At 42.7% G+C, this 60,948-nt stretch overlaps 1 protein-coding gene, 1 non-coding gene and 1 pseudogene across 9 annotated transcripts; 1 reads left to right on the top strand and 2 right to left on the bottom strand.

Moving 5' to 3' along the window:
- Positions 1 to 3,408: 3,408 nt before the first annotated feature.
- XIAP (X-linked inhibitor of apoptosis) lies at positions 3,409 to 55,534 on the bottom strand. 8 transcript variants are annotated; one of them, XM_077988329.1, is made up of 10 exons: positions 55,347 to 55,534; positions 54,956 to 55,082; positions 51,185 to 51,254; positions 49,484 to 49,580; positions 27,738 to 28,646; positions 25,541 to 25,640; positions 22,835 to 22,913; positions 21,359 to 21,401; positions 11,508 to 11,708; positions 3,409 to 5,134 (listed from the first exon to the last, which is right to left on the bottom strand). In XM_077988329.1, the coding sequence occupies exons 4-10, from the start codon at positions 49,563 to 49,565 to the stop codon at positions 4,941 to 4,943; spliced, it is 1,608 nt and encodes a 535-aa protein (XP_077844455.1). In that variant the 5' UTR covers positions 49,566 to 49,580; positions 51,185 to 51,254; positions 54,956 to 55,082; positions 55,347 to 55,534; the 3' UTR covers positions 3,409 to 4,940. The 8 variants fall into 8 exon arrangements, with proteins under 8 accessions (XP_077844455.1, XP_077844453.1, XP_014983623.1 ...); XM_077988327.1 differs by lacking the exon at positions 51,185 to 51,254; XM_015128137.3 differs by lacking the exons at positions 49,484 to 49,580; positions 51,185 to 51,254.
- On the top strand, positions 35,280 to 35,990 carry LOC100427978 (partitioning defective 6 homolog beta pseudogene; annotated as a pseudogene).
- Positions 40,706 to 40,808, bottom strand: LOC114675194 (U6 spliceosomal RNA). Its single transcript, XR_003726287.2, has one exon. It is a non-coding gene; the product is annotated as a U6 spliceosomal RNA (small nuclear RNA).
- Positions 55,535 to 60,948: the final 5,414 nt, after the last annotated feature.

Here is a 60,948-nt window from a genome sequence, read left to right as displayed (position 1 = left end):
ATATACTTTAAGTCATCTCTATATGACTTTAATATCTAATACAATATATTAGGTTGGTTTAAAAATAATTGCATTTTTTTGCATTTTTACACCAAACTTAATGCTATGTAAATAGTTGTTATACTGCTGCTTAACAACAGTATAACAATTTTGGCTTTTTCTTTGTATTATTTTGTATTTTTGTATTTATTTATTTTTTCCCTCAGTATTTTCAATTCCTCCTTGGTTGAATCCATGGATGCAAAATCCGCAGATATGAAGGGCTGGCTATATATGCATTGATGATTGTCCTATTATACTAGTTATAAAGTGTCACTTAATATGTAGTGAAAGTTATGGTATAGTGGAAAGAATAGTTGAAAAAATAAACATTTGGACCCTCCAAGAAAGGTAGCTTGGTGAAGTTTTTAATCTTCAAACTATGTCCCAGTCAGGGCTCTGCTACTAATTAGCTATAATCTTTGCACAAATTACATCGCCTTTGAGCCTCCGTTGCCTCACCTGTAAAATGAAAGAGAAGAATTGGGTACTCTCTAAGGTCACTTCCAGCTCTGTCATTCTATAATTCTGTTATGCTGAGGAAGAAATTCACATTGTATTAACTGTATGAGTCAAACTGAAAATGATTATTAAAGTGGGAAAAAGCCAATTGTTTCTCTTAGAAAGTTCAACTAAATTTGAGAAGAACAATCTTTTCAATTTTTTAAGAAGAATTTAAGTATTTTTAGGGGTTTGATCTATTTATTTAGAGATGGGGTCTCACTCTGTCACCCAGAATGGAGTACAGTGGCACAATCATAACTCACTCCTGCCTCAAACTCATGGGCTCAAGTGATCCTCCTGCCTCTGCCTCCAGAGTAGCTGAGACTATAGGCATGTGCCACCACACCTAGCTAACATTTGTATTGACCTATTTATTTATTGTGATTTATATCTTTTTTTTTTTTTTTTTTGAGATGGAGATTCACTCTTGTTGCCCAGGCTGGAGTGCAATGGCGCGATCCTGGCTCACCACAACCTCCGCCTCCTGGGTTCAAGCGATTCTCCTGCCTCAGCCTCCCCAGTAGTTGGGATTAAGGGCATGAGCCACCACGTGCAGCTCATTCTGTATTTTTAGTAGAGACGGGGTTTCTCCATGTTGGTCAGGCTGGTCTCAATCTCCCGACCTCAGGTGATCCGCCCGCCTTGGCCTCCCAAAGTGCTGGGATTACAGGAGTGAGCCACCGCGCCCGGCCGATTTATATCTTAACTATGAGAAACACCAAAAAATACGAGTAAACATCACTGAAAGAGTTACCATGTACAATTTTTTTTCTAAGTTTTAGCCCAAGTTTCCAGGTCAAGACAAACCCACAGAGAGGTAAAAGGGTGTTAGGATGGGAGTTCATATTTACAGCAGGAACTTTACATACATGGTCTCCTTGAGCTCTTGCAACCTGGTAAGATAGGTATTATTCTCCTTTCACAGATGAATAAACTGCTATCCTTTTTTTAACAAGTAGATTTGTCTAAAAAGAACTATGTCAAATACTGCTTCCCATTTTCTTATTTCTCTAATGGCAACGATATACATCCCATAGTATATCTCAACGATATACTATCCCATTTCTCCCACCTCCTTAGACCCTTTCCCCATTCAACACCTGCGTAATCAGGAAATAAAACAATGATTCGGGTTTAAAGGGTATATCATGTGAAACTAATGCTGGGGTGACAGTCTCCATTCATAGTTCAAAATACAAATTTTATCCACTAAAATGGAAACGGAAGAAACAACTACTGAAATGTAAATAACATAACAACAAAAATAACAAAATATCATAATACACAGGGCCAAATCACATTATATACACTCACTACACCCACTCTACCCTACATAATCAAAGGGATAGGGGAAAAAATCAAATGTAGCAGGAAAGGCAATATAAAGCCATTAATTAATTAACTGGAATTTAGTTTGTAAATGCTAAAAGCATTTCTCAAAAATTAAGACAATGCTTTTGATCAGCAGACTAAATTATTACAAATAAAGATAAGTACTTATTACACAACAACTTGAATCTTTGCATGACTAATATGTAAAATAAGTGGTGACTTGAAATCCTAGAGTGAACTTTACACAGAAATGGAATGTCTACATGTAGACACGGAGAACTCTTGGGAGGGGGAAAAGATTTGGATACGGCTATAGTTTTCACTTTGCAAATGATCAATTTTTGCAGAATTAGATGGAAAAGATCCAGTGCTTTTTATAGTTCAAACACAGACAAATGCTGGTAAGTCTCCAAAAATTTGATTAGAAGTTGGAGTGCTGAGTGATTTTAAGAACCTGAAGCAACAGCATTTCTAAACAATTCTTAAAATAAACTTGTTAGCCACATCAGCGTTGTGCATTAAATTTCACAACTCATGGAGAGGAAGAAAAAAAAGTCTTGCTTAACTCTAAACATACAAGCTTTAGAAGAAGAATTTTAATGAAGTGTGGCTCCCAGAACAGGAAAGGCCTTATGTTAAAACAATTCAGTCCTTGAGTCCTTGGCTAACAACTAGACTGAACTACCTACCTGACTTGGAGCTAAAGTGTCCCGGAAAACATATTTTAAAAATGTTAACACTTTTCTCCCCTTGTAGAACACTTTAAATTTAAACTTATAGTCTAGACTATACAGATCAAATTCATGTTAATGACTATATAACCAGACTAAGTGGCAGACAGTGCAAAGGTGAAGAACTGAGGATTTACATACTAAAACAGGAACAGGGCAGTCATTATTTAATTTTTAAAACTCTCATTTAAATTTGCAATGCTTTGGCTGGGTGTGGTGGCTCAAGCCTGTAATCCCAGCACTTTGGGAGGGCAAGGTGGGCGGATCTCTTGAGGTCAGGAGTTTGAGACCAGCCTGGCCAACATGGTGAAACCCTGTCTCTACTAAAAATACAAAAATTAGTCGGGTATGGTGGCACTCGCCTGTAATCCCAGCTACTCAGGAAGCTGAGGCAGGAGAATCGCTTGAACCCAGGAGGGGGAGGTTGCAGTGAGCAGAGATCATGCCACTGCACTCCAGCCTGGGTGACAAGCAAGACTCCATCTCAAAAAGAAAATTAAATAAATAAAATAAATTTGCAATGTTTTAAATGAATATCACTTAAAGTAGTAATCAACAGAAGTTAGGAGAACATAACAGTACTCTTTCTCTTAGAAAGTACAACAAAAATATAATTTTTTACAGTTTTACTCTCAAACTTTTCTCTATGTAGTAACATGCCTTACTCACCTCTACAATAGGTTTGTTGTGAGAATCTTATAATGTAAACCCTGGACGTCCTATGAAGCATTTTTAAACTTCTAGTTTATGTCCTATTGATTCTTATTCAAGTGTTTTTCAAAAAATATTTAAACAACTATTCTTTTCTTGCCAATATTTTTATAATTTCCAAGAGGTTTTAAGGATGTTGAGAGAACATTGATTTCAGAAGTATCTACTACTATTACTAGTCAAGAACACAAATGTAGGCAGAGGATTTAACATTTCATCCTATATACATCTTAATCATCCTAACGGTAAAAACTCACATGAAACTTTAAGATACAAGATGATATGAGAATCTCAACATGGAAAGCTGTCACTATAACTACAAGCAGTGTACAAACATACTTCTACTTTTACCTACATAAGCTGACAGATGTTTAAAATACTGAGTTAACAAAGATCTTTTAGTAAAGTGACTTAGGCAGGCTTAAACTAGCAAGGATTAAGGATGAATCCTTACTAATTAATTGGAAGATCTGAGACATATTTTATATTTCATTTTACAAAATCAGAAATACTTATTTTGAAACAAGATAAGAAGACATGGTCTACCTGTCAAAAACCTACCACTCAGAAATATTTTTCATCCACAAAGCAGGAAAAACATAAAACCATTTACATTTCACATTGGCACCAAAAAGGTTAACTGCCCTGCCTTCTTGGATTAGAAAAACTAAAGCTGAGTGATAAGTACTTTTGCAGGCGTTTGAACATGCCTAAGCCTTTAAATCAGTAAAATACTTTCTAAAAATTCTGATTACAAAAGTAATACATACTTATAAAAAATTCAAACAGAACAAAATGAAAAAAATAGAAAGTGAAAGGCCCCTATAAAACCCCTCTGAGGCCCCTTCCCCAACCCCCCCAAAGAGAAACCACATTTAACAGTTTGGTGTCTATCTTTCCAAATCTTTTGTTCTATACATATAAGAAACATACATACTTTGATTGCCTCAGACTATACATAGTGTTTTGCCACTTGCATTTTACACTTAATATATCTTTCACATCTTTCCATGTCAGTACATCTTGGCTTGATAGTATTCTATCATTAAATACCCTTTCAAAAATGGCAAATCACTTTTAAAAAATTATTCGCACAAGTACGTGTTTATAATTTTAAAAGAAAATGGACAGAATCCTAACACACAACAACCAACCTCTAAAAATAATCTCTATCTTTCCACCAGCATGGAACAATTATTCCTTTTTCACACAAAACAAATTATGTGATTGGGGAGATTAATCTCCACATTTATATACAGAAAGCTCCATTTGTTAAGCCTATCTGAAAAGAATAAAAAATCCAGATGATTAATTCACTTACACTTAGAAATTAAGTCAGTATATGATGAATACACATTGTGTTCAGTTATAATATGATGCTTCTTAGTCTAGGGTTTCAATTAGATAACAGTAAAAAAAGTTGGATAAATAATACAGCTAATAGCCTGAAAAATCCAGAAATTCAAAGATTATATTGCCAACTAAAACACTGCCATGTACATTTTTTTTCTACTTGGTAGCAAATGCTAATGGAATTCAATCCTGATTACTTAAAAGTCAGTTCACATCACACATTCAATCAGGGTAATAAGAAGAACATAACATCCCTACTACAGAGTTAGATTAAGACATAAAAATTTTTTGCTTGAAAGTAATGACTGTGTAGCACATGGGACACTTGTCAACTGCTTCAGCACATTGTTTACAAGTGACTAGATGTCCACAAGGAACAAAAACGATAGCAATATTTCTATCCATACAGATTTTGCAAAGCTTCTCCTCTTGCAGGCGCCTTAGCTGCTCTTCAGTACTAATCTCTGCAAAAAGAGAAAAGAATTATGCTAGTTTTAGACTTTCTTAGTTGTTTACATTCATTGAAAATATTTATTGAACCCCTACTACGTGCCAGGCACCCAACAAGTGCCAGGAGATATGAGGATGACTCACACATGGCATCTGCTCTTAAATAGCTCACAGGCTAGTGGGAGAGGATGTAAGATGAGGCTATGGAGGTTAAGCACAAAGTACAAAGTGATAAGTGCTGTAATAAAGTTATGTACAAAGTGCTCTGGAACAAGATGAGAAAACAAGTTCTTCTGCTCAGGCTAGTTGGAGAAGGCTCCACAGGTTGGCAGTGGCTGGATCGGGGGAGGAGGGAAGCGGAGGAGTGACATTTAAGCATGGGCAGTAATTTGCCAGGCAGAAAAACAAGGGTTAGGTAAAAGGAGCAGCATATGGAAAGGTCACAACTAATTCCAGAAATAGAGGGATGGATTTGAGGGACACCTCTGAAGTGGGACAAGTAGGACTGGGTGACTGACTGGATATGAGGGCTGAAGAAGAAAGACAAACTAAAGTTGATTTCAAGATTGCTAGCTTGGCTGACAAGGATATGGTGATGCCAATAAGAAATATAAAAGGAGGTACAGGTTTGGGATCTTCAGATATTTTTTAGGTGTTTTCAGGACACCCATATAAAAATACCCAGTAGGTAACTGAAGAGTCAAATCTTGAGGTCAGGAGAAGTCAGGGCTAGAGATAGAGATCTGGATGTCATCAGCATATAGGTGGCACTGAAGTACTTGCTTAATTCAGCCTTTCCCAAAATAGTTTTGTGAAATGTGAATACATACGCCACAAAAAAAATGTGTTTCATGGTCACATATAACAATAATGACAACAGCAGCAGCAGTTAACAGTAATATTGCATAAATAGTATGTGCTAGGCACTATTCCAAATGCATTACATATTTTAACTATATCTTTATAACCACAACTATTTGTTTATTTTAGCATCTTTATAATCATTATGTACCAGCAGTTTCCAAATACGGCCTCACATGAGAATAACCTGGGGCATTTTCAAACAACAGATTTCTGGGCTCCATTCACAGAACCTAAAATTTCTGGGGTTGGGCACACCGGCATTTGAGAACCACTGTCATCCATGACAGGGCAGTACAGTACAATATAGGACAGTATAGTCTATATTCCCTCTTAGAAATGTACAACACATTCCCCTGTTTAACTATGGGGTTCCTTTTTCATGGCATCCTTTTAATATCCTGTTGAACACTATACTGAAAACATGTTTGGAAAACAATAGTTTATTCAAGAAATACTTACTGGACACTTAACTAGGTTCTACTAGGGATACAATTAACAAATACATAAACCTCAAGCCCCCAATCGTTCATAGACAAGTAAACAGGGAAGTATAAATGGTATGATGACAAAGGTAATTACAATGTGTTATGAAGAGCACAGGAAGGGTGTGTGTGCATGTGTGCCCATGCATGCATAAACGAAGGCCTCCTGGAGGAAATTATATCTAAAACTGGATACTAAAGAATGAATTAGGAGTTTACTAGGAGAGGGAGGCCTTGGGGGATAAGGGCAATGGGAGAAAAGTGTTTTAGGCAAAGGAAATGGCATAAGCAAGCTCCAAGGAGAGAGAACATGGCCTACAAGTGCACAGGCAAAGCTTGGGCACAGAATTTGAGAAAATAGCATGAGATGAGGCTACAAAAGGGTGCCTGATCATGAAAGATTAGGCAAGCCACGTAAAGGAGTTTGGACTTGATCCCAAGGGCCCTGGGAGCCAGTGAAGGATTTTAAACTAGAGACAGATATGATCACATCCATGTTTCAGAAAGGTTTCTCTGGCTAGGGGGTAAAGGAAAGGATTGTTTAATCTCTTTCTTCTTAAAAAGTACCCTCTTGGGCATAATAAAAACTATAGGCTCAACCATGGAATGCATCAGAGATAAGAAGATAAAGCACTTAACCCTCAAGAAGCCTGTTCTAATGGGCAGGGCAGAAACCAGTTTCAAAATAGTGTAAAAAGCAAAAAGCTCAGCCAGGTGTGGTGGCTCACACCTGTAATCCTAGCACTTTGGGAGGCTGAGGTGGGCAGATCATTTGAGGTCAGGAGTTCAAGACCAGCCTGGCCAACATGGTGAAACCCCGTCTCTACTAAAAATGCACACACAAATTAGCTGGGTGTGGTGGTGCATGCCTGTAATCCCAGCTACTTGGGAGCCTGAGGCAGGAGAATCGCTTGAAGCTGAGAGATGGAGGTTGCAGTGAGCCAAGATCATGCCACTGCACTCCAGCCTGGGCGACAGAGCAAGACCCTGTCTCAAGAAAAACAAAACAAAACAAAACAAAACTCTACCAGCACCAGGAGTAGATAAGAAGGAGCTCCTAACTCTGCTGTGGGTGCGGGAGAAAACTTGAAAGAAGTGACTTCTGAGCTGAACCTTGAAACATGAGTTCACAAAGTAGATTCAGAGAGTTGGGGATAGAGTGGGGAATGGGACTAGGTATACAGACAGAGAAAAGGTACTCAAGGCAGAGGAAAAAATATAAGTAAAGAAATGGCACTATAAGCTGATTTATATTATAAGAAAGCATTGACACCAAAAAAAGTCAGAATGAAGTGTATATTTCATGCCCAAAAAATCAAAAGGAGAACAAGTAATTTCCACATGACTTTTAGATGCAATGCTACAACGAGTTAAAAACAAACAAAAAAACCCAACAATACTGACACCTAGAGTAGTCAAATTTATAGAGACAAAAAGTAGAATGGTAGTTGCCAGGGTCTGGGAAGAGAGGGAATGGGGAGTTGTTTAATGAACATGTTTTTATTATTATTATTATTTTTTTTTAATTTAAAGATGGGGTCTTGCTCTGTGTCCTAGGCTGGAGAGCAATGGTGCAATCACAGCTCATTGCAGCCTTGAACTTCTGGTCTCAAGCAATCCTCTTGCCTCAGCCTCCCGAGCAGCTGGAACTACAGGCGTGCACCACCACGCCTGGCTGTTTAATGGATGCAGAGTTTTGGTTTTGCAAGATGAAGAATTCTAGAGGTTGACTGTGCAACAATGTAAATGTACTTAACACTATGGAACCATACCCTAAATGGTTAAGATAGTAAATTGTATGTGTATTTTATCACAATTTTTAAAAATCTAAAAAAAAAAAAAAACTGAAACAAACCCCAAAACACTGGACCAGAAGTCAGGAAATCTGAGTTCTATTCCCAGCTATTGGCATGATCCTAGGCAATAGCCCATCTGTACTTCAGGTTCCCCACTAAGTTCATAAAAGTTATAAAATGGGCTGGGTGTGGTGGTTCATGCCTGTAATCCCAGCACTTTAGGAGGCCGAGGCGGGAGGATCACCTGAGGTTGGAAGTTGGAGACTAGTCCACCAACATGGATAAACCCCATCTCTACTAAAAATACAAAATTAGCAGGCCGTGGTGGCACATGCCTGTAATCCCAGCTACTCGGGAGGCTGAGGCAGGAGAATTGCTTGAACCCGGGAGGTGGAGGTTGCAGTGAGCTGAGATTGCACCACTGCATTCCAGCCTGGGCAACAAGAGTGAAACTCCATCTCAAAAAAAAAAAAAGTTGTAAAATAATCTTTAAGGTTCCTTTGGTTCTGATTGTTTGTGATACCCTATCATCTCATTTTTTTTTCTATATTATTTCATCCTTGTATAAAGCCACTAACTTGAGACGGTGATATCCTGGGCATAGATCTTTTCCCCTCAGGCCAGTAGTTTACCACTGGCAATTACTTCCCTCTTGGCTTAAAGGTAACTACTGGATTCTACATACTTCCCTACAGCGCCTTTCCCCTTCTCCTCCCCACAAAGCCCTCTTCTAAGTCAGAAGGTTACTGGCACATGAGCAATAAAGGCTAGATAACTTTTGATGTTATTTGCTAATATTTGTAATTATTTAAAGCCTCTTTTAGAATAAACTGATGTTATTCATTTTACTATTAGAGCAGACTCATGTGGAAAGACAGATAAATGAATATGGGTTATTTGATTTTTATATTATACACAGTAATATATATAAAGATTAAAATAAGTACTTTAGTACGTACACTAAATAAACGGCTTTATTTTACACTACATAATTTTTTCAAAGAAAGAAAAAAAGATACTGATTTGGTACTATTTTTACAAGATATTTTACTAGGGCATTCTCTGTTACACAGCCATTGGGAAAAAAAGACAGCACTAAATCTAGGATTTCTCAGTAAGTGACAATGTTATATCTTCTCTAATAACCTTCACCTGCTTCACTTCAGTTAGCCCCATCCTTACTTTATATAAAATTAAAAGATTCTTAGTGCCAGTCTTTCCTCATCAGCTTTTGGGAAGACAAACAGGCAGCGGTCCCAGCATGAGTAGAGAGCCTGTATCAATTACTTGCCTCTCAATTTAGTGAGACTGAGGAGAGTTCAAATGAATTCCAACCCTTAGGCTCTCCTTCCCACACCATCCTAGTTTGTAGTCTCAGTGATAATACGAGCGCCCACTGACTCCTGTTAGAGAAAAGACACTCTCCCTAATGCACAGTCCCTTGATCTCTTCCTATTACAACCTGCTAAATCTTTCTGCTGCAGACACATTAAGGTTTGAAAGCTAATAACTTATGGCCAAACTTAATTAAGTGCGTGTTTAAGATGCAGGAAAAAAATGACACAATTGCTTGTATTTCTGTTATAGTAGAAAAATTCTAGTCTGGCCAACTGGGAGAAACCCTGCCTCTAATAAAGATACAAAAAATTAGCCGGGCGTGGTGGCGCATGCCTGTAATTCCAGCTACTCGGAAGGGTGAGGCAGGAGAATTGCTTGAGCCGGGGAGGCAGAGGTTGCAGTGAGCTGAGATCGTGCCACTGCACTCCAGCCTGGGCGACAGAGTGAGACTCCGTCTTAAAAAAAATAAAGAAAGAAAGATGACCAAGTAAAGGGTTTATTTTACCACCACCAAGATAAGTGGAGCCTGTGTAAGTTTTAAATAAATGCATCTATAAGGGAAAAACTGGAAGCTTTCCATTGATTCTTACATCAATGAATATAATTTTAAATATCATTAATGTTCATACTGTTTCATAACTTAAGTAATTATCTGAATAATGTTTCAAAAGCACTTGAAATATCTTAAAGATCACAAGGATTTTAAATGTGTCAAAAATAAGTAAATGTTTAAGTTTATTAGCAGTAGGAGAATTCTCATCTTTTTGGAGGGAGGATAGTCAAGAGCTTAGAGAACTATTACAGGTATAGTACCCAAAAGTGTACTCAGTTTGAAACCTCTTCTTTTTTTTTTTTTTTTTTTTGAGACGGAGTCTCGCTCTGTCGCCCAGGCTGGAGTGCAGTGGCCAGATCTCAGCTCACTGCAAGCTCCGCCTCCCGGGTTCCCGCCATTCTCCTGCCTCAGCCTCCCGAGTAGCTGGGACCACAGGTGCCGCCACCTCGCCCGGCTAATTTTTTGTGTTTTTAGTAGAGACGGGGTTTCACCGTGTTAGCCAGGATGGTCTCGATCTCCTGACCTTGTGATCCGCCCGTCTCGGCCTCCCAAAGTGCTGGGATTACAGGCTTGAGCCACCGCGCCCGGCCGTGAAACCTCTTCTTTAACCTTCGATGTTGTTGGCAAGCACTATAGTGTCCATCATCCTTAAAGGAGATATATATATATTTTGAGACAAGATCTCGCTCAGCTGCCCAGGCTGAAGTGCAGTGGCATGATCATGGCTCACTGCAGCCTTGATCTCCCTGGCTCAGGTGATCTTCCCCGCTCAGCTTCCCAGGTAGCTGGGACTACTGGCACACACCACCATGCCCGGCTAATTTTTGTATTTTTTGTAGAGACAGTTTCATTATGTTGCCCAGGCTGGTAGAATTCATATTTTTAATCTTTTTTCCATGATTAATGTAATGATATTTGGAAATGAGGCCTTTGGGAACTAATTAAGTTTGGATGAGGTCATGAAGATGTGACCCCCATGATGGGATTAGTGTCCCTAAAAGTAGAGGAAAAGAGACCAGAGTACTTGCTCCATCTTGTCCCATCCACCCCCAACCCATGCCATGTGAGGACACAGTGAGAAGGCAGCCATCTGCAAGGCAGGAAGAGGGCCCTCATCAATAACGAAATCGGCCAGCACCTTGATTTTGGAGCCTCCGAAACTGTCAGAAATAAGTCTGTTGTTTAAGACACCTAGTCAATGGAATTTTATTATAGCAGCTTGAGCAGACTAACACACAGCATTAAGGTTATGTTTAAAAAATGTCCATATCCCCAGCCTCCCAAAGTGCTGGGATTACAGGTGTGAGCCACCACATCCGGCCCTTTCTTGCTTTTTAAAAACAGCAATGCATACCTTTCTGTAATGAAGTCTGACTTGACTCATCTTGCGTACTGTCTTTCTGAGCATTCACTAGATCTGCAACCAGAACCTCAAGTGATTTATAGTTGCTCCCAGATATCTGAATTTTTTCCTCCATTATTTTCTTAATGTCCTTGAAACTGAACCCCATTCGTATAGCTTCTTGTACCATAGGATTTTGGAAGATGGTATCATCTGAAATAAAAATTGGTGAGGAAAAAGAACATAGAATTTAAACAATTATTTTCATTATCACAACTCAATAGCAAAATATAGTTAAAATGAAAAAATTCAGCAGCAAGCAAAAGAACAAAAACAAACCAGCAAAGCAAAGCTGCTTTGGGAAGATTTTTTGAAGTATTCAGGCACTGAAAAATCACTTTCAGAATCTTACAATTAATTGTAAATGCAATGAGTATGTATTTTGTAGTGTTTGAGACGATGCAAGGTAAAACAGGCAAGAAAAAGGTTAAGTGCTTCAAAAATCTGAACTTTTTAAAATCTAGCTGTACTCTTTAACAATTAACCTAAGGTACTTAAAGAGTGGATGTTGTTACTGAGTCACTAGCAATTATTTGGGGAAAATGATGGGAAATTAGGGAAATCCCAGTCTATAACCTTGAACATGTCAATTTCCTAGCTCTCAAACTTCATTTCTGTAGTAGAGCGGGTAGGACTGGATAAAGCAAGAAAGTCAATGGAAACCTGTTTTTATGATACTCAAAGTAGGAACACAGCATGTGTAGGGAAGTGCTAAGAGAGGACACTTATACCCTCTGACTCATCAATTCCACTCTTGGGTATTAAAAATGAGTGTATATCTCTGCCAAAGATATGCACAGGAATATTCATAGCAGTGTTATTTATAATAGCCCCAAACTGGAAACAACTCAAATGTCCATCATCAGGTGAATAGATTGTGTGGTATATTCATAAGCTACACAGCAAGAAAAAAAACTATTGCCACAGACAATATGGATGAATCTCATAGATATAACGAGCAAACCAGAATCATAATTCATCATTATGACACAAGAGTACCTACTGCATGAGTCCATTTATAAGAACTTCAAAACTAATCTATGGTAATAAACAAAATTAATCTATGGTAACAGAAGCCAGAATGTAACTTGGGGGTGCGTACTGATGGGGAAGGAGCATGAAAGAGCTTTCTAGGGTTGTGGAAATGTTCTATGTCTTAATCTGGGGGATAGTTACACAGATAAATATATATATTTTAACAGACACATTTTAATATATATTTAACACATATTTTATTTAATATATATTTTAACATACATACGTTAAAATTCATCAAGTAGAAAACTTATGATTAGGGTACTTGAAGCACTTTACTGTATGTGTGTGTGTATATATATACATACATACATATATATATATATATATATATATTTTTTTTTTTTTTTTTTTTTTTTGAGACAGAGTCTCACTCTGTCACTCAGGCCAGAGTGTAATGGTGTGATCTCGGTTCACTGCAACCTCTGCCTCCCAGGTTCAAGCAATTCTCCTGCCTCAGCCTCTGGAGTAGCTGGGATTACAGACATGTACCACCACACCCGGCTTTTTGTATTTTTAGTAGAGACGGGGTTTCACTATATTGGCCAAGCTGGTCTCAAATTCCTGACCTTGTGATCTACCCTCCTCGACCTCCCAAAGTGCTGGAATTACAGGCGTGAGCCACCACACCTGGCTACTATATGTATATTATAGCTCAATAAATGTTTTTTTGAAAGAGAGGAGGCCGGGTGCAGTGGCTCATACCTGTAATCCCAGCACTTTGGGGAGGCCAAGACAGGGGGATTCTTTGAGGTCTGCTGTTTGAAACCACCCTGGTCAACAAAGTGTGACCCTGTCTCTATTAAAAAATAAAAATAAAACATAAGGCTGGGCATGGTGGCTCACATCTGTAGTCCCAGCATTTCAGGAGGCTAAGATAGGCAGATAGCTTGAGCCTAGGAGTTCAAAACCCTGTCTCTGTAAAAAATATAAAAATCAGCTGGGTGTGGCAGCACACGCCTGCGGTCCCAGCTACTCTGCAGGCTAAGACTGGAAGATACTGTGAGCCTGGGAGGCGAAGGCTGCAGTGAGCCAAGACTGCACCATGGCACTCCAGCCTTGGCGACAGAGCGAGATGCTATCTAAATAAATAAATAAGTAAATAAATAGAGGAGGCTGGAAAGGAAGAGATATAGAGATTCTAGTATAAAGAACATATATAGTAAATAACAAAATATATTTTTACGGTAGGAAAGTAACTTAAGATGTGTGTTTTGATAAAAAAAAAAAAAAAACTCTTGCTGGGCGCGGTGGCTCACGCCTGTAATCCCAGCACTTTGGGAGGCCGAGACGGGCGGATCACAAGGTCAGGAGATCGAGACCATCCTGGCTAACACGGTGAAACCCCGTCTCTACTAAAAATACAAAAAATTAGCTGGGCGTGGTAGCGGGCGCCTGTAGTCCCAGCTACTCGGGAGGCTGAGGCAGGAGAATGGTGTGAGCCCAGGAGGCGGAGCTTGCAGTGAGCCAAGATCGCGCCACTGCACTCCAGCCTGGGTGACAGACCAAAGACTCCGTCTCAAAACAAACAAACAAACAAAAAAAAACACAACTCTGGGCCAGGCATGGTGGCTCACACTTGTAATCCCAGCACTTTGGGAGGCTGAGGCGGGCGGTTCACAAGGTCAGGAGATCGAGACCATCCTAACACAGTGAAACCCCGTCTCTACTAAAAATACAAAAAAAAATTAGCCAAGCATAGTGATGGGCGCCTGTAGTCCCGGCTACTCGGAAGGCTGAGGCAGGAGAATGGCGTGAACCTGGGAGGCAGAGGTTGCAGTGAGCCGAGATCATGCCACTGCACTGTAGCCTGGGCGATCGAGCAAGACTCCGTCTAAAAAAAAAAAAAAAAAAGAAAAAAAAAGAAAACCTCTGTTGGGAGGTTATAATATAGAAAAAAGACCAGTTAGGAGACTACTACAATTGTCCAGATGAAAAACAAGGAAGGGCCTGAACTAGAGCAGAGTAAGTGGGAAAGTCTGAAGCAACATTAAAAAGGTGGAATCCATCAAATTTGATGATTAATTAAATGTAAAAGGATTACAGAGAGCAAAGAGCTTAGGAACACATAAATTACTGGGCAACCTTGTGAACTGTGGTACTATTAACCAATACAGGAGAAAAAAATGCAGGATTGGATTCAGTCTGAGTGGTTTTTAGAGATGCATTCTAGGTAGAAATGTCCAGAGGGCAACTATACATTGCTCTTTCTTGCTTCTATCTTTGACTTGTTTTTATTTTCAGTTTGTTTTGTTGCTCCTTTACTTGTGCCCATCTAATGAGATGTTGGTGGTTCCCTTCGAATCCCTCATCGACCCTTCTTAAAAATGGTCTTTCCAGCCAGGTGCAGTGGCTCACGCCTATAATCCCAGCACCTTGGGAGGCCGAGGTGGGTGGATCACCTGAGGTCAGGAGTTCAAGATCAGCCTGGCCAACATGGCAAAAAAAAACCCTGTCTCTACTAAAAATACAAAAATTAGCTGGGTGCAGTAGCATGTGCCTGTAGTCCCAGCTGCTCGGGAGGCTGATGCAGGAGAATCCCTTGAACCCGGGAAGCGGAGGTTGCAGTGAGCCAAGATTGCGCCACTGCACTCCAGCCTGGGTGATAGAGCGAGACTCTGCCTCAAAAGAAAAAAAAAAAAAGGTCTTTCCAGACACTTCCCCTACCAGCACCATCTTACTCTCATTTATACAGGTTTTATTATCCTCCTACTTCAATGTCCTGCAGGTATCTCAAACTCAACTTGCTAAAAACAAAAAGGAAGGACATGGACCCCTACCTCATACCATATACAAAAATTAACTCAAAATGGATCAAAGACCAGAATGTAAGATATAACACCATAAAACTCTTAGAAGAAAACATAGGTATAAACCTTGGTGACCCTGGATTAGGCAATGGTTTTTTAAATATGACATTAACAGCATGAGCAACACACACAAAAAAACAGATAAATTGGATTTCATAAAAATTAAAAACGTTTGGCCGGGCACAGCAGCTCACACCTGTAATCCCAGCACTTTGGAAGGCTGAGGCAGGTGGATCACCTGAGGTCAGGAGTTCGAGATCAGCCTCAACATGGAGAAATCCTGTCTCTACTAAAAATACAAAATTAGCCGGGCGTGGTGGTGCACGCCTGTAATTCCAGCTACTCAGGAGGCTGAGGCAGGAGAATTGCTTGAACCTAGGAGGCAGAGGTTGCGGAAAGCCAAGATCGTGCCATTGCACTCTAGCCTGGGTAACAAGAGCAAAACTCCGTCTCAAAAAAAAAAAAAAATTAAAGACGTTATGCTTCAAAGAATGCCAACAAGAAAGTGAAAAAGGTGGCCAGGTGCAGTGGCTCACGCCTGTAATTCCAGCACTTTGGGAGGCTGAGGTGGGTGGATCATGAGGTCAGGAGTTTGAGACCAGCCTGGACAACATGGTGAAACCCCATCTCCACTAAAAAAACAACAACAAAAATTAGCCAGCCATGGTGCTGCACACCTGTAATCCCAGCTACTCGGGAGGCTGAGGCAGAATTGCTTGAGCCCAGGAGGCGGAGGTTGCAATGAACAGAGATCGTACCACTGCACTCCAGACTGGGCAACAGAGCAAGACTCCATCTTGGGGGGAAAAAAAAAAGGAAACCCACAGAATGGGAGAAAATACTTGCAAATCATAAATCTGACAGGGACTTATATATATAAATAACTATAATCTTCATTTAGAAAGTAAAAGAGGCCAAAAAAAAAGAACTGTAATATATAATGATCTCTTTTAACTCAATAACAAAAAGGTAACCCATCTCCCCAGACTGTTCAGTAGAAAAAGAAGGACAACCCAAATAAAAAATGGTCAAGGCTGGGCACAGTGGATCACACCTGTAATCCCAGCACTTTGGGAGGCCGAGGGAGGCAGATTGTTTAATTCCAGGAGTTTGAGACCAGCCAGGGCAACAATGGCGAAACTTTCTCTCTATAAAAAATACAAAAATTAACTGGGTGTGGTGGCGCACACCTGTAGTCCCAGCTACGCAGAAGACTGAGGCAGCAGAATTGCTTGAGCCAGGGAGGTCGAGGCCACAGTGAGCGTGACTGTACTACTGTACTCCAGCCTGGGTGACTGAGCAAGACCCTGTCTCAAAAAAAAAAGAAAAAAGAAAAGAAAAAATGGGCCAGGCACGGTGGCTCACACCTGTAATCCCAGCACTTTGGGAGGCCAAGGTGGGTGGATCACCTGAGGTCAGGAGTTCAAGACCAGCGTGGCTAACATGGCAAAACCCCGTCCCTACTAAAAATGCAAAAATTAGCCTGGTGTGGTGGTGAGCACCTGTAATCCCAGCTACTAGGGAGGCTGAGGCAGGAGGATCGCTTGAACCCAGGAGGCAGAGGTTGCAGTGAGCCGAGATCGTACCACTGCACTCCAGCCTAGGCAACAGAGCAAGATTCCATCTCGGAAAAAAAAAAAAAAAAAAAAAAAAAGTCAAAGGAGATGAACAGACATTTCTACAAAGATTTACAAATGGACAATAAGCACATGAAAAGATGCTCAATATCATTAATCATCAGGGAAATGCAAAACAAAACCACAATGAGATACCACGTCACATCCACTAGAATGGCTGTGATAAATAAGACAGATAATGAATGTAGAGAAAATGAAATCCTCATACACTGCTGGTAGGAAAGTCAAAGGGTGCAGTCACTTTGGAAATCTGTCTGGTAGTTTATCAAAAGGTTAAATATAGAATAACCACATGACCCAGCAATTCCATCCCTGGATATATACCCAAGAGAATTGGGTATATAACATGTCTATACAAAAACTTTTATACATAAATGTTCGTAGAACCATCATTCATAATAGTCAAAAAGTAGAAACAAGCCAAATGTCAACTGAGAAATAGATAAACAAAATGTGGTATTATTTATATAATGGATTCTTTTTCTACAATAAAAAAGAATGAAATACTCATATATGCTACAACATGGATGCACCTTGAAGACACATATTACATTATTCCATTTATATTAAATGTCCAAAATAGGCAAAACCATAGAGACAGAAAATAGATTACTGTTTGCCTTGGCCTAGGGGTAGGGTGGGCAATGAAGAATGACTGTTCATGGGTGAGTATGGAGTTTCTTGTTGGGGTAATGACAGTGTTCTGCAATTAAATAGTAGTAATGCCACTCACTGCGCAGGGAGGAGCCCTGCTCTGCAGGAGTAGTCATGGAGCTGAATTTATGTTTTATTTATTTATTTACTTATTTTTGAGATAGAATCTCGGTCCATCACCCAGGCTGGAGTGCAGTAGCACGATCTCAGCTCACAGAAACCTCCGCCTCCCAGGTTCAAGCAATTTTTATGTCTCAGCCTCCCGAGTAGCTGGGACTAAAGGTGTGTGCCACCACGCCCCAGTAATTTTTGTATTTTTCTTTTTTTTGAGGCAGAGTTTTGCTCCTTTTTGCCCAGGCTGGAGTGCAATGGCGTGGTCTCGGCTCACTGCAACCCTCTGCCTCCCAGGTTCAAGCAATTCTCCTGCCTCAGACTCCTGAATAGCTGGGATTACAGGTGTGCAGCACCATGCTCAGCTAATTTTGTATTTTTAGTAGAGATGGAGTTTCACCATGTTGGCCAGGCTGTTCTCGAACTCCAGACCTCAGGTGATCCACCCGCCTCGGCCTCCCAAAGTGCTGGGATTACAGGCGTGAGCCACTGCACCTGGCAATTTTTGTATTTTTAGTACAGATGGGGATTCACCATGTTGGCCAGGCTGGTCTTGAACTCCTGACCTCAAGTGATCTGCCCACCTCGGCCTCCCAAAGTGCTGGGATTACAAGAGTGAGTCACCGCACCCAGCTGAATTTATTATTTTTTATATATAACAAAAAGAGTAGTAATGGTTGCCCAACCTTGTGAATATACTAAAAAAACCCTAAATTGTACACTTTATAGGATGAAATTTATATGTGAATTATATTTCAATTTTAAAACGTTAACCCTAAACCAGAGCCTCATCAGTCATAAAAAGATTAATATGCATCGTAACAATGATTAAATACCATAGAATATTATCAAGAAATGTTATAGAAGCTGGATGTAGTGGCACACATCTGTAGTTCTAGCTACTCAGGAGGCTGAGACAGGAGGATGACTTGAGCCCAGGAGTTTGAGGCTGCAATGAGCTATGATCATGCCTATGAATAGCCACTGCACTCTAGTCCAGGCAACACAGTGAGACTACGTCTCAAAAAAAAAAAAAAAAAAAAAAAGAAAGTGCTATAGTATCTTTGTTTCTTAGTAACTTTAACAATATAGGCTAGACTAAATGATTTCTTAGGTTGTATTGTTTATGCCCATTACAAAACCCATATCAAATAATATTAAACTAGCTCTCCCTCTCAAGAATACTTATGAATACCTATACATTACTGTCTTGCGTTATAATTCTATTCTCTTTTTTTTTTGAGACAGAGTTTTCGCTCTTGTTGCCCAGGTTGGAGTGCAATGGTGCGATCTCGGCTAACTGCAACCACCGCCTCCTGGATTCAAGCAATTCTCCTGCCTCAGCCTCCCAAGTACAGGCATGCACCACCAAGCCCGGCTAACTTTGTATTTTTAGTAGAGATGGAGTTTTGCCAAGTTGGTCAGTCTGGTCTCGAACTCCTGACCTCAGGTGATACACCTGCCTCAGCCTCTCAAAGTGCTGGGATTACAGGCGTGAGCCACCGCACCCAGCCCCTTGTAATTCTTAAGATACTAAATAGATGATGCTACCAATTTAGGAAGTGGGGAATCACTAGACATACTCTAAATTAAACTTTCTACTACTTTTGAAATATGATGCCTAAGTTGAAAATGAGATTTGCAGTGTGATGTAGGATTCAGAAGACCCTGCTTGCCGTCCTAGTTCCACTAATGATTTGTAATGTGACTGTGCGCAAGTCACTTAACCTCTCCGACTGTTTCTTCATCTGAAAAGTGGGGATAACAATTATCTTCCTTCCTTAGCATAATATCTTTCTCTGCCCACTTTTTGAGTTTTAAAACCTCTACTTCTCCATGAAGTAACAGGAGGTAAACAAAACAAATCTTACACCTCTGTGAAGAAGCTGGGGAAGGTACAATGACAGTATGGGATAAAGAAGCAGATGGGTTAGGGCTTATCATGGTAATGGCACACCAGTAGAAAAGTGAAATAATTCTGGCTTACTTAAGGAACCCTAGGTACAAAAAGACACTTCACCCTTTCTCTTGTGATTTTAGCAGAAATGGCAATGAAGTAGCCTATCAGTGTTCCTCCTGAACTTGGAAAAACTATCTGATGGCCTACTAACATTTTTAATACAGACACGTCTGACTGATTTTTTTTCTTTTCTTTTTGAGATGGAGTCTTGCTCTGTTGCCCAGGTTAGAGTGCACTGACATGATCTCAGCTGACTGCAACCTCCACCGCCCAGGTTCAAGTGATTATCCTGCCTCAGCCTTCCGAGTAGCTGGGACTACAGGCGCACACTATCACGCCCAGCTAATTTTTGTATTTTTAGGGTTTCGCCATGTTGGCTAGGATGGTCTTGAACTCCTCGGCCTCCCAAAGTGCTGGGATTACAGGTGTCAGCCACTGCACCCAGCCTCTGACTGCAATTTATAAGTACTTTATTAAATTATTTTTTGCTTTTGTTTTTGTTTTTGGAGACGGAATCTCGCTCTGTTGCCAGGCTTGAGTGCAGTGGCACGATCTTGGCTCATTGCAACCTCCACCTCCCGGGTTCAAGCGATTCTCCTGCCTCAGCCTCCCAAGTACCTGGGACTACAGGTGTGCACCACTACATCCAGCTAATTTTTTTTAAAAATTTTTAGTAGAGACGGAGTTTCACCATGTAGCCAGGATGGTCTCGATCTCCTGACGTTGTGATTCGCCTACCTCGGCCTCCCAAAGTGCTGGGATTACAGGCGTGAGCCACCACGCCCGGCCGCCTAAATTCTTAAATTTATAGTAACGTCATCTCAAATAAATATATCATGGTGACCTTGGAAGAACATGCTTATCTTTCTACCCTATAAATGACAAGTATGATAAATTAGCAGTTAAATTAAAAGGATAGTTGGGCCGGGCGCGGTGGCTCAAGCCTGTAATCCCAGCACTTTGGGAGGCCGAGATGGGCGGATCACGAGGTCAGGAGATCGAGACCATCCTGGCTAACACGGTGAAACCCCGTCTCTACTAAAAAAATACAAAAAACTAGCCGGGCGAGGTGGCGGGCGCCTGTAGTCCCAGCTACTCGGGAGGCTGAGGCAGGAGAATGGCGTAAACCCTGGAGGCGGAGCTTGCAGTGAGCTGAGATCCGGCCACTGCACTCCAGCCTGGGTGACAGAGCGAGACTCCGTCTCAAAAAAATAAATAAATAAATAAAATAAAATCTGGCCGGGCGCGGTGGCTCAAGCCTGTAATCCCAGCACTTTGGGAGGCCGAGACGGGTGGATCATGAGGTCAGGAGATCGAGACCATCCTGGCTAACACGGTGAAACCCCATCTCTACTAAAAAATACAAAAAACTAGCCGGGCGAGGTGGCGGGCGCCTGTAGTCCCAGCTACTCAGGAGGCTGAGGCAGGAGAATGGCGTAAACCCGGGAGGTGGAGCTTGCAGTGAGCTGAGATCCGGCCACTGCACCCCAGCCTGGGCGACAGAGCAAGACTCCGTCTCAAAAAAAAAAAAAAAAAAAATTAAAAAAAAAAATAAAATAAAAATAAAAGGATAGTTAATTTAACAAGCATATTTACCAATTCTTCTAGTTAGTGATGGTGTTTTCTCAGTAGTTCTTACCTGTAACAGAAATAGGAATTGTAAGTTAGAATTATTTTTGGTAGAGGCAATCATTTCCATTTGAAAAGTTAAATTAATCATAAATTTAAAATAAATTGGCTTTATTTCAATTCAATATATGAATATTCACAAGAGGCATAGCCTGATGGAGCTAGAAGGAAGTTATAAGATATCTAATCTAATCCCTTCATTTTACAAACAAGAAGTTGAGGCCCAGGGAGAACGAATGACTTCAGGGTAGAGTCATTGGGGGAACTCTAGTCTCCCATTTTAGTCCAGGGTTCTTTCCACCTATTACTGATGCCTTGGCCACCTCAGTTCATCCTATCAATTTATTTATTTATTTGTTTATTTATTTATTTATTTTTTATTTTTGAGACGGAGTGTCACTCTTGTTGCCCAGGCTGGAGTGCAGTGGCACGATCTCAGCTCACTGTAACCTCAGCCTCCCAGGTTCAAGCAATTCTCCTGCCCCAGTCTCCCCAGTAGCTGAGATTACAGGTGCGCGCCATCGTGCCTGGCTAATTTTTTGTATTTTTAGTAGAGATGGGGTTTCATGATGTTGGCCAAGCTGGTCTCGAACTCCTGACCTCAGGTGATTCATCCGCCTCAGCCTCCCAAAGTGCTGGGATTACAGGTGTGAGCCGCTGCACCCAGCACCCATCCTATCAATTTAGATATATTTTTAAGATTTTAAATAATGTCTGCAAAAAGTTTAAAACTACTTTTGAGTACAAAGCACATTATACGAAGATCTAATTTCAGAAGGCTAAGGGACTTTTAGTATTTTAGTTCTTCAAGCCCATTTTTGCCTACAGTGATACTTAAATCAGTTCATCCTGATTATCTTTTCACAAATTTACTTCAGGTAAAGAATAAGAAACACTTTTTAGGCTCTCTCTCTCTCTCTTTTTTTTTTTTTTTTTTTTAAGAGAGAGGGTTTCCCTTTCTCACTCAGGCTGGAGTACAGTGGAATGAACATGGCTCACTGAATCCTCTGACCTTTTGAGCTCAAGCGATCCTCCTGCCTCAGCCTCCCAAGTAGCTGGGACTACAGGCATGTACCAAAAGTCTGGCTAATTGGTTTTTAAAATTTTTTGTAGAGACAGGGTCTCACTATGTTGTCTAGGCTGATCTCAAACTCCTGGGTTCAAGTGATCCTCTCGCCTTGGCCTCTCAAAATATTAGAATTACAGGTGTGAAACACTGTGCCTGGCTAGCTCTCACTCTTAAAGCCCATCATACATTTATTATTTTGTTTTTAACTTAAAATTTGTGTTTTCATGTAATGTATACATATATTGATTTATAATACTATACTGAGAATTTTGCATGAAGAAATAACTATAAACAAATGATATAATATAAATTACATAATGAAAATATAATTTGAAATATAAATTTGAAAATATAAATTATATAATGAGACTTACCAGACATTCCTCAAGTGAATGGGTTAAATGAATATTGTTTATATATTCTTGTCCCTTCTGTTCTAACAGATATTTACACCTAAACAATTAAAAGGTTAAACTTTAGTAGCTGATAAATTAGTGAAGTACAAGCAAAGATATAATCTCCATCATATTAATTCTATTAATTCCATTAACTTGCTTTTCAGTACTTCTAAGGAGCCACAAAGTAAAATGTTACCCAATTCCCTATCCCACTGTCATTTTAAGGTTAAAAAAGTTCCCTTTGTTATGTTACCTATGCTAATGTTAGTAGAGCAAAAAATATCAACTTGAGAACTTTCTAAAACAAGTTATTAAATTAGCACCTTGACTTTTTTTTTTTTTTGAGACAGAGTCTCGCTCTGTCACCCAGGTTGGAGTGCAGTGGCATGATCTTGGCTCACTGCAACATCCGCCTCCCGGGGTTCAAGCAATTCTCCTGCCTTAGCCTCCTGAGTAGCTGGGATTACAGGCATGCACCACTACGCCCAGCTAATTTTTGTATTTTCAGTAGAGACAGGGTTTCACCATATTGGCCAGGCTGGTCTCAAACTCCTCACCTCAAGTGATCTGCCTGCCTCAGTCTCCCAAAGTGCTGGGATTGTAGGCATGAGCCACCACGCCCATCTTAACAGGTTTTATTTAAAGAATTAACCAATTGCCCATTTAAATGGAATTCTTTAGGCTTTTCAATATTTATTTTTAAAGTTGTTTAAGGCTAAGATTTCTTTTCAAATGATCGCTCTGAAGTTTGGGTTTTTATTTTTATTTTTTTGAGACGGAGCTTCACTCTTGTTGCCCAGGCTGGAGTGCAATGGCACGATCTTGGCTCACTGCAACCTCTGCCTCCCGAATACCTGGGATTACAGGCATGCGCTACCACGCTCGGCTAATTTTGTATTTTTAGTAGAGACAGGGTTTCTCCATGTTGTTCAGGCTGGTCTCAAACCCCCGACCTCAGGTGATCCACCCACCTTGGCCTCCCAAAGTGCTGGGATTACAGGCGTAAGCCACCATGCCCGGCTGTTTTTTTTGTTTGTTTGTTTTCGTTTTTTGTTTTTTTTTTTTTTTGAGACAGGGTCTCACTCTGTTGCCCAGGCTGGAGTGCAGTGGCACCGAGTGCAGTGGCGTCAGCTCACTACAACCTCTGCCTCCCCAGCTCAAGTGATCCTCTTACCTCAGTCTCATGAGTAACTGGAACTACAGGTGTGTGCCACCATGACTGGCTAATTGTTTTTCATATTTTTTTGTAGAGACAGGGTCTCACTATGTTGCCCAGGCTGGTCTCGAACTCTTGGGCTCCAGCAATCCACCCGCCTCATCCTCCCAAAGTGCTGGGATTACAGGCGCGAGCCACCACACCCCAACCAGAGATCTCAAAATGTGAACAACTGTATGTCATAGAGATAATGAGATACGCTAATATTTCCTAGGGGTATGATGATTTCTTAAGGAATCTCCTTGGCAATATGGGCTCTCATGCTGATCATAAAAGAGCCTACTTCCAACAATAAAAAAGCACACATTTTCTAATTTGTATTTAAAAATTGGATAATCTAGAGGCCAAGCACGGTGGCTCATGCTTGTAAACCCAGCACTTTGGGAGGCTGAGGCGGGTGGATAACCTGAGGTTGGGAGTTCAAGACCAGCCTGACCAACATGGTGAAACCCCGTCTCTACTAAAAATACAAAAAATTAGCCGGGCGTGGTGGCGGGCACCTGTAATCCCAGCTACTCGGGAGGCCGAGGCAGGAGAATCACTTGAACCCAGGAGGCAGAGATTGCAGTGAGCTGAGATAGCACCACTGCACTCCAGCCTGGGCGACAAGAGCAAAACTCTTGTTTCAAAAAAAAAAAAAAGAAAAAGAAATGGGATAATCTAGAGGCCAGGCACAGTGGTTCACACCTGTAATCCCAGCACTTTGGGAGGCCGAGGCAGGCCAATCATCTGAGGTCAGGAGTTCAAGACCAGCCTGGCCAACATGGTGATACCCTGTCTTTACTAAAAAATACAAAAATCAGCCAGAATCCCAGCACTTTGGGAGGCCGAGGTGGGCAGATCACAAGGTCAGGAGATCAAGACCATCCTGGCCAACATGGTGAAGCCCTGTCTCTACTAAAAATACAAAAAATTAGCTGGGCATGGTGGCACTTACCTGTAGTCCCAGCTACTTGGGAGGCTGAGGCAGGAGAATCGCTTGAACCCGGGAGGCGGAGGTTGCAGTGAGCCAAAATCGCACCACTGCATTCCAGCCTGGCAACAGAGTGAGACTCCATATCAAAAAAAAAAAAAAAATTAGCCAGGCATGGTGGCAGTGGCGGGTGCCTGTAATTCCAGCTACTCAAGAGGCTGAGGCACAAAAATCGCTTGAACCTGGGAGGCGGAGCGTGCAGTGAGCCAAGATTGCACCACTGCACTCCAGCCTAGGCAAGAGAGTGAAACTCTGTGTTAAAAAAAAAAAAAAAAAAGAAAAGAAATGGGATATTCTGAATGTCATAGATATGACACATGAACAGTGAATGTTTTGGTCATCAGAGAAGGCTTATAAACCTTCCTCATTTTTATAAACCTAGCATGAATTTCAAGCCATAGTGAAGGCAAAAATAGTTGAGGTAAAAAGTAATTCAAGTCTCCCACTGCATGCTATCCAACTTGCCTGTACAATGAACAATTAAATATCTTACCCTGGATACCATTTAGCATGTTGCTCCCAAGGGTCTTCACTGGGCTTCCAATCAGTTAGCCCTCCTCCACAGTGAAAGCACTTTACTTTATCACCTTCACCTACGAAAACACACAGGAATATATGTATTTGTGCAATTAGAAGCTTACACAAAAATATTCATTTAACACCTAAAAATTAAGCACATCTGAAAAACATGAAAATCTCGCAGCTTAAAACAAGACATTCAAATTCACATCTAAGTAACAGATATGATCTTTATCCTTTGAGGAAGAAATACACACTAAATTCACTGATTCAATCTGAGGTATTTTTTACAGAAGACAAAAATAAAACTGCCAAGTTTTATGTTAAAAACTAAAATTGTTATTTTTTATTTTTTTTTTGAGACTGAGTCTTGCTCTGTTCCCCAGACTGGAGTGCAATGGCTCAGTCTTGGCTCACTGCAACCTTTGCCTCCCGAGTTCAAGCGATTCTCCTGCCTCAGCCTCTCAAGTAGCTGGGATTACAGGCATGCGCCACCATACCTGGCTAATTTTTTATATCTTTGGTAGAGATGGGGTTTCACCATGTTGGCCAGCCTGATCTTGAACTCCTGACCTCAAGTGATCCACCCGCCTCGGCCTCCCAAAGTGCTGGGATTACAGGCGTGAGCCACTGCGCCTGGCATACTTTATTTTCATTTATTTATTTATTTATTTATTTATTTATTATTATTACTATTTTTTTTCTGAGATGGAGTTTTACTCTTGTTGCACAGGCGGGAGTGCAATGGCTTGATCTCGGCTCACTGCAACCTCTGCCTCCTGGGTTCAAGTGATTCTCCTGCCTTAGCCTCCCGAGTAGCTAGGATTACAGGCACGTGCCACCACGTCCAGGTAATTTTTGTATTTTTAGTAGAGACGGGGTTTCGCCATGTTGGCCAGGCTGGTCTTGAGCTCCTGACCTCAGGTGATCCACCCACCTCAGCCTCCCAAAGTGCTGGGATTACAGGCGTGAGCCACTGAGCCCAGCCATACTGTCTTTTTAGTATGTTATTTGGGCCACCAATATTGTACTTACTGTTTCAAACTGTGAAACTTTAAAACTGATGTTATGTTCCAAGTATTAGTAACATTAAAGTTCTACATAATGAAATTATGAGACAAGTTTCTCTAAGTTTATAGCAACATGACACTAAACAAACCTTCAAGATTACTATATGATGGTACATAAATAAAATCTTTTGAAATAACCAATATTTTATAGGCATTATTCAATCTTAAAATAAATGGGTCAAATATATAATGGTATAATTTTAAAAAATATCTTTAGAAGCAATCACTCCAACGGCCCTTCCTGACATGTCTACCACAGTCCATTTGAAAGCACTCATATGGCCAAGCGCGGTGGCTCATGCCTGTAATCCCAGCACTTTGGGAGGCCAAGGTGGGTGGATCACAAGGTCAGGAGTTTGAGACCAGCCTGGCCATGGTGAAACCCCGTCTCTACTAAAAGTACAAAAATTAGCCAGGCGTGGCGCATGCACCTGTAATCCCAGCACTTTGGGAGGCCAAGGCAGGTGGATCACCTGAGGTCAGGAATTTGAGACCAGCTTGACCAACAGGGAGAAACCCTGTCTCTACTAAAAATACAAAATTAGCCAGGCGTGGTAGCACATGCCTGTAATCCCAGTCACTCAGGAGGCCAAGGCAGGAGAATCGCTTGAACCCAGGAGGCAGAGGTTGCAGCGAGCCTAAATCTCGCTATTGCGCTCCAGCCTGGACAACAAGAGCGAAACTCCGTCTCAAAAAAAAAAACAAAAAAAAAACAACAAAAAGAAGTTATTGTGAAGTTTAGAGAAAATGCATGAGGTATATGTATTTACTTACAGTAAGTGCTCAATAAATGATGGTTAATATTACTATTAGACCCATTTTGCTATTGGGGATGCTACCATCTTTTGCAAGTTATCTACTTCCTAAAAACAATTACATGAAGAGAAGCATGACTCATAATATGGTAGTCTTTTTCACATAAATTCAGTAGTTACATTACAGGTTCAACATAAGAGTTCACAGAATAATACGGATATATATATAATCATGCCAAGTTATACCTAAATATTTACCAGTTCAGGGGGCTAAGGGCATCTATTTACTTTTTACGAGCCCTGGCAAAGTTGGGAAGCTATTTATTGGTTTTATAATAAAGTTTACCTAAAGCATAAAATCCAGCTCTTGCAAGCTGCTCCTTGTTAACTGAGTATATCCATGTCCCAAAAGTAATGATCCGTGCTTCATAATCTGCCATGGATGGATTTCTTGGAAGATTTGTTGAATTTGGGAAATTCCTATCAGAACTCACAGCATCAGATTCACTTCGAATATTAAGATTCCGGCCCAAAACAAAGAAGCAATTAGGAAAGTGTCGCCTGTGTTCTGACCAGGCACGATCACAAGGTTCCCAATTTTTCAGTTTTCCACCACAACAAAAGCACTGCACTTGGTCACCAATACCTGTGTAGTAGAGTCCAGCACTTGCTAACTCTCTTGGGGTTAGGTGAGCATAGTCTGGCCAGTTCTGAAAGGACTTTAATCTAGCTTCTTCACTATACATGGCAGGGTTCCTCGGGTATATGGTGTCTGATATATCTACAACCTGCCCAGTTCTCAAAAGATAGTCTGCATGTGTCTCAGATGGCCTGTCTAAGGCAAAATGATTTCTGCTTCCCAGATAGTTTTCGACTTTGTACTGACCATTCTGGATACCAGAATTTGTAGACTGCGTGGCACTATTTTCAAAATAAAAGCCATTGATAAATCTGCAATTTGGGGATACTTTCCTGTGTCTTCCAACTGCTGAGTCTCCATATTGCCATCTATCTACAGCTGCATGACAACTAAAGCACCGCACGGTATCTCCTTCACCAGTATAAAGAAACCCTGCTCGTGCCAGTGTTGATGCTGAAACAGGACTACTACTTGGAAAATCTGCAAAAGTTTTTAATCTATTAAACTCTTCTACAAATTCTTCTTCCTTATTGATGTCTGCAGGTACACAAGTTTTAGATCCTTCAAAACTGTTAAAAGTCATCTTCTCTTGAAAATAGGACTTGTCCACCTTTTCTAAAAAGAGAACATTATATTAGGAAATCCAAAATGTGAAACACAAGCAATAGACTTTTGTTATAGGAGCTAACAAATTATCACTTATGACATAAAAATAACTACACAACTGCTAAGAAACATTCTAAATACTAGGGTTTAACATTACATCATTCAAGTCATAAAGTAAAATCTAGCATTTTTGTTTTCTCTTTTTGAGGAAAGTAATATTTAAGCAGGCAGCATAAAACTAATAATTTTTAAATGCTTATTTTACATAAATATGTAAACTGTGATGCAGAATATATTATAATTATTAACCATGTCAAATCATTAATTAGGAAAAACATGAAAGAAGCATAAAATATGCAGATTATTAAAGTCTGTACGTAATTGTTATAATGAATCATTATATATTCAAGGCATCAAAGTTCAGTTTTTACAAATTAAAAAATGTTCAGAATGTTAATGAATTAATTTTAATATTTCTTTGCTTAGCAAAATATGTTTTAATCATAATATTGGTTCCAATGTGTTCTTTAAGAGTATGAAATATTTCTGATTTTCATGCATGAACCAGATCCCCTTTTTTGTTGTAACTGGATAATTACAGATATATATGTAATACTGCCCTCTAGAGAGTGGCTCAGGAGAAACTCTAAGTACCTGCAAACCTTAATTGCTTTTTTTTTTTTTTTTTTTGCCCATGACATACATGTGCCCTGCAGTTACTTTTGCTATTAACTGCCCTTGGTAGCCAGGCGCAGTGGCTCATGCCTGTAATCCCAGCACTTTGGGAGGCCGAGGCGGGCGGATCACGAGGTCAGGAGATTGAGACCATCCTGGCTAACAGGGTGAAACCCCGTCTCACCTAAAAATACAAAAAATTAGCCGGGCATGGTTGTGGGCGCCTGTAGTCCCAGCTGCTGGGGAGGCTGAGGCAGGAGAATGGCGTGAACCCAGGAGGCCGAGCTTGCAGTGAGCCGAGATCGCAACACTGCACTCCATCCTGGGCGGCAGAGCGAGACTCCGCCTCAAAAAAAAAAAAAAAAAAACAAAACTTCCCCTTGGTCAAGTAACAATCTGTTCAAATGGAAGATAAGTATTGTTGCAGTCTTATTAGAGCTGCCAAATTACAGCTGTGTAATTTTAACCCAGATAAAATACTAAAGAGAACCCATTAGGTTATGAGAAGGATAGCAAGATAATTTATCTTCCAAACCTGGACACTTCTCAAAGTGAAAAATCACACTAGCAATAATCACACTGGGACAACAGGCATAAATCAGGGTTGCCCCAGGCAAACTAGAGCATATGGTAACCCTAGCTATGAGGCAAACCTGGTTCTCCAGAATCTCCCACATTGCCTGATAATGTGCTCAATATAAACTTGTCAAAGGCAAAATAATGGTAACAAGAACTCTGTCTCTATATTATATGTGCATTAATTGATTTTTTTTTTTTTTTTGAGATGGAGTTTTGCTCTTGTTGCCCCGGCTGGAGTGCAATGGCGTGATCTTGGCTCACTGCAACCTCTGCCTCCTGGGTTCAAGCGATTCTCCTGCCTCAACCTCTCAAGTAGCTGGGATTACAGACATGCACCACCATGCCCAGCTAATTTTGTATTTTTTAGCAGAGACGGGGTTTCTCCAGGTTGGTCAGGTTGGTCTTGAACTCCCGACCTCAGGTGATCCCCCACCTCGGCCTCCCAAAATGCTGGGATTACAGGCATGAGCCAAAAGGTCGAGCCATTGATTTCTTGAGAAGAATTAGCCAGCTCTTTTGCCTTTATGTTGACACAATATGTCTTAGAATTTAATCTCTTTTGGAGTAATGTTCAACACAAAGCAAGTTGGCAATGGACTTGTCTTTCCTGGCCATGTCAACTTATAGTGGTATTAACTCATACCTCAACAGCTGAGTTATATCTGCATAAAACTTTTGGAATAGTCTCCATGACTTTTGATGAATTATCATTTCCTAGATGTCTGAAAACATTCCAACATTAGCTTCAGGGCCCTCTGTTGAATCAGCATAATAAACCGAATGACAAAAATCAAGATTCAAAGAAACCAAGGCTGATCAAACCCCTTGTTCTACTCTTTTCCCTCTTCTCACTCTGCACTTGACTAGTCTTAAGAAAAAAACCAGTCGGTCATAGTGGCTCACGCCTGTAATCCCAGCACTTTGGGAAGCCAAGGTGGGCAAATCACCTGAGGTCGGGAGTTCGAGACCAGCTAGACCAACATGGTGAAACCGTCTCTACTAAAAAACACAAAATTAGCCAGGCGTGGTGGCACATGCCTGTAATCCCAGCTACTTGGGAGGCTGAGGCAGGAGAATCACTTGAACCCAGGAGGCGGAGGTTGCAGTGAGCGGAGATCGCACCATTGCATTCCAGCCTGGGCAACAAGAGCGAAACTCTTGTCTCAAAAAAATAAATAAATAAATAAAATAAAAGTAAAAAACCAAAGCTACCTGATAGGCTAATGAGATAACATTTAATAGGGGTAAGTGTAAAGTCTTACATCTGGTTTTTTAAAAATATCTGGTGCATAGGCCGGGTGCAGTGACTCATGCCTATAATCTCAGCACTTTGGGAGGCCAAGGCAGCCGGATAACTTGAGGTCAGGAGTTTGAGACCAGCCTGGCCAACATGGTGAAACCCCTATCTCTACTAAAAATACAAAAATTAGCCAGGCGTGGTGGCAGGTACCTGTAATCCCAGCTACTCGGGAGGCTGAGACAGAAGAATCCCTTGAACCCGGGCAGCGGAGGTTGCAGTGAGCCAAGATCATGTCACTGCACTCCATCCTGGGCAACAGAGTGAGGCTCCATCTCAAAAAAAGAAAGAAAGAAAAAAAAAAGGGCCGGGTGCAATGGCTCATGCCTATAATCCCGGGACTTTGTGAGGCCAAGGAGGGTGGGTCACCTGAGGTCAGAAGTTCAAGACCAGCCTGACCAACATGGAGAAACCCCATCTCTACTTTAAAAAAAAAAAAAAAGAAACAAAGAAAATTAGCCAGGCGTGGTGGCAGACTCCTGTAATCGCAGCTACTCGGGAGGCTGAGGCAGGAGAATTGCTTGAACCCAGGAGGTGGAGGTTGCAGTGAGCTGAGATCGTGCCACTGCACCCCAGCCTGGGTGACAGAGCGAGCGTCTCAAAAAAAAAAAAAAAAAAAAAAATCTGTTGCATAACTAAAAGAAAATGGAGACTTGGTTTAAGAAAAAATCACATAAAGGCAATCCTCCAGATTAAACCTTGGAATTTTAATTAATTACAAATTCATCATGAGCCAACATTACAAGTTGACTAAAAAACTTACAGCAACTTCAGGCTGCATTAGTGTCCAGATGTGCAACATCCAGATCCAATTCAGCTACCAAGGGATATTATTTCCAGTTCCAAATACATTTTGGAAAGGACATTAACAAAGTTTAATGTCCTTAGGGAGCAATTGGGATGATAAAAATGATATCATATGAGAAATAGTTAGAATAGCAAAGGATATTTATCGCAAAGGGTGGAAAAATTGTGAGGGGAAGGGTAGGGAGGATAGACTGATATCTAAAAGGTTATCATGTAGAAAAGAGATCCACATTTTGTATAGCTTGAGGGCAGAATTAAGGTCATTAAATACAACTATAAACAGCCAATTTTAACCCAAGGATGAGCTTTATAACAATTGATATAGCAACAAATGGATTGGGTTGCCTTGTAGATTATGAGTTCCTCCTATCACTTAAAGGAGCTTCAGCATGGACTAGGAGACTGGATTAAACATTTCCAAGTCTATAATTATCCTGAAGAATTAATGCTCAGTATAATTCAAAACACATGAGAATTGCCTTCCCTGGGGTGTTAAATTTTATTTCAAGTCAATCAAAATAGATGTAAGTGGTCAGGCACAGTGGCTCATGCCTGTAATCCCAACACTTTGGGAGGCTAAGGTGGGTGGATCACTTGAGGTCAGGAGTTCAAGACCAGCCTGGCCAACATGGTGAAACCCCATCTCTACCAAAAAATGCAAAAATTAGCCAGGCATGGTGGCACACGCCTGTAATCCCAGCTACTCGGGAGGCCAAGGGACGAGAATCACCTGAACCTGGGAGGCAGAGGTTGCAATGAGCCGAGATTGTGCCACTGCACTCCAGCCTAGGTGACAGAGTAAGACTTCATCTCAAAAAAAGAAAAAACAAAGTATAAAATCAAAGATATTCTCATTTCACAATTTTGTGTAGTTCAAGTAGTCACCCTATTTCAGAAAATATTAGATAAAACCATCATTCAACATGAGCAGGAGAATCTCAATTTGAAGCTTTTGAGTGGAGATCTTGTCTTCCCAGAGGTTGTTTCCATGCTAATAGTTCAGATTTCACTCTTTTGAAAAGTAAATATTTATTTAGAAGCACTCAAGTGAACAATATATACACATTAGCAGAGTGTGAGCTTTTTGAGAAGGAGGAAAAAACAGAATTACCAGAGAGTTTAAGAGTGAAAGGTGGAAGGATGACTGATGAACGACAGAAACCTTGGCTTTGGAGGAAGGCACCAAACAAAAAGGGTAAGATAGGGTAAAAAAATATAGGATCTAAGTGAAATGGAGGAGGGAAAAATGATACCACAGAAAACAAGTATATATGGAGCAGAAGAATTGAGAATATAGAAGAAAATAGGGTACGAATATTGGACAAGGGTGACAAAAAGGTTTTTGAAGTGAAAAGGTGTGGGTGCAATAAAGTATGCTGGGATAATTTAAGGCTTCTCTGTGAAAGCATCTTCAGGCTTTGTACTGGGTATGTGGAAAGGCAGGAAGGCATGGAAAGAGAAGAATGTCAAAGAAAGCTTTTGGTATAAAGGGGCTGGGCAGTCAGGAATCTTAAGGGTAACGGTAGTTGGGAAAATAGCACTATGGAAGCAAAAAATGGGACAAAAAGGACCAGCAAGCAATGGTGCATGTTTAAATGAAGGGTTTGGGAGATTCTACAATGGTAATATGTAAGGTTTTACAGTATACATGTACGTACAGACATTTAGTCCAGTCAACTGTGTAAAGAGAGCCACCAGGAGGTGCCAAGGAGAGGAGGTTGACAGCTAGTCTAGCGAGAATGTGGGAATGCGGAGGTGGGGGATACAGAGACAAAGGCACATACAAAACCCTGGTGTCTGTAGATGACACAAAAGTTTCTATTTCTCCTTTTTTTTTTTTTTTTTTTTTTTGAGACAGAGATTTTTGCTCTTGTTGCCCAGGCTGGAGTGAAATGACATGATCTCAGGTCACTGCAACCTCCGCCTTCCAGGTTCAAGCCATTCTCCTGTCTCAGTCTCCCAAGTAGTTGGAATTACAGGTGCCCGCCACCACGCCTGGCTAATTTTTGTATTTTTAGAAGAGACAGGATTTCAACATGTTAGCCAGGCTGGTCTTGAACTGCTGACCTCAGGTGATCCACCTGCCTCGACCTTCCAAAGTGCTGGGATTACAGGCATGAACCACTGTGCCCAGTGGCTTTTTTAAAAAATTATTATTAGGGTTTTCCTTTTTTTTTTTGAGACGGAGTTTCTCTTGTTGCCCAGGCTGGAGTACAATGGCACGATCTTGGCTCACTGCAACCTCTGCCTCTCGGGCTCAAGTGATTCTCCCACCTCAGCCTCCTGAATGACTGGGATTACAGGCACCCGCCACCACACCCGGCTAATTTTGTATTTTTAGTAGAGACGGGATTTCTCTATGGTGGTCAGGCTGGTCTTGAACTCCTGACCTCAGGTGCTCCGTCCGCCTCGGCCTCCCAAAGTGCTGGGATTACAGGCGTGAGCCACCGTGCCCAGCCTTAAGGTTTTCTTTTTTGAGACAGAGTCTTGTTCTGTCACCCAGGCTGGAGGGCAGTGGCTCAATCTCGGCTCACTGCAACCTCCACCTCCCAGGTTCAAGGGATTCTCCTGCCTCAGCCTTCCGAGTAGCTGGGACAACAGGCGCGTGCCACCACGCCCAGCTAATGTTTTGTATTTTTAGTAAAGACGGGGTTTCACCGTATTAGCCAGGATGGTCTCGATCTCCTGACCTCGTGATCCGCGCCTCGGCCTCCCAAAGTGCTGGGATTACAGGCGTGAGCCACTGCGCCCGGCCAATGTTTTCAAATACATAGAACAAAGGCTATTTTAATGGGGAAAATGATATAAGGTAGAATGCATGCCAGACTGCCACTGTGTGAAAATGTATACTTATAGACAAGACTCGGAAAGTAATATTAAATAAATCGGGAAAATGTTAAGGTGACGGGATTATAGGTGATCTTTTTCTCCAGAATGTCTTTAATAATATTGTCACTTAAAATCTCTCTTTCTGGCCGGGCGCAGTGACTCACGCCTGTAACCCCAGCACTTTGGGAGGCTGAGGCGTGCGGATCACGAGGTCAGGAGATCAAGACCCTCCTGGTTAACACGGTGAAACCCCGTCTCTACTAAAAATACAAAAGATTAGCCAGGCGTGGTGGAGGGCACCTGTAGTCCCAGCTACTTGTGAGGCTGAGGCAGGAGAATGGCGTGAACCTGGGAGGCGGACCTTGCAGTGAGCTGAGATCGAGCCACTGCACTCCAGCCTGGGTGACAGAGAGAGACTCCGTCTCAAAAAAACAAAAAATCTCTCTTTCTCTGGTTTTGTCAACCACAGAAAAAGGTTATGTCCAGTCATTGCTATGCCCTAAGACTTCAGACCTGTGTCTTCAATCATAGATGTGGATGTTCTACCAGGAAGTAAGCATCCCCTAGGATTCTATATCCAAGATGGTTTTAGCCTAAGGGAGACACCACATGGCTTAGAGAGCATCCCAGGGAACTTTTATATCCCGGCTTGTTCCAGGCCTGGCTCACAGCACAGAACTATGAAATGTTAATGATGACGTTTTTAGAAGTTGATGGTACATAAGCTTCAGGGAAGCGTCTCAATCAAGTAAACAGACATGATGAGTGCCAACAGCAGCCACTTCATCCTAACAGTGAGACCAGCAACCAGGAGAATAATGTTACTGGGAACAGTCAGACTTCTGGCAGCTCCAGCCAATCTGCTGATAATAGCCTTCTTGCCTATCCACAGCAGACTGAACCAAACTTTGAGCCAAAGGATGAAGGCAGTGGGGAAGGTGACATTACTGTTTAAGATAATGATGTGCCACAGAAGACTGCTAAAGCCATTCCTACCATCAAAAGCCTGGAATCGTTAACACAAACAGAACAAACTCACTTTTGAGTCTCGACAGAATGATTTTACTTCTTCTAATTAAGTGAGTTTAGTAGTAGTACAAACAGAATTTGAAACACATGCTCCAGATCAAAAACTCTTAGAAGATGTAACTATCATAACATCATGAAACCATCATTTGAATGTTTTCTGAATGAGGATGTCATAGGACTTGTAAATTTGGGTAGTTTAAGAGCTTTTAAACCTCTGAGCCAACGACCTAGAATAGGCATGAGAACAATAATATTACAAGCTTGAAATGCTATTAAAATAAATAGAAACAGAAAGTAGATTAGTGGTTGCCTAGGGCTGGGCGGGGGAGGGAATAGGAAGTGACTATAAATGGTTACTGGGGTTGTTTCTGGAGTAATGAAAATGTTCTAAATTTAGATTGTGGTGACAGTTGCACAACTCTGCATACACTAAAAGCCACTGAACTATATACTTTAAATGGATCTTATGGTATATATCTTAATAAAGCTGTCAAAATGTTATTAAAATAGTAGTTTGGTAACTGCATAAACTTTGGAGGATCAGAGGTGATTTTAAGTATAAAACAATGGGGCTTCTGCTAATGAAATTATGTGCTTTTGATATGGAAAATGGGATGTTAGTACATTTTCAGAACTACATGAGAGGACTAAGTCATTTCTGTTTGAAGTGGTTACATATTTAACCTGTTTCACAGAGCCCAGTGAATTTTTCCTTTAACTATATTTTTTAAATTCTTTTTTTTTTTTTTTTTTTTGAGATGGAGTCTCACTCCCAGGCTGGAGTGCAGTGGCGTGATCTTGGCTCACCGCAAGCTCTGCCTCCCGGGTTCACACCATTCTTCTGCCTCAGTCACCCGAGTAGCTGGGACTACAGGCACCTGCCACCACGCCCGGCTAATTTTTTTGTATTTTTAGTAGAGACAGGGTTTCACCGTGTTAGCCAGGATGGTCTTGATCTCCTGACTTCGTGATCCACCCACCTTGGCCTCCCAAAGTGTTGGCATTACAGGCATGAGCCACTGCGTGCAGCTATATTCTTTAAAATTCTAATGAGAAAAAGTTTGATTCTATCTCTTGGTACTGGAGGACCTCAGTTCTTATGTTTCCAGTATTATTTCTAATGTTGTTCTTCTGTTGCTAATTGTAACAAATCATTTTCTGGAATGCTTTTTCTAACTTTTAAGAAATTAAGCCGGCCGGGCGCGGTGGCTCACGCCTGTAATCCCAGCACTTTGGGAGGCCAAGGCGGGCGGATCATGACGAGGTCAGGAGATCGAGACCATCCTGGCTAACACGGTGAAACCCCGTCTCTACTAAAAAATACAAAAAACTAGCCGGGCGAGGTGGCGGGCGCCTATAGTCCCAGCTATTCGGGAGGCTGAGGCAGGAGAATGGCGTGAACCCGGGGGGCGGAGCTTGCAGTGAGCTGAGATCCGGCCACTGCACTCCAGCCTGGGTGACAGAGCGAGACTCCGTCTCAAAAAAAAAAAAAAGAAATTAAGCCAATTACTATTTTTAGGAGTTGCTTTCCATGTTATGAAGCACTTGAAGCTATGTTCCTGAATTACAAAATTCTGTTTGATAGTTGTTCACATTGGTGTTTGTCCATCCTACAGCTTATATATTTAAAAACTAATTCCAAACAGGTATAATTTATGCTGTAAAAAGCACTTAATGGCCGGGTGTGGTGGCTCATGCCTGTAATCCCAGCACTTTGGGAGGCCGAGGCAGGTGGATTACTTGAGGTCAGGAGTTCGAAATCAGCCTGGCCAACATAGTAAAAACCCTATCTCTACTAAAAATACAAAAAGTAGTCAGGCGTGGTGGTGCATGGCTGTAATCCCAGCTACTCAGGAGGCTGAACTATGAGAATTACTTGAACCCGGAAGACAGGAGTTGCAGTGAGCCGAGATTGCACCTCTGTACTCCAGCCTGGGTGACAGAGCTGTCTTTGAGACAGAGCAAAACTGTCTCAAAAAATAATAATAATAAAAATAAAGCAGTTAATTTCACTGACTCTGGTAATATGAGATTCTCTCCCTTAACATTCTTGTATTTATTTCTAATTTCACTAGAAAGCATTCCCTTTGTTTAGTGTGTCTATATGTACATTGGAATGCTTTTGTACTCTTTTAATGTATTCAAGTAGTGTGAATGTTTTTGATAAAAAATGTACCATGATTAAAAGATTTTTACACATGGAACAAACCTGTGTATTTTTTCATACAACGATTTTGGATTTTCTTCAATGGGATTATTCTAGGAAGACTGCCTATCATTGATAGAAATATGTGGTATTTACCACTGACGGGTAGAGTTCACCCATATTATTTTCCTTTTTATTTTAAAAATGTATTATTATTATTTTTTTAAAGACAAGGCCTTGCTCTGTTGCCCGAGTTGGAGTGCAGTGGTGTGACCATAGCTCATTGTAACCTTGACCTCCTGGGCTGAAGCAATCCTTCCACCTCAGCCTCCTGAATAGCTGGGACTATAGCCACATGCCACCATGCCCCGCTAATTTTTTTTTTTTTTTTTTTTTTGAGACGGAGTCTCGCTCTGCTGCCCAGGCTGGAGTGCAGTGGCCGAATCTCAGCTCACTGCAAGCTCCGCCTCCCGGGTTTATGCCATTCTCCTGCCTCAGCCTCCCGAGTAGCTGGGACTACAGGCGCCCGCCACCTCGCCCGGCTAGTTTTTTGTATTTTTTAGTAGAGACGGGGTTTCACCGCGTTGGCCAGGATGGTCTCGATCTCCTGACCTCATGATCCGCCCGTCTCGGCCTCCCAAAGTGCTGGGATTACAGGCTTGAGCCACCGCGCCCGGCCGACCCCGCTAATTTTAAAAAGTTTTCTTAGAGATGTGGTTTCTCTACGCTGTTCAGGCTGGTCTGGAATTCCTGGACTCAAGTGATACTCCTGACTTGGCCTCCCAAAGTGTTGTGATTATAGGCGTGAAGGACTGTTTGACTAGTTTTTTACCATTATGAACAATGTTGGAGTGAATGACCTTCTATCTAAACCTACTCATGTAATGTTGGCTTTTCGCACCAATAATAGATGGCCTCAAACAGGACAGTGTCCTGTCACTACCTCCATTTAATCTATTTTGTTTTTGACTAGTAATAGTCTTAAGAAGAAGCATTTGACTAAAGTAATTGGGAAAAAAAAAAAAAAGCAGCATGAGGCCATATGCGGTGGCTCACCCCTGTAATCCCAACACTTTGGGAGGTTAAGGCGGGAGAATCACTTGAGCCTAGGAATTTAAGACCACACTGGGCAACACAGGCCAAGGAATTACAGGTTACAGTGAGCTGTGACTGCGTCACTGCACTTCAGCCTGTACAACAGGTCAAGACACTGTCTTTAAAAAAAGTAGTATGAATACACTTCTAAATCTATAAGAAGGCCGGGCGCAGTGGCTCACACCTGTAACTCCAACACTTTGGAAGGATGAGGTGGGTGGATCGCTTGAATTCGGGAGTTCAAGACCAGCCTGGCCAACATGATGAAACACTGTCTCTACTAAAAATACAAAAATTAGTTGGGCGTGGTGGCGCATGCCTGTAATCGCAGCGACTCGGGAGGTTGAGGCAGGGGAATCGCTTGAACCTGGGAGGCAGAGGTTGCAGTGAACCGAAATGGTGCCATTGCACTCCAGCCTGGGCGACAGAGCAAGACTCCGTCTCAAAAAAAAGAAAAAAAAAAAAAACTGTAAGAAAAAGATTAATACGTTGATAGAAAACAGGCAAATTTACAAGTGGGAAATATTAATGGTCAACAAACATATGCAACAATGTTAAACCTCATTAATAATCAAAGAAATAAACACTTTAAAAGATAACATTTTTACCCTGTTTGGCAAAGGTCAACACTACTACCAACAATGAAAACGCAGTGGCACGAGAGTATGGAACAAGAGGCATCTGTCTGTTAGAACTAAAAACTGGTACATCTTTTCTGGAAGGTAATCTGGCAATATATGTTCTAAAAGTCTTAAATATATGATAATCTCTTGAACCACCCATTCTAGTTCTAAACACATGCTCAAAAAAAAATAATAATAAATAAATAAATAAATAAATAAATCCCTGATCAGGCCAGGCGCGGTGGCTCTCGCCTGTAATCCCAGCACTCCGGGAGGCCGAGGCAGGCGGATCACCTGAGGTCAGGAGTTCAAGACCAGTCCGGCCATGGTGAATCCCCGACTCTACTAAAAATACAAAAAATTAGCCAGGTGTGGTGGTGCGTGCCTGTAATCCCAGCTACTCGGGAGGCTGAGGCAGGAGAATCACTTGAACCCGGGAGGCAGAGGCTGCAGTGAGCCAAGATGGCGCCATCGCACGCCAGCCTGGAAAACAACAGCGAAACTCCTCCCCTAATCCCCGCCAAAACAAAAAAGAAAATCCCTGATCAGCCAGGCACAGTGGCTCACGCCTGTAATCCCAGCACTTTGGGGGCTAAGGCGGGTGGATCACTTGAGGTCAGGAATTCGACACCAGCCTGGCCAACATGGCAAAACCTAGGCTCCACACACACACAAAAAATACAAGAATTAGCTGGGGGTGGTGACACACACCTGTAGTCCCAGCTACTCAGGAGACTGAGGCAGGAGAACTGTTTGAACCCAGAAGGTGGAGGTTGCAGTGAGCCGAGATTGCGCCACTGCATTCAAGCCTGGGCAACAGAGCAAGACTCCATCTCAAAAAAAAAAAAAAAAAAAAAATTCTCCAATCATTTCATTATTAATGTATATAAGGATGTTCCATAAAGTGCTATCCATTAAAACAAAACAACTCAATATCTAACAAAAGAGGACAATACTATGGTAATATGGGCCACCAGGCAACCATTCAAAATTCATGTTCAGGATGTATTTTAAAAATATATATATTATACAGGGGCCATGTTAACCTTCTCTGTATCATTCCAATTTTAGTATATTTACTGCCGAAGCAAGCACCATGATGTTGTATTAAGTGGAAAAAGCTGGTTACAAAATAATGCTGTATTATATAACCCAAATTATAAAAGATACAGATATATAAAGACAGGCTAAATTACATATCAAAATTCTGCTGTGGTTATCTCTGAGCAGTGAGATTAAATTCTTTTGTTTGTGCTTTTCTTAACTTTCTAAATTCTATACAGCAAATATATTAGATTCTAATGAAAAGAAACAAGCAGGTGGACTCTTGATTAGTCAGGCACCCTTGTACAATCCTGCCAACCAGACTATGGGCATAATCTGGTTATTTGCCATGTGACAATGCTTCCTCCATCTGTGAATACACTGGCCAAGTAAACGATCAATAGCAGGGCCTGGTAATGCAAAGTTTTGGCTTTTCATTCACAGAAAATAATTTTTATGACTTAGAGAAGGATATGTTCTTTGGTTCTTATCTTTTTGCCTACCCTGAGAATTTCTGCCAGTTTGTTACATAGGTAACTGCCTCTGAGCAACCCACCAGGTTTTTTGGGGTTTTTTTTCTTCAGGTTTCTTTGTGGTTTTGTTTGTTTGTTTGTTTCAGACGGACTCTCGCTCTGTCGCCCAGGCTGGAGTGCAGTGGCGCGATTTGGGTTCACTACAACCTCTGCCTTCCAGGTTCAAGCAATTCTTCTGCCTCAGCTTCCCAAGTAGCTAGGATTACAGGCATGCACTACCAGGCCCAGCTAATTTTTTTTTTTTTTTTGTATTTTTAGTAGAGACAAAGTTTTACCATGTTGGCCAGGCTGGGCTCAAAATTCCTCACCTCAAGTGATCCACCTGCCTCAGCCTCCCAAAGTGCTGGGATTACATGTGTGTGCCGCCACGATGCCTGGCTGATTTTTGTATTTTTAGTAGAGACAGCGTTTCATCATGTTGGCCAGGCTGGTCTCAAACTCCTCATCTCAAGTGATCTGCCTGCCTTGGCCTCCCAAAGTGCTGGGATTACAGGCGTGAGCCACCGTGCCTGGTGATCATCAGGTTTCAAAAAAGAGAGAGGGCCAGACTTGGTGGCTCATGCCTGTATTCCCAGCACTTTGGGAGGTCAAGGCAGGCGGACTGCTTGAGCCCAGGTGTTCGAGGCCAGGCTGAGCAACATGGTGAGACTCCGTCTTTACAAAAAATAAAAATAAAAATTAGGCCAGCCGTGGTGGCTCACGCCTGTAATCCCAGCACTTGGGGAGGCTGAGACAGGCGGATCATCTGAGGTCGGGAGTTCGAGACCAGCCTGACCAACATGAAGAAATACCGTCTCTACTAAAAACACAAAATTAGCCGGGCGTGCTGGCACATGCCTGTAATGCCAGCTACTCAGGAAGGCTGAGGCAAGAGAATCGCTTGAACCCAGGAGGCCGAGGTTGCGGTGAGCCGAGATTGCGCCACTGCACTCCAGCCTGGGCAGTAACAGCAAAATTCCATCTAAAATGAATAAATAAATAAAAATAAAAATTAGTTGGGCATGGTTGCACATGCCTATAGTCTGCACACGCCTGTAGTACCAGCTACTTGGGAAGCTGAGGTGGAAGGACTGCCTGAGCCTGGGAAGTAGAGTCTGCAGTGAGCTATGATTGTGCCAATGCACTCCACTCTGGGAGACAGAATGAAAAACTATCTCCAAAAAAAAAAAAAAAAAAAAGAAAAGAAAAGAAAAGAAAAGAAAAGAAAAAGAGAGAGAGGGATACAGGTCAAGTCACAGAGATAAAAGCAGTGATCAGGTCATGTTCATGGTGGCTGGCCAGAAACAAATGCCTTTTGGTCCATTGCTTGAGTGGCAGTAAACCAGCAGTAGCAGAGAAGGGCTGAGAAACACAGGTGGATACCTGATTGCTACTTATTGGGTTTCTTTTTTTGTGATGGAGTCTTGCTCTGTCACCCAGACTGGAGTGCAGTGGTGCGATCTTGGCTCTCTGCAACCTCCATCTCCTGAGTTCAAGTGATTCTCCTGCCTTAGCCTCTTGAGTAGCGAGACTACAGGGGCGCACCACCATGCCCGGCTAATTTTTGTATTTTTAGTAGAGACGGGGTTTCGCCATGTTGGCCAGGCTGTTCTCGAACTCCTGACTTCAGGTGATCCACCCGCCTCAGCCTCACAAAGTGCTGGGATTACAGGCGTGAGCCAACGTGCCCGGCCAACTTATTGTTAACTTGAATTGAAAATAAAAGGACTTGCTAAGTGAGAAACCAGTGTGCCAAAAAAAAAAAAAAAAGAAGAAGAAGAAAAAAAAAGGACTTCTTGTGGAAAAATTTTTCTGAGTGATATCTCTTTGGAGTTATGAACTGTTCATCCACTGCCTTGTAAAAATTAACAATGACTTTGGGACCTGGTAAAAAGAAAGAAGTCTCCACGAACTTTGGGCAAAAACTTCCCTAAAATGATTTTTACAAAAAGAGCAGCTCAGAATCAAGTATACTAAAAAGTATAATCATTATTATTATTATTATTATTATTATTTTGAGACGGAGTCTCACTCTCACCAGGCTGGAGTGCAGTGGCACGATCTCGCCTCACTGCAACCTCCACCTCCTGGGTTCAAACAATTCTCGTGTCTCAGCCTCCCGAGTAGCTGGGATTACAGGCACATGCCACCATACCCAGCTAATTTTTGTATTTTTAGTAGAGACAGGGTTTCACCATGTTGGCCAGGGTGGTCTCGATCTCCTGATCTCGTAATCCTCCCGCCTCATTCTCCCAAAGTGCTAGGATTACAGGTATGAGCCACCGCACCCGGCCATCATTATATTTTGTAGACACGAGCAAAAATTGTTCATAATAACTATGTCTTGCTGGGCAGGATAATAAAAATCATTATCTTACTTTACAGATAAAGAAACTAATCAGCTTGGGAAACATAGGGAGACCCAGTCACTCCAAAAAAAAACCAAAAAAACGAAGGCATGGTGGCTCGAGCTACTCAGGAGGATGAGGTGGGAGGATCAGTTGAGCCTGGCCACTCCAGCCTGGGCTGACAGAGCCAGATCCTGTCTCAAAAAAACAAAACAAACAAAAAACAAAAACAAAAAAAGAAAGAAAGAAAGAGAAAGAAACTAAGACGTAAGGAAGGTAAATGATTTACTAAGGCCATAGAGCTGATTAGTGGCATAGAACTGGAACTTACTGTACTCTGATACTTTGTGCAGATAACTTATTCTGACACAGTGATTAGAATGTAGTTCATGGCCGGGCGCGGTGGCTCAAGCCTGTAATCCCAGCACTTTGGGAGGCCGAGACAGGCGGATCACGAGGTCAGGAGATCGAGACCATCCTGGCTAACACAATGAAACCCCGTCTCTACTAAAAATACAAAAAAATTAGCCAGGCGAGGTGGCGGGCGCCTGTAGTCCCAGCTACTCGGGAGGCTGAGGCAGGAGAATGGCGTAAACCCGGGAGGCGGAGCTTGCAGTGAGCCGAGATAGCGCCACTGCACTCCAGCCTGGGCGACAGAGCGAGACTCCGTCTCAAAAAAAAAAAAAAAAAAAATAGAATGTAGTTCATACAATCAGATGGTTCCATGGATGACTTCATAAGCAGGTAATACCTATCCCTAGACATTTCTCAGAATGAAGTATTCTTTTCTTTTCTTTAAGAGATGGGGTCTCGACTGGGCTTGGTGTCTCGTCTTTAAGAGATGGGGTCTCGACTGGGCTGGGCGTGGTGGCTCACGCCTGTAATCCCAGCACTTTGGGAGGCTGAGGTGGGTGGATCACTTGGTCAGGAGTTCAAGACCAGCCTGGCCAACATGGTGAAACCCGGTCTACTAAAAATACAAAAATTAGCTGGGCATGGTGGCATATGCCTGTAATCCAACTACCTGGGAGGCTAAGGCAGGAGAATCGCTTGAACCTGGGAGGCGGAGGTTGCAGTAAGCCCAGATCGTGCCACTGTACTCCAGCAGCCTAGCTGACAACTCCGACTCCCTCACACACACACACGCACACACAGAAAGAGATGGGGTCTTACTATGTTGCTCAAGCTGGTCTTGAACTCCTGGCCTCAAATGATCTTCTAACCTCAGAATGAAGTATTCTATTCCATGATCATGTTGGGATCTCAAGCAAGTACTTAAACAACTTTTTTTTTTTTTTTTTTTTTTTTCTGGGACAGGGTCTTGCTCTATCGCCCAGACTGGTGTGCAGTGTCACAATCTCGGCTCACTGTAGCCCCTGCCTTGCAATTTCAAGCAATCCTACCACCTCAGCCTCCCAAGGAGCTGGACTCCAGGCAGGCGCCAGCACACTCAGCTAATTTTTAAATTTTTTATAGAGACAAGGTCTCACTATATTGCCCAGGCTGATCAAACAAGTTATGGATAAGAGCCCATATCTTTTCTTTCTTTAGTAAAAATATTTAGCTCTATTTGAAAGCTACAGTGCTATCTATATTCAAACATTTAGTATGTTTCTCTTCTGTCTAGGTTTTAATTTTTTTTTAATGGCACAAAGTAAAGGAAACTGTGCCACAGTTAAGTGCTACAAACCGAATTTAAATGATACAACATATTTCATGAGTGTCCGCGTGTACCCGAATGCTATCTACAAACTAATTTTCATTTTCCTTCATCCCATCATTTTAGCTACAAGTACTTTCTCTACTAAACATGCTGAATTTAAACTAAAAATTTTCAATCTTGGCCGGGAATGGGGCTCAAGCCTGTACCCCCAGCACTTTGGGAGGTCGAGGTGGGCAGACCACCTGAAGTCAGGGGTTCAAGACCAGCCTCGCCAACATGGCAAAACCCCGTCTCTACTAAAAATACAAAAAACTTAGCTGGGCATGGTGGCACGCGCCTGTAGTCCCAGCTACTCAGGAGGCTGAGGCACAAGAATCGCTTTAACCTGGGCGGCAGAGGTTGCAATGAGCTGAGATCGCACCACTGCACTCCAGGCTGGGCGACAGAGCGAGACTCTGTCTCAATTTAAAAAAAAAATCAGGCCGGGCGCGGTGGCTCAAGCCTGTAATCCCAGCACTTTGGGAGGCCGAGACGGGCGGATCACGAGGTCAGGAGATCGAGACCATCCTGGCGAACACGGTGAAACCCCGTCTCTACTAAAAAAATACAAAAAACTAGCCGGGCGAGGCGGCGGGCGCCTGTAGTCCCAGCTACTCGGGAGGCTGAGGCAGGAGAATGGCGTAAACCCGGGAGGCGGAGCTTGCAGTGAGCTGAGATCCGGCCACTGCACTCCAGCCCGGGCGACAGAGCCAGACTCCGTCTCAAAATAAAATAAAATAAAATAAAATAAAATAAAATAAAATAAAATAAAATAAAAATCAATCCTATTTGGTTTAATGTAAGGTCAAAATTTAAGCATGGGCTTGTGTGATTCTATAGCTCATCTTCTCTTCTTTCACGATGTTACCTTTGATAATAACTAACATATGTAATGTGCTTTACAATTTAGAATGTTTTCATATATGGTATCTAATTTAACCTACATATCATAGGCCTCATCTGAAATAAGAGGAAACAGTGGTTCTGACTGTTACTCATCAAAGGTCATGGACCCAGTGATTATGACCAATATAGGTCTAAGGAAATTACTATAAGAATTACTGGCAGAAGGGACAGTCCAATGAGGTAGCAGAAAATGTTAGGCTTCCTTCCCTTTCAAGGCCTAAAAAATTAGCTGGAACCACAGAAAGGTTAAGTCACATGGTAATATATGCTGAGATGTCTTTTTTTTTTTCTTTATTTTTGAGATGGAGTCTCACTCTGTTACCCAGACTGGAGTACAGTGGCATGATCTCAGCTCACTGCAACCTCCACCTCCCAGGCTCAAGTGATTCTCCTGCCTCAGCCTCCTAAGTAGCTGGGATTGCAGAGGCATGACCTAGTTTTTTGTTTTTTGGGGTTTTTTTTTTTTGTATTTTTTTAGTAGAGATGGGGTTTCGCCCTGTTGGTCAGGCTGGTCTTGAATTCCTGACCTCAAGTGATCCACCTGCCTCGGCCTCCCAAAGTGCTGGGATTTCAGGTGTGAGCCACTGCACCCAGCCAGATGTCTGTATTTCTGTATTTAAGGTGAATAAAATGATTACAGAAATAAGAATAAAATTTCAAACCATGATATAAGTATTTATAAGTACCAGGGAATGCACAATAGTACCAGCCTTGTCCAGTTTAAGAAATCAGCTTTAATCCACTTAGTTCAACCTCTGACCATCTGAGATCAAGCTATTCCCAGTCTGTACAAGTAAATGTGACTTTTCACTATGACCCATATCCTCGAAAATACATAAAACTGTATCACAAGGTGAATCACGTGTATCCATAACAAAGACTGGGTACCAAATCATACCAAAATCAAATCCCAAAATGTATCAAACAGCAGAGCTACAAAGGTATCATAATTTAAAACAATAAAAGCCCATGCCAAGTCCTGCAAAATGGACAGAAGTATGTTTTTATCATATCAAGGATAATCTATTAACCATATACAGAGCAGATAAAATAAATAACCCATAAATATGGTCTCAAATTCCTGTTTCTGTTTTTTGAGATAGGGTCTCGCTCTGTCGCCCAAGGTGGAATGGGGTGCCCTGATCTTGGCTCACTGCATCCTCCACCTCCTGGGCTCAAGTGATCCTCCCACCTCAGCCTCCAGAGTAGCTAGGATTACAGGCACACGCACAACCATGCCCAGTTAATTTTTCTATTTTTAGTAGAGATGGCGTTTTACCATGTTGCCCAGACTGGTCTTGAACTCCTGGGCTCAAGGGATCTCCCTGACTCGGCCTCCCAAAGTGCTGGAATTAAAGGCATGAGCCACCATGCCTGGCCTGGGATTGTTATATGGAACTTTTTTCCTTGACAAAATCTCAGATAATCAGGCTTAAAAACTATTAGAATGGGTTTTGAATCTTTGGAATCAACTAGCCCTTAGCCCAACCTCCCTGGGTTTGTTTGTTTGCTTGTTTGTTTGTTTTGAGACAGGGCCTCACTCTGGCACTCAGGCTAGAATGCAGTGGCGCCCTCATGGCTCATTGCCGCCTTGACTTCCCGGGCTCAAGCCATCTTCACAGGCGCATGCCATCACATCACATTTTTTATTATTGGTAGAGACGGGGTCTCATGATGTTGCCCAGGCTGGTCTCGAACTCCTGGGATCAAACGATCCTCCCACCTCAGCCTCCCAAAGTGCCGGGCTTACAGGTATGAGTCACCACGCCTGGTCCTGTTACTTTACAGATGAAGAAAGTGCAGTATAAAAGAATACACTGGATAAATAAAAAATGTATTTTGAAAGACTTCAGGCCGGGCGCGGTGGCTCACGCCTGTAATCCCGGGACTTTGGGAGACCGAGGCGGGTGGATGACCTGAGGTCAGGAGTTCGAGACCAGCCTGGCCAACATGGTGAAACCCCATCTCTACTAAAAATGCAAAAATTAGCTGGACGTGGTGGCAGGCACCTGTAATCTCAGCTACTCGGGAGGCTGGGGCAGCAGAATCACTTGAACCCAGGAGGCAGAGGTTGCAGTGAGCTGAGATCGTGCCAATGCGCTCCAGCCTGGGCAACAAGAGCAAAACTCTGTCTCAAAAACAAAGGGCAGGTACAGGGGCTCATGCCTGTAATCCCAACACTTTGGGAGGCCAAGGTGGGCGGATCACAAGGTCAGGAGTTCAAGACCAGCCTGGCCAACATGGTGAAACCCTGTCTCCACTAAAAATACAAAAATTAGCCGGGTGTGGTGGCACATGTCTGTACCAAACAAAACAAAACAAAACGACTTCATAAGAAATGTTAACTATAGAATGTTGAATGGGAGAAAAAAGATTAAAACAACCTGTAGACAATATGATCATAATTATTCTATTTCATAAATTTTCTATAATAAACACCTATCTCTGGCCAGGCACTGTGGCTCACGCCTGTAATCCCAGCATATTGGGAGGCCAAGGTAGGCAGATCACATGAGGTCAGGAGTGAGACTCCGTCTCAAAAAAATAAATAAATACATAAAATAAAATGAGCCGTGCAGGGTAGCACACCTATAGTCCCAGCAACTTGGGAGGCTGAGGCAGAAGAATCGCTTGAACCTGGGAGGCAGAAGTTCAGTGAGCCAAGATCATGCCACTGTACTCCAGCCTGGGCAACAGAGCAAGACTCCGTCTCAAAAAAAAAAAAAAAAAAAAAGGAGAGAGATATGTGTTTTTTTTAAACACATATCGCTTTTATAACTTAAAATATTCAAAGGCCAGCGCAGTGGCTCACGCCTGTAATCCCGGCACTTTCGGAGGCCAAGGTGGGCAGATTATATGAGGTCAGGACCAGCCTGGGCAACATGGTGAAACCCAGTCTCTACTTAAAATACAAAAAAGGCTGCGTGCGGTGGCTCACGCCTATAATCCCAGCACTTTGAGAGGATGAGGCGGGTGGATCATGAGGTCAGGAGTTCGAGACCAGCCTGGCTAACATGGTGAAACCCCATCTCTACTAAAAATACAAAAATTAGCCAGTTGTGGTGGCGTGCACCTATAATCCCAGCTACTCGGGAGGCTGAGGCAGGAGAATTGCCTGAACCCGGAGGCGGAGGCTGCAGTGAACCGAGATCGTGCCACTGCACTCCAGCTCTGGGCGACAGAGCAAGACTCCGTCTCAGGGGAAAAAAAAACATTAAAAAAAAAAAAAATTAGCCAGCTGTGGTAGCACATGCCTGTAATCCCAGTTATTTGGGAGGCTGAGTCACCAGAATCACTTGAATCCAGGAGGTGGAGGTTGCAGTCAGCTGGGATCATGCACTGAACTTCAGCCTGGGTGACACAACAAGACAATGTCTCAAAAATAAATAAATAAAATATTCAAAATACCCTTTTATGTTTTAAATTCAACACATCAAATAACCTATCAAAAATGTGAAAATGTAAAGAAAGATGGGGTCACTGACATGCACAATCCCACGGCTAATTGGAAACAAAGTCAATAATCTAGGTACTGTGGTAACCAACCCAGGACTCTCTCCAAACACTGTAGTACATGACCTCTAAGATACAGAAACAGTATTTGAGCCGGGCGCGGTGGCTCACACCTGTAATCCCAGCACTATGGGAGGCCGAGGCGGGCGGATCACGAGGTCAGGAGATTGAGACCATCCTGGCTAACACGGTGAAACCCCGTCTCTATAAAAATAAAAAAAATTAGCCGGGCGTGGTGGTGGGCACGGTGGTGGGTGCCTATAGTCCCAGCTACTCGGGAGGATGAGGCAGGAGAATGGCGTGAACCTGGGAGGCGGGGCTTGCAGTGAGCCGAGATCGTGCCACTGCACTCCAGCCTGGGGGACAGAGTGAGACTCCGTCTCAAAAAAAAGAAATAGTATTTGTTAAATTCTGAAGTATTTTTTATCTTATCATTACTGTTTCTGTCTCCTCATATCTACTCACACAATGCCCTTTAATAGTGCTAACAGGTTACATTTTATAATACTATTAACAGATTATCTCACAGAGATAAAGCTTGAGAATTGACAGCTCATGATAATCTCCCAGTAGCAAAAGAACAATGGAAAAACAAAGACACAAAAGCAAAATAAAAACAAAGCAAAAAAAAAAAGAAGAAAGGAGGCCTGGTGTGGTGGCTCACAGCTGTAATCCCACCACTTTGGGAGGCCAAGGTGGGCGGATCACGAAGTCAGGGGAACCAGACCATCCTGGCTAACACGATGAAACATGGTCTTTACTAAACACACACACACACACACATACACACAATTAGCCGGGTGTGGTGGTGGGTGCCTGTAGTCCCAGCTACTTGGGAGGCCGAGGCAGGAGAATGGCATGAACCCAGGAGGCAGTGCTTGCAGTGAGCCAAGATCGCGCTACTACACTCCAGCCTGGGCAACAGAGCCAGACTCTGTCCGTCTCAAAAAAAAAAAAAAAAAAAAAAAGAAGAAGAAGAAGAAAGGCATTTTGTTTTGTTTTGTTTTTTGACATATTTATTCTTGGAATCATACCACATACTACAATGCCTGGAACACATAAAGTGCTCAATGAATGTTTATTTCATAAACTGTAGGTTTTGCTCTCTGCTAATACTAGCTACCAGACTTAAACATTAGACCAAACAAAAACAGTGAAACATTATTATTTTACATTTGGTATCTCTAAGCATTTACAATATAAATACAGGATTTACTAAAGAAATTAATGTTTATAATGAAGTAAAAGGAGAACATTTATTTACTAAATTAGTAAATTTATTTAGTAAAATTTTTGTTACTAAAATATTTTAAGCACTATACAAATTAGCTGGTCCATCAATTATAATAATTTTGAGAAACTGCTCACTTCCTGAAAATGGAAAAAAAAAAAAAGGAAGACAAAATAAAATAAAAACCAAAGAAAAAAATAGTAATTCTTACCTATTGAAATGGTCCTGGCTAACCTTTAGATATTATCACTTTGTTAGCCTAGTTGGAATCATCCAATGCACTAGAAGGCAATAAAATTACAGGTATAGTACAAGGGCCACTAGACTAGAACCTAGACTCTAGTCCAAGCTTTGCTAATAATCAGATATATTACGATGGGCGATATATTTTTTTGAGTCTTAATCTACTTCTAAAAACTAGACAGCTGGGCCGAGCACGGTGACTCACGCATGTAATACCAGCACTTTTTCACCTGAGGTCGGGAGTTCGAGACCAACCTGACCAACATGGAGAAACCCCGTCTCTACTAAAAATACAAAATTAGCCGGGTATGGTGGTGCATGCCTGTAATCCCAGCTACTTGGGAGGCTGAGGCAGGAAAACTGCTTGAACCCGGGAGGCAGAGGTTGAGGTGAGCCAAGATCACACCATTGCACTCTAGCCTGGGCAACAAGAACGAAACTCCATCTCAAAACAAAAACAAAAACAAAAACAAAACTAGACAGCTGAACTCCTAATCACTGCAAACTGTTTTAGTCTTAACTTTTTATTTTATGTTATTTTTATTTATCTGTTTTTGAGGCAGAGTCTCACTCTGCGGCCCAGGCTGGAATTCAATGTTCCATTCTCAGCTCACAGCGACCTCTGCCTCATGGGCTCAAGTGATTCTCCTGCCTCAGCCTCCCAAGTAGCTGGGACTAGAGGGGTGCACCGCCACACCCAGCTAATTTTTGTATTTTTAGTAGAGATGGGATTTCGCCATGTTAGCCAGGCTGGTCTTGAACTCCTGACCTCAGGTGATCTGCCCACCTCAGCCTCCCAAAGTGCTGGGATTACAGGTGAAAGCCACCGTACTTGGCCCTAGTCTTCACTTTTTAAAAAAACATATATTCTTACCTACAAAGAGTCTACAATTCTGATTTGTTTGTTTGTTTGTTTTGTTTGAGACAGGGTCTCACTCTGTTGCCCAGGCTGGAGTACAGTGGCCCAATCATGGCTCACTGCAGCCTCCACCTCCCAAGGCTCAGGTGATCCTCCTGCTTCAACTCCCCAAAGTAGCTGGGACTACAGGCACAAGCCAGCACGCCCGGCTAATTTTTGTATTTTTATTAGAGAGAGGGCTGCACCATGTTGCCCAGGCTGCAGATATTTTCATTGTATCAATTTCTTTTTTTTTTTTTTTTTTTTTGAGACAAAGATGCGCTCTTGTCACTGAGGCTGGAGTACAGTGGTGCGATCTCGGCTCCCTGCCACCTCTGCCTCCTGGGTTCAAGCAGTTCTTCTGCTTCAGCCTCCTGTGTAGCTGGGACTATAGACGCACACCACCACACCCGGCTAGTTTTTTACTTTTAGTAGAGATGGGGTTTCACCATGTTGGCCAGGCTGGAACTCCTGACCTCAGGTGATCCACCCGCCTTGGCCTCCCAAAGTGCTGGGATTACAGGCATGAGCCACAGCGTCAGGTGTCAAATTTTTGTTGTTGTTGTTGCTTATTTAAAACGGGACCAAATCAGCCGGGTGTGGTGGTGGGCACCTGCAATCCCAGCTACTTGGGAGGCTGAGGCAGAAGAATCACTTGAACCCAGGAGGTGGAGGTTGCAGTGAGCCGAGATGGCGCCATTGTACTCCAGCCTGGACAACAAAAGCGAAATTCTGTCTCACACAAACACACATACAAACAAAAAAAGGGACCGGCCGGGCGAGGTAGCTCACACCTGTAATCCCAGCACTTTGGGAGGCTGAGGCCGGTGCATCGCCTGAGGTCAGGAGTTCGAGATCAGCCTGGCCAACATGGAGAAACTCCGTGTCTACTAAAAATACAAAAATTAGCCGGGCATGGTGGCACGTGCCTGTAGTCCTAGCTGCTCGGAAGCCTGAGGCAGGAGAGTCACTTGAACCCAGGAGGCGGAGGCTGCAGTGAGCCAAGATCGTGCCACTGCACTCCAGCCTGGATGACAGAGTAAGACTCCGTCTCAAAAACAAACAAACAAACAAAAAAACACCATGCTAATCTTCTTTGAATTGTTCCAATTTTAGTATATGTGCTACCACTGAAGCAAGTACCCAAATCTGATATTCTAAATGTGTTAAAAGTTTGCTACATTATTTGATAATCAAGAAGCTTAGGACAATTTCTAAAAATATATGACAACTAGTAACATATTATTTTTACTATCTTACATTAGGAGAGAGCAATACAAGAAAATGAAACATGAGTATCCAATAGAGGCCTGCTTTGTCAGCTGAGTTGACCTGAATCATACTGGATTTTACAGTACAAACCACTGATATGTATAAATACATATATGTGCATAAATATGTGTATGTACCATTGGTATATATTTGCCTATGTTGATATATATATTTGTGTGGGAAGGTGTGAACTTTAAAACTTTTCAATTATGAAATCAATACGAATTTATAACAAATTCAAACCGTACATTAGGTCATGTGAAGTGCAAAGTAAAAAGTCTTCTACCTCTCTTCTCCTCCATAAGTAACTACTGTTAACATTTTTATTGTGTATCCTTCAAGAAACTATCTAGGCAAATGCAAGTATACACACATACATGTGAAGGTGTGTATATAAATCTAAACTGTTGCCACTTCTTGAATGTGGGGGTGGGGGGGAAGCTCAAGTACTCCATAAGCATGTTAAATACATTGAAATACATAGAAAGTAGTACCACAGTCACTGGTACAAAGTATTATACTCTTCAGAAATGTGTGTTGAATTGAATACATTTAATTTTCATGCTTGGAGGCGATATGGAGCAACTGTGCAAAGTGATGGGCAAGAAGCCAGATAACATGGGTTCTAATTTAACTAGTTGGATAGCCTTAAGCAAGCTATGAAATCTCCCTAAGCCGTTGTTTCTGGTTTTGTAAAAGGACAGGGTTTGACTAAGATCCCTTCCAACTCTAAAATGTTATAATTCTAAGATGGCCGTCTGTAACACTGTTCACTGACTGTAATAAATATTATGGGGAAAAAAAGGAAAAGAAACACTACTGAAACCTCCAGTCTTACAAATTTCTGTGAGTCATTAAACTATCAAAGTATAGTTGTGACAGAACTAGCGACATAATTATATTTGAAAGCAAAGTAGTAGATTATTAAAATCTGATTGGTTGGGGTTTTTTTAACAAAGCTTGGGTTGACGTTTTTCCTTTTTCGGAGGTGGAGAATGCTACTGCTTAGTTTGAGAATAAACACTCCCCTCCCCGAAAAGAAAATAATTTAAGTGTTATGGAGTTAAAATAATGAAACAAAATCAAATTACATTTTGTTTTACAGAACATGCCGGAGAGGTGACTGCGAAAGCAGATTGGAAAGAATTACCAGCTAATTTCCTCTTCCGGAAGCTCTTTGGCCCTTATTCTTTCTGTTTCATATGCCCTCTCCAGACACACTCCACCCTGCTCCACACAAGCCACAGGTATCACAAGGGGAGGAAATCCCTTTGATCATATTTTTTAAAAAAGTTATTTGCCTCAATTTACCTTAGGTGTCACAGGGTTTAGGAAGGCAGTCCCGCGGGCCTGAAGTCACCCACCCACTCACCCACGCCTGCCGTCGGCAGTCCGAGGAACCCGGGCAAGCAGCCGGGGCCAGGCCACCTCTGCCAGGCGGGCGCGGCCTTCCCGCCCTCCCCAGCAGCGCCGGCCCGAGGGGAGTGGAGGGGAAAAGAAGAGAGGGGAGGGAGAAGAGGGTAAGGAGGGAAAGCGGAGGAGGGGAAAGCCTACACAAGCTGTACCCACCGCGCCAGGACAGCCGGCCCGAACTGCCCCGCGGCGATCAGCTCGGTCCAAGGGGAGGGTCCCGGAGGAGGCGCGGCCCGAGCCCCAATCTGGAAATGCCAACTCCGTTCTGCGGCCTGGCCCCAGCCTAGGTGAAGGAAACGGAAGTCCCTTCGTCTCCCTCACGCGCCTCCACCGGTCTGCCCATCCGCTGGAGAAACCCGGAGTCGTGAAACCCGAAGTTTGTCCACGTCAGGGCCTCAAAGAGACACCAGGCGCTGTCCGTCAGTCTCCGGGCCCGGGCTGCGCCACTGGGCCCCGGCTGTGTCCTTCCCACCCCCGGCCGGGAGGTCAGCCTCCTGCCCTGCAAAGCCCCTCCTTCTTCCCCCCCCTCCGCCATTTTCCAACTTACCACTTGGGCCGGGCGTCCCTCGATGAGCGCCACGCCGGCTCCGGGCACCGCCAAGGTCCCCCCACCTTCCCGAACCGGAAGGGGGCAGTAAGAAAAAATGAGGCCCTTGCAACCCCTAACCCCACCCCCCCCCGGCCCCCCTCCCAGCTGGAACCCAGAACCTGACCTAGCGGGCGCACATGCGCAGTGAGCACCTCGTACTCTCCGCCCCTAGCTCCTGCGTTTCTTCTTTTAGCCTCAAGGATGGTTTTTCCCACGGTTTTTACCTGTTGGGCCCTGGGGTTGAGGAATAGGGGAAGAAAGGCACAAGGACGGAAAAGAGGAGGAGAAGGGGCGAAAATGTTGAGTTCTTACTATAGATCAGGTACTGTGTTAGGCATATAACGTGGTCTTTGTTGTAATGTTGACAACCCTGTAAGATAAGCACTGTCTCTGGGGATTTAATAAGCCCATTTTACAAAGGAAACTGAGACCCAGAGGGGATAGCTATCCCAGTATCACGCGGCTAGTAAGGTAACTGAGGTTAGAATCGGATCTTTTTCCAAGAAGGAAAGGATGAAGGGGATGACAAGAAAAGGAGACCCTGGGGGAATGGCGGGGGTTAAGATTGGGAGGTGAAGGGAAAATTAATAGAGGAAAAAGAAAGCAGATGGACAGGAAACAAAGGAAGTCTGTGTACATAAAATGCTGAAATAAATCCTGGATTTATTTCAAATGCGTTGTAGGATTGTCAGATCAACATAGGAATTTTTGTTTCAGGAAAATGGGATCTTACAGGGTAATGTGGTGAGATGATGGATTCTGAATATTTCATTTCAAATGAAATCAAGTGATGCAAGATATGATCCTCCCTTCACAACAAGGGAACTTGGGAGGGAGGAGAGGAAAGACTTTTCTTAAAACTCTTAGTTGCATGTTTATTCTCCCCTTGGGCACCCTACCCTATCTTCTAACAAATCAGAACTACTCGTTGTGCCTGCCCCCCCATCCTCGTACACAAAGCCTTCTCTGATTTTCTTAGCTGAAGTTAATCCCTTCATGCTCTGAACTCTAGTGGCACTTCTCTAATTTTTGTTTTTGCTTTTTTTTAAGCACTGTTTTTTTCTTGTGGTAAAATGTACATGACATAAAATGTACTGTTTTGGCTGGGCGCGGTGGCTCACGCCTGTAATCCTAACACTTTGGGAGGCCGAGGCGGGTGGTTCACCAGAAGTCAGTAATTCGAGACCAGCCTGGCCAATATGGTGAAAACCCGTCTCTACTAAAAATACAAAAATTAGCCGGGTGTGGTGGTGTGCACCTGTAATCCCAGCTACTTAGTAGGCTGAGGCTGGAGAATCGCTGGAACCCGGGAGGCGGAGGCTGCAGTGCCGAGAGCACACCACTGCACTCCAGCCTGGGTGACAGAGCCAGACTCCGTCTCAAAACAAAGAAATAAATAAAAATACATAGGACGGCCGGGCGCGGTGGCTCAAGCCTGTAATCCCAGCACTTTGGGAGGCCGAGATGGGCGGATCACGAGGTCAGGAGATCGAGACCATCCTGGCTAACCCGGTGAAACCCCGTCTCTACTAAGAAATACAAAAAATAGCCGGGCGAGGTGGCAGCGCCTGTAGTCCCAGCTACTCGGGAGGCTGAGGCCGGAGAATGGCGTGAACCCGGGAGGCGGAGCTTGCAGTGAGCTGAGATCGGGCCACTGCACTCCAGCCTGGGCTACAGAGCGAGACTCCGTCTCAAAAAAAAAAAAAAAAAAAAAAAAATACATAGGACGGCCACGGTGGCTCACGCCTGTAATCCCAGCACTTTGGGAGGCCGAGACGGGCGGATCACGAGGTCAGGAGATGGAGACCATCCTGGCTAACATGGTGAAACCCCGTCTCTACTAAAAATACAGAAAATTAGCTGGGCGTGGTGGCAGGCGCCTGTAGTCCCAGCTACTAGGGAGCCTGAAGGAAGGAAAATGGCGTGAACGTGGGAGGCGGAGCTTGCAGTGAAGAGAGATAGCGCCACTGCACTCCAGCCTGGGTGACAGAGCAAGACTCCGTCTCAAAATAAAGAAAGAAAGAAAATTTACCATTTTAACCATTTTTCAGTGGCAATAAGTGTATTCACATGGTTGTGCGACCATCTCCAGAACTTTTTTGTTATACTTGGCACTTAAATTTGTCCCTCTATTATGGAGCAGAGTGCTTTCTGCCATGTAGTATATATGGCACTTGTGTACACACCTTATCTCTCCTATGTTGTAAGCTCATTTATGGCAAGATCTATGTTGAACTCATTTTTGTAATTCCTATTCCTCCAAAACCCTTAGAAGTCATCTTTAATTCCTTTCTCTCATATCCCACATCCAATCCATCAGCAAATCTTGTCATCTCTATCTTCAGAATGAATCCAGAATATAACCAATTCTCGACTCCACCATTATGACCTTAGTGCATCTCTCTCGGACTGTAATAGCCTTCTCACTGGTCTCCCATTTACATCCTTGCTCCTCTCCAGTCATTTCACACAATGGCCAGAGTTATCCTCATGAAACATGTCAGTTCATGGCCATTTCACTGCTCAGATCCCTTAATTGGCTTCCCATTTCCCTCAAAGTAAAAGCCACAGATTTATAATGACCTACCAAGGCTATCATAGCCACCAAAATGACCACCAATGGTCTTCACCTCTTGCTATTTACATCCCGGGGTAGTTCTCTTCTATAATGAACCAGGGCTGACTGTGTCATCAGTAGTATATGGTAGAAATGATAGCATGTGACTTACAAGACTAGGTCATAAAAGGCATTGTGGTATTTGCCTTGCTCCGTTTTTTGATTGGTTGCTGTAGGGGAAGGCAGCTATCATGTCATGAAGATACTCAAACAGCATGTGGAGGCTGGTTTGAGTGAAGTGGTGTTTACAACCAACTGATCACAACTAGTTACAGATTTCTTTCTTCCTTCTCTATTCTCACTGCTTTACTTCACTAGCCTTTTTTTAAAAACAGCAGGTAGGCCGGGCACGGTGGCTCACGCCTGTAATCCCAACACTTTAGGAGGCCGAGGCGGGTGGATCACCTGAGGTCAGGAGTTCAAGACCAGCCTGACCAACATGGAGAAACCCCGTCTCTACTGAAAATACAAAATTAGCCAGGCATGGTGGCGCATGCCTGTAATCCCAGCTACTCGGGAGGCTGAGGCAGGAGAATCACTTGAACCCAGGAGGCGGAGGTTGCGGTGAGCCGAGATCACGCCATTGCACTCTAGCCTGGGCAAAAAGAGCAAAACTCCGTCTCAAAAAAAAAAAAAAAAAACAGCAGGTAGAGACCCACACAAATAGAAACAAAGTCCTTCCCGCTCCTCACCCCTTCCTCCCCCATCAACAACCAGCACCAATTTGCCAACCATGTGACTGAGCTGCCTTGGAAGAAGAATCTTCAGGCACAGCCTTCAGAAACTGCAGCCTCTTGGGACCCAGAGCCAGAACCCCCAAGCCAAACCACTCTTGAATTCCTGTGTATTATTGTCAATAGCCAAATTTTAGGGCAATTTGTTACACAGCAGTGGATACTTAATACAAAGACCCTAAACTCTGTTACTTTTATATCTTCATTTCCTACTATTCTCCTTCTTTCTTTAGTTTTCCTGCCTCAGGGTCTTTGACCTTGCTGTTTACTCTGTCCGGAACACTTTCCTCAGATAGCGTATCCTTCTCCTTCAAGTCTTTCCTTAATTGTTATCTTCTCCAAAAGACCTACAGTGACCACCATATTTTAAATTATAGTTCCACCTCCCAGCACTCCCAATCTCCCTTCCTCTGCTCAACTTTCTCCTTTTTCCACGGCATCTGTCACTTTCTTTTTTTGGTTTTTTTTTTTTTTTTTGCTTTTGTTTTTTTGTTTTTGAGACGGAGTTTCGCTCTTGTTGCCCAGGCTGGAGTGCTAATGGCACGATCTCGGCTCACCGCAACCTCCACCTCCTGGGTTCAAGCAATTTTCCTGCCTCAGCCTCCCAAGTAGCTGGGATTACTGGCGTGCACCACCACACCCGGCTAATTTTGTATTTTTAGTAGAGACAGGGTTTCTCCATGTTGGTCAGGCTGGTCTCAAACTCCCGACCTCAGGTGATCCGCCCACCTCGGCCTCCCAAAGAGACGAGCCTGGCCAACATAGTGAAACCCCGTCTCTACTAAAAATAGAAAAAAAATCAGCTGGGCATGTTGGCTCATGCCTGTAATCTCAGCTACTGAGGAGGCAGAGGCAGGAGAATTGCCCAGGAGGCAGAGGTTGCAGTAAGTCAAGATTGGGCCATTGCACTCCAGCCAGGCGGGCAAAGCGAAACTCTGTCAAAAAAAAAAAAAAAAAAAAAAAACAAGAAAAAAAAAGAAAAAAAGAAAGGCCGGGCGCGATGGCTCATGCCTGTAATCCCAGCACTTTGGGAGGCCGAGGCAGGTGGATCACGAGGTCAGGAGATCGGGACCGTCCTGGCTAACACGGTGAAACCCTGTCTCTACTAAAAATACAAAACAATTAGCTGGGCGTGGCAGTGTGCGCCTGTAGTCCCAGCTACTCGGGAGGCTGAGGCAAGAGAATGGCGTGAACCCGGGAGGCAGAGCTTGCAGTGAGCCAAGATAGCGCCACTGCGCTCCAGCCTGGGTGACAGAGCAAGACTCCGTCTCAAAAAAAAAAAAAGGCCGGGCACAGTGGCTCACGCCTGTAATCTCAGCACTCAGCACTTTGGGAGGTCAAGGCGGGCGGATCACCTGAGGTCAGGAGTTTGAGACCAGCCTGACCAACATGGTGAAACTCCATTTATACTAAAAACACAAAAATGCGTGGTGCCAGGTGCATGTAATCCCAGCTACTCGGGAGGCTGAGGCAGGAGATCACTTGAACCCAGGAGGCGAAGGTTACCGTGAGCCGAGATTGCACTATTGCACTCCAGCCTGGGTGACAGAGCAAAACTCCATTTAAAAAAAAAAAAAGAACAAAATGCAATTATAAATTAAAGCCCAAATAAATATAATAGATAAAAAGCAAGAGCTCGGGGCCTGGCACAGTGGCTCACACCTATAATCCTAGCACTTTGGGAGGCCAAGGCAGGTGGATCGCCTGAGGTCAGGAGTTCGAGGCCAGCCTGACCGACATAGTGAAACCCTGTCTCTACTAAAAATACAAAAAAATTAGCTGGGCGTGGTGGCAGGCGCCAGCTACTGGAGAGGCTGAGGCAAGAGAATCGCTTGAACCCGGGAGGCGGAGGTTGCAGTGAGCCGAGATCACGCCATTGCACTCCAACCTGGGCAACAAGAGAGGAACTGTGTCTCAAAAAAAAAAAAAAAGCAAGAGCTCTTTGAGTGAAGCGGGATGGGGTGAGCCCTGACTTTCAGGCCTTGTCCTCAGAGCCGTCAGCTTTATGAAACGTCTTCTATGAGTAGGGAAATAACAACAATAAAAAAAGAAACTTCTTCTGGGAGAAAGGGGTGCAGACTTGCAGAGAATTACTCTTGCCTCACCAGTAAGCAAGCAGCCTTTGTGATGAGCATTCATGTCAAATAGCATCTATTGGCAGCATCTGCCCCTCAGTCTCCTGATTCGTGATCCAGTATCTTGGTCACTA

The sequence above is a fragment of the Macaca mulatta genome, chromosome X (genome assembly GCF_049350105.2).
Source record: "Macaca mulatta isolate MMU2019108-1 chromosome X, T2T-MMU8v2.0, whole genome shotgun sequence".
Lineage (NCBI taxonomy): Eukaryota > Metazoa > Chordata > Mammalia > Primates > Cercopithecidae > Macaca > Macaca mulatta.
The sequence above is the reverse complement of the archived record's forward strand: the minus strand, read 5'-3'. Positions and strand labels throughout refer to the sequence as shown.

Bases quoted from the DNA above. Each gene is read 5' to 3' on its own strand.
- XIAP (XM_028842530.2), bottom strand. From the start codon at position 31,606: ATGGGGTTTCTCCATGTTGGTCAGGCTGGTCTTGAACTTCTGACCTCA. The intron at 28,647-31,341 runs GTACCTGCCACC...TTCTCTTTTTAG, and splicing joins CCGAGTAGCTGGGATTACAG to AAAAGGTGGACAAGTCCTAT. The intron at 21,402-22,834 runs GTAAGTCTCATT...TTTCTGTTACAG, and splicing joins ATTCACTTGAGGAATGTCTG to GTAAGAACTACTGAGAAAAC.